This window comes from Ruditapes philippinarum, unplaced genomic scaffold (assembly GCF_026571515.1).
Source record: "Ruditapes philippinarum isolate M1 unplaced genomic scaffold, ASM2657151v2 ctg4473_1_1_1_1, whole genome shotgun sequence".
NCBI classification, from domain to species: domain Eukaryota; kingdom Metazoa; phylum Mollusca; class Bivalvia; order Venerida; family Veneridae; genus Ruditapes; species Ruditapes philippinarum.
Genome location: NW_026861559.1, coordinates 149,863 through 221,951, shown reverse-complemented (window position 1 = coordinate 221,951; position 72,089 = coordinate 149,863). Strand labels below are relative to the sequence as shown.

General features: G+C 32.2%; 1 protein-coding gene across 1 annotated transcript; it reads left to right on the top strand.

The window, feature by feature from the left end:
* The first annotated feature begins 39,682 nt into the window (after window positions 1-39,682).
* LOC132716109 (sushi, von Willebrand factor type A, EGF and pentraxin domain-containing protein 1-like) lies at window positions 39,683-71,643 on the top strand. Its single transcript, XM_060699288.1, has 4 exons — window positions 39,683-40,155; window positions 48,503-48,673; window positions 48,999-49,166; window positions 71,456-71,643. Exons 1-4 carry the CDS (start codon window positions 40,095-40,097, stop codon window positions 71,641-71,643), a joined length of 588 nt encoding a protein of 195 aa, XP_060555271.1. The 5' UTR covers window positions 39,683-40,094.
* The last annotated feature ends 446 nt before the right edge of the window (window positions 71,644-72,089 follow it).

Genomic DNA, 72,089 nt, shown 5'->3' with positions numbered 1-72,089 from the left:
CTGTGAGTTATTAATTTCACTGTACCAAAACTGGGTGTATTGATCAAAAATTCTTTGTTTAATAGCATTTAATATATATTCCTGATTTCCTTGATTTCGCCATATATCTGACATCCCTAAATTATCTAATAACTACAACGAGAAGCTGTCAAGAGTCAACCAAAAGTCCGGTATGTCTATAACGTTATGGAAAAACTTTGGATCAATTACTGAGAAAGCTACATTGCCACATATAAGTCATGATGAGCTACAGAGACAATGTATGTATGCAAAAGTTGCACGGATTTATCCCCAACTGACGTATAGAAACGAGAAAAGAGCGATTGATTCATCATCAGAAAGTTCTTATCTAGAGAAGGAAGCGACGAAGTTTGAAATCATAAAGTAATGATATTTGGAAATTTTTAATTTCAGAAGGACACGAAATAATAATGAATGAAATAATTGTGTTTTATCATTTAATTTGAAAGTCAATTTTTGGCCGCCAACATATAAACTATTCCTGAATGATAATTTTCTTTTTTGAAGATTGTTTTGCACGACATAATTGTTCTTTGTGATACGTGTAATTACGCATGTTAATATACAGGCGGTTCAAGTATACCTATAATTATGAGTATTGTTAGATCGCCTTAAAGGTATGTTACCTGCTTTGTTATTTGACATCTATATATGTGATACGTAGGTTTCATAATGTCTGGCTTCCTTCAAAATCTCACTAAATTTACTTTCTATCCATCCTTTTTCTCGCTTACGGCACACGTATTATTTTTTTACTTTGGACAATATGCCACTTTCCATGGAATAACATAAAGTGTCACAATCACCACTGCATGATTGTATCTGCGAATAATTTTAAATTCAAAAGTTATATATAAAAGGCTTTATATACAGTTTATATGCATGTATGATATCATTATGTATCAATATAATAAAACGATTTTAGAAGCTAACCATTTAGATGCTTTCATTTAAAACAGTAATAACTATTACAGTTACATTTACGTCTTGGTGCATATTGGTGCATTTGACATTGAGATATGCTCTACAAAAAAGTTGAATATAACAAAAATAAATACAATGCAAGAATTTGTATCTACAGCATTGCGGGTGCATGGCGTGGATCCCCGACCGACTGCACACACCTTAAACATTTGTTAAACAAACGCCGTCACTCGGTGGTCTGATAAAAGCACAGTAGAGTCGCCCTAAAGATGCCTTAGCGACCTATAAATTAACAGAAGTGATGCAAAAGTGTACAGAGGGTACAGTACGGAAGCTGACTTGTGTGGAGATTGTATGGCGGTCTCTGAGATATCACAACGTTACTGGTTTGATGGTCAAGGTGTTACTGTTGTAGAAAAAAAACAACAGATGAACTGTGCAAAAACGAAGGGATCGAAGTTGATTTTTTTTACATTTTTACGGTCTGTTACAAAGATGCACACGGATAGCTTTGCTCAAGAGCTATGAGCGTATCAACTATTCTACAGTTAGACGAACCGCCAAGGTTCAAACGTATTTACAACGCATTTGCCGTCGTTATTCCGCCTAATTATGATAAATCAACATAATAATTATATTAAGTAGGGTTATCACTAAAAACAAATTTATATTAAATCGATTGCTTAACATTTAATCACCGCGCGTGTCAACAGGAAAGCAATGATGGTAAAATCGGATGGGAACGATGTTGAAACGATTATGGTACAATGATGAATCTTGATGTCACGACGGTGACACAGCGATAAAACGATGGTTGACACCACGATAGCGTGCTTGTTAAACGCGAAGATACATTGATGCAAAAGTGTACTCGATACCTTGGTGATGAAACTGGTACAATTGTGAAGTCATGATGATTAAAAGGCAATTGTTCGATTGTAAAACCACAATGGTACAATTATAAACACTCAGTGCTGCGATGGAGATAGTGTGATAGTGAAACCACAATTGGGTAATGATAAAATTGCGACATTACATTACTGGCATTTCGCCGTTGCATCATCGTGATATCGTGTTTTCATAATCATGTCTCCATACCGTCGTAGCATCGTACATCGCAGATATGTATTAAACGATTGCAAGTATAAGATCCATAAAATTTTTAGTGCACTTCCCCTAGAAATTTTTTTATCATATGTGATTCATTTACATGAAGTTGTTTTCTTGCAACTTTCCATAATTACATTATTCTATGCATTACTGTATGTGTTAAGTAGGAGGGGCATATTTTAATTAGTGGCAACAACTCAACTTAACTATGATTTACACGTTAAGGTAAATGTATAAAATACCTATGGAAAGATTATTGATTTTTCTAACCAACGATCTATTTTGCACGATTTGCACGTGCAATAAAATTTTAGGTCATTTAAATACATGTGGTTTTGTATACTTGTTGTAAACATGGCTGAGTTGCATTGTGGTTTGAGAGTGGAGCAAAGAGCTTATTGCATAATTTTAGGGTTATTGGGTAAATGCGCGACAGAAATAAAAACGGATCTAGATTAAGTTTATGGAGAAAATACGCTTACATACAGTATCGTACAATTGCCAGGTGAGTGTCAATGTTTAAGGAATGTAGAAATAATGTTAAGATAATCCCCGTCCTGGGTAGACAATTACGCTTCCTCTGAAAAAGACATCAGCACTGTCAAAACCATAGTTGATGAAGGTGCAAGATATACCGTGGAGGAGATGAGTAACAGATCGGGCCTTTGAACGTCATATGTTGTTTCCATCATGAAAGAAAAGTTAGTTAAGGAAAGTGTGCGCCCTGTGGAACCCACATTTGCTAGCTTGTGACCAGAAAAAGGAGTGGGTTGAAAAAGCCCCGGTCTTACTGACTAGGTTTAAAGATCGAGACCCTAGACGCCTGAAAGAAATTGTCACAGGGGATGAAACGTGACTTTATTTTATTTTTGAGCCCGACAATAAACTCCGTAACAAAATGTGGATAGGTTTGTTTGTTTGATTTTACGCCTTTTCCCAACAGTATTTCAGTCATATAGGCGGGTAGTTTCCTAACCATCGTTCCTGTAGAGTTGCACCAGTACTAGACTACCTTCTTCGTGAGTGGGAAGGTGAAAACAGCGATCGCCTAGTTGTTCCTCAACGTAGCAGGAGCGTTAAAAGAGTTATGTACACTCTATTTTTTGACAGATGGAATAGTGGTCTGTGTCGCTGAGCCTGAGAGAGGTAATGTCAATGGAACATTTACCATGACCATGTTCTTACTGTTGTAGTAAATAACTACATTACAAAGATACCAAGGTCCGGGATGCACAGGATCAAATTACTCCATGATAATGCATCTGCGCACCGGTGGACCTTGGTTAATTTAGAGGAGCAAAGAATTAAGGTTTTGCTACATTCTGCTTATAGTCCAGACCTCTCTCCTTGTGACTTTTTGTTTAATTCCATGCACACTGTTGTACAGCGTCCACCGGATATTTATCGCCCATTTAACAAAAAGTTTTCAATTAGCAGAGAAAAGCAAATACTGTCCTAAACCCTGACATATTTAGCTTCACAAAATTGTTTAGTTTGGAAAAATCGATGGAATTATGATGAAGAAATATGTTGAAACATTACCTTTGGTGAACTCGACGTAAACCTTATACTTTCGTTTTCAGAGTTTTGAGGGGCTATATATCCGATGGACGCTGTACAACAGTGATGCAACAAATCTTGCCTTCGCGGTCGCCGATTCGAAACCCGTAGTGCTGTCGGAAGCGCTCGCTACCAGTGTATAAACAGTATACCCAAAGAATAGTTTAAAAATGCTTTTGCGGAATGGAAAAGTGTGAAGAGGTCCATAGTGAATATTTTGAAGGACTCTACTAATCATTTTTCACATGGCTGACTTATTTATAAAAAACTCGCTACCGTTGCAACTAATCAAAATATGCTCCTCATATTACTCATCATGTAGCTTAAATTTAAACTTTAAATGTCACACTTGCCGCAAAATGTCGCACTATTGCCGCTAAATGTCACAACCCCCGCTATTATTTAATGTCTCAAATTATTTTGACGTTAAATGTCGCAATGTTGACGTTAAATGCCACATTTTCTTTTACCGTTAAATGTTGTAACACTAACGTTAAATGTCGTAATATCTCAAAACATGTTAAACAACTGGAATGATGTCAATATAAACGTTAAGTACGTACTCTTGGAATTAGCTGGTGTACAAATTTTTATAGCAACCCAGATGCCGTGAATTAGAGCTACGACGTCAGCCTTATATAGATCTAACACATCGAGAAGTTTATTCGGGAAAGATTCAAATAATCAGAATTTTAATATGTTGTGTCGACCTTTCTCCTTCAAGCATGTTTGCCTGTGGTTGTATCGGTATTACATAATTATTATGTATTTTTATTTTTCCACAACTTATTATTTTTCCACAACACTATAATAACAACACTTGTTTAACATTTTTTTAGATATTACGACATATTATTATTTTGCCACAATATCATTACAGTTTCACAAATTTAATTGATGCAATCATCACTTTAAGTCACATTTGCAAAATAATTAAACCTGAGTGTGATTTTGAGTTTTATGATTTTTGTTCATGTTATAAAATTATATAGATGTAGAAAGAAAGTTGGATTTTTAAATTTTAATATACTGTAAACTGACTTTGAAGTTTTCTTTCATCGCCATTAAACATCATACATATACATGTTTATTTATTTAAGTCTCATTCATGTACATACACAAATAAAAATCATAAGCAAACATAAAGCACAGAAAAGTACATGACCATTCAATCATTGCATTATAAGAGACTAGTAAAACATTTATAATTACACGGTAAAATATCATACTAATCATAAAATTATATCCAATTGTAAATAATAACTAACTACACAGTACAAATACTATAAATTAATGGAAAGAAATATACATTTATATATTTATATGATTAAAAAAACAGTCGCTATTTTTTATTATTTCAAATAAAAAAAATTAAAAAAAACATACATTAAAACTCAAAAAATGAAAACCAAACAATACTATACAAATAAAGAACAATAAGAAAAACAACTTGATTTCCCTTAAATAAGCATCTAAGATTAAAAAAGAAATAGCAACTAAGATTAAAAATATAAAAAAAATACAGTAGCATGTTCTACATAAAAAATATTATTTACATAAGTAAGATTACGACGTTGAAGAATATTAAAACAAGTTTTGGCACATTGTCTGACTTATGGTTGACTAGAGAACAAAAATGCAAGTTGGTTGTCTTTGCTAAAATTCATGAAAGAAGGCGGCGCTACAAAGGTTCGTGCAACACAGCCTTAGAGTTTCTCCCAGTTACAACTAATATGTAATTAGGAAGTATTACTCATGAGTCTAATATTACAACTTTGTAACTCCTAGTAAGGATTTCGAAAAACTCAATTGGGAGAAATAAAGATATCATTAAGAGTTAAGAAATGAAATCTTAATTAGGACTGTCAGGAGCAAAATCCAAAGTAAAAAAATGAAAAAAAAAACTTGTAACTTCTTCTAATAAGGTTTTTTAAACAAAGAACAAATAGAATTTTATTTCTCCTAATAAGATTTTAAAACTTCTAATTTGGACTGGCAAAGTCCGAATTTGTTTTTAATTTGCAAAAGTACGCAAAGCAATACATTAAAAATCAGCTTTCATCTTAAGTCGGCCGATGGATCGGGATATTGCTCTATGTCCAAAAGTTACTAAATATATGTATTATTACAAGAGATGGCGGGGTTTTATTGCAACTTACTGTATCACCAAAACAAACATTGCGATTGTAAGCATATTGTTTGTAGTTTCTAAAAAATGATTTCTTAAGTTACCCAGCCGGGCAAAAGTAAAAAAATTCAAGATAGCCGCTTATATGGCCGCCATAAATTACAAAATACCATATAAGTTTTGTTTCTTGAATTTTTACTTTAAGATTTTAAACAAAATAGTTTTAATTGCACAAAATCAGATAAAATATGGTAAATTTATGATTAAATCAAGGAAAAATGACAATTATATGGCAAATTTTAAAATTATCACTGTCAATTTACCAAAAAAGTGGTAAAAATAACACTTTTTGACAATTTGATGACTTTCGTTTTTCTGTATTAACACAATATAAATGGAAATGCATTTAAATTGTGTGTACTTTATCAATTTAACATAGCTAGACAAGTTAAGCATAAAAAATCATTATCTGTGCATTTATGTTGTAAGAGTAGAGTTTCAAAAGTGGGTGGGGTAAAATTACCAATTATTTTTTAAAAATTTACAATGTTCCCAAAACAGGTCTTTACTCTATAATTTCAGTTTAATGTAAAGAAAATTGTATTTTAATTGTGTGTTCTTTATCATTTGAACCTTTCTTGATAACAAAAGCATGATTTTTTTTTACCTGAGCATTTATCACAGAATAGTAGAGTTCAAAAGGTGGGTGGGGTAAAATAATCCGCCAAAAAAACCGTTCAAAATTAAGAAGCTTCTTAAACTTGCCCTTATTTCATGATTTTAGTGCACTAACCATATATTATTTAAATTCTGTGTTGAAATTTATAAATATGTATTACATTTAAGAAGAAAAGAAACATCATGTCATAGCAACTTTTAGATTATCACAATTCACCAAAAATTAAGAAGGTAAAAAAAACCCAACAGTTTTGACATTTTGTAGCCTTTTGGTATATCTTTTTGACACAAATGCTACAGTTGTTTTAGCTGATTATAAACTGTATTAGTTTTGCATAGAAATCATTACAAGAGAATATATCCCAGAAAGAAAGTTTAAAAATGGTAGTTAAATGACCGACATAACACTTTCAAAATTAAAATGCTAATGGAATATGCTTTTACTTTTAATGTTTAATAGTCATGTTTTGCCATATTTTGACAATTTTTATCAATACATTGTGTTAACAATGTACCTAGCATAGTCGTCTTTTCGCGTAACCCTTTTATTGCAGATTTTGAATGACAGAATTTTTTTTTTTGGAAAGCTGCACTCCCTATTGCTGGTCAAGTTAATTTGGTCCTTATAAAAATGCCAGTTTTAATGACGCTTTGTACTTGTACTGTGTTTATCTATAGTGTATGAAGTAAAAACTTATTAAATCTTGTATGTGTGTACATAAAAGCTATATATTTTATATTTAAAATGAGGCTGTATACCAAACAGAATTATTTTCAAATTTCAGTATATTAATTCTTTAATCAATTAAGAAAAAAAAAACAACATCGTTTCATGGTATCATAATTAATAAACACGAAAATGTATAAAAAAACAACATACATTGGTTACTTTCGTTTCATCTTTGTAACAAGAAATAGATAATAAGTGTGATTTACTAGTAATTGAAATTGTCGCTAGGCATGTTTCTCAGAAGAATAGCACTAAAAGTGTGTGGGATAAAATTGAACTTAAACCTGAAGACATCACGATACTTAGTCAACATACTCTTACGGGAAGAAACAGTTTTATTGTGTTCTTTCTACAAAAAATGTAATTTTGATATTCTTGATACATGTTTATAACACCTGTAATTGATTCTGTTTTCCTTAAAGGCCAATTGTGCCTCAGAAAAGCTTTTATCTTCCTTTCTCAAATGATTTTAAATTTTGGTGTTTGTTTGTTTCATTTTACGCCTTTTCCCAACAGTATTTCAGTCATATAGGCGGGTAGTTTCCTAACCATCATTCCTGGAGAGTTACACCAGTACTAGACTACCTTTGCGCTAAACTACCAAAGCATCTCCCGGGGATCGAACCCACGCCAGAGAGGTAACTGGATTAGAAGTCATCGACTCTAACCCCTCGACCACGGAGGCGGTAAATTTTGGTGTAGTTTTATAGTATCCAAAACGTTAGTCATTGGCCAATCACCTGAACTATCAAAACTATCTGAACTAAACAAACAAAAGACACACTTATATACCAATCAAGAACCATAATGTATGTTATTGTTACATTGTAGATCCCTTGATTACCGTCTTAGGAACTCATCTATGGATGTTTAAAAATTAAAATTTCACTACTTTTTTGTTTAAAAATTGAATTTTGCTTAAGCCTGTGCTAGAGGAAGTTGATGGAAGCTTGCATATACCACTGCTGTCCATAAATAGGCACTATCGAACTGAGTGTAAATAATCAGTCATATTGTGTTTTCTTAAAGCTTTCCGTTTTTCATTCTATTTGCAAAATTTGCTATATTTTTCTAGACAATGCTAGTCTGGCATAAGTAACAGGTGTTAATAAGGAGAAATACAATCCCTTAAGAACCTCCAATATACGGTAAAAATGTGGCAGACTTGGTTTGATTGAGCCTGTTCATGGATGGTATTGGAAAGTGCAAACCACCGTCCACACCCCTAGCGCCGGCTCAAGGATAATTCAAAATTTAACATAAAATAGTAAAATTTGAATTTTGAAACATCCGCAGATGTGTAAATATGGCAGTCATCATGGGATTTTCAATGTGACACTTTTCAGCCAGTACATTGAAAGTGGCGTATGGTCCTACACGTAACAGACTATGTGTGTCCTAATGAGAAAACAATTGATGAAACAGAAATTGGGCGTTCTATAACAAATGAGTATCGAGAAAATGGCACTGACATCGAAGATCGAAGATCGAAATTCAGTTTCTAGTAAATTTCGAGCTAGCTTTGAACTTCGAGCTAGCTCGAAGATCGAAATTCAAAGTAAACAAAAGCTGACTTTCGAGCCAGCTCGAAGATCGAAATCCAAAATTTTCAAAAGTTGAATTTCGAGCTGGGGTTGAATTTCGAGCCGGCTCGAAGATCCAAATTCAAACTTTTCAAAAGTTGAATTTCGAGCTGGAGTTGAATTTCGAGCCAGCTCGAAGATCGAAATTCAAAATTTTCAAAAGTTGAATTTCGAGCTGGAGTTGAATTTCGAGCCAGCTCGAAGATCGAAATTCAAAATTTTCAAAAGTTGAATTTCGAGCTGGAGTTGAATTTCGAGCCAGCTCGAAGATCGAAATTCAAAATTTTCAAAAGTTGAATTTCGAGCTGGAGTTGAATTTCGAGCTGGCTCGAAGATCGAATTTCAAAACTTTTAAAAGTTGAATTTCGAGCTGGAGTTGAATTTCGAGCTGGCTCGAAGATCGAAATTCAAAACTTTTAAAAGTTGAATTTCGAGCTGGAGTTGAATTTCGAGCCAGCTCGAAGATCGAAATTCAAAATTTTCAAAACCCGAATTTCGAGCTGGAGTTCAATTTCGAGCTGGCTCGAAGATCGAAATTCAACAAGAATTTCAATTTTATTGAACATTTTTTAAGAATCAACTTATTGCACCTAATCTTTTAAAAACTGTCATGTTTTCCAACGTTGAATGGTCTTTGACACTGACGTGCATGTTGACGTTACGTTACGTTATATTACACAGCAAATGAATTTCCGTAAGTGGTCATCTTTTTAACTTTTGTCAGATTTGTTCATTTTTCACATTGTATGCCTCATTGTTGCCTTAAAAGAAAACATTCTCAAATTGTAGATAATGAATAAACAAAAAATCTTTAAAGATACACATTTGACACATGTTCTTCAAATATTGTCCTTTACATCAAGTTTAGTTGGTTTCTTTCAGTGCAGGACAGTTCCATTCGGAAAAAATTTGGAAATTTGAGTAGGTTCTTTTGTCTGTACTTGCTACGGACACTGTCGAGGCTCTTTTGATGTTTATATGTTCTGTTCACTGACCATATAATCAGTATGCAATTGACATGTTAATAAAACCGAAAATATTACATTTATTTAAAGCTTTACTTTTTTTATGTTTTCTGACAAATGTCAGATCACACTATTTCTTTCCTTTAAAAGAGAATGGTAATTCAGGATTACATCTTGGTTCTTTATTTTGTATACAGAATCCGTATTTGCAAGATTACGAAATTTTGTATGCTAGGAATTGCGGACTTTTAATAAAAAGATCCGTATTTAAGTAAAGTATAAAGTTGCCGTATATTTCGAATGTACGAATAACGATATTTGTCATGTACGTATTGCATGATATACGGCCCTGTACACCTCCGTATTTTAAATTTCAGACCTATTTATAAAAAAATTTATGTAGAATTCCGTACTCTTCGGTATATCTGCAGTGGTCATAATGTCATTTATGGCGGAATTTTAACACAAATTTCAGCATAAAGAAAAATAAAACAATTTCCGTTGAATACAGCAGCATTTAAGATAATGTATTTTGCCGTTGGCTAGGAAGTCCCCGTAACAGTTGTCAAGAATACGCAGCAAACGGTCTTTGTTGGTCAACTTTGACGTCCTGTACAAAAATTGGCTGAAATTATTAAAAAAGATCCAACGGAATCTAATCTGAAATATGTCAACATTTTACATGACGCTAGTGCGCGTTCTACCTTAATTGCATTTTATGTTAATTATTGGCTGAAGTATATATTATAATGTGAAAGAAATTGTTTGGTGGAAATTAATTTGAGTATTTGTGAAAAAGGTTTTTATTTAAGGAAATTACTGGAACACTTTTCTTACGCGGAGCAACATCTACTTTAAATACAGGCGGTGATGCGGCAAACCTAAATTACAAGTTGAAGCTGTTTTGTCGGGAAAGAATAATAATGGTACTATCAAAATAATGTAAAAAAACATGATAAAACTAGGCTAAAAAGGATTATTCGAATATATGGGTTGATTTTGGGGATCGGAGGTTTGTCCTGGTCGTTACGAATGTGAATCTTGACTCGATAAATCTCGACACCAATCATATATCCTGAAGTATCTGAATAGATCTTTTCTTATACGTGTATCTCGTATGTTTTCAAATTATTTTAATTACTCTCCTTATATTTGAAAATAAGTACTCGTACAATTGTAATATGACATTAGGAGCTACCTTTGACGCAGAAAGCCTTCATGATTTAATAACAAGCATAAAGTGTTCAATATATATACAGGATATGTCAATAATGAGTAGATTTTAAGATACGAATGAATAGGTGATGTCCAGCCTATCATTGAAGTATTCCGAGTATTTCCGAATATCTCATCCGCTTATTTTGTTAATCTCTAATCAAAATAGTTTTTAATTTATTCAAACGTGATGATTTATCAAAATGGATATTAAAAAGTAATTTCTTATGTTCATCATCGTTACTTCAGTTCGTCTAAATGATTATAATGTTTATTTACTGATTTTCTACATCATACTTCTACCGGAAGTCTTCTTCGGGACAGAAGACTGCCACTAGCAACTGTCTGAATTTTGTTGGCGCTTTAACACAACATTTTTTTTTCAAAAGCGTCTTTGAAATCTAAATAACAACTCAAATATAGTACCAGTACAAGAGTTTCAAATTGGCAGCGTCCAGTTAACTAAGGTTTTTTCTCTAACATGTTATAATAAGACATTATATTTTAAAACTGGATTAAATGTGATTTCAATTTAACTTATACATATCATAACATGTTATCTCAGACCGCGCGTATAATTTATTTAGATACTATTAATTTTTTTTCTTCGGTTTTCCCCTGATAGCGGATGAAAGCGACTTCATAGTAAGTGCGCTAAAATTTCACTCTGTCCCTGCTGGTATTAATAGGTTAGTGTAATTCAGGAAAATACAAGAAGTGTTTGAAAAAATAACTTGGTTTTCATCGTGCTTATACTCTGTATTTTGTAAAGGCATTCAAACAAGAAGAAGTGTTCATGTATATTTTTTGGGACATAAAAATAACCAACGAGTCATGTATTAACCCGCCGGAAGCTCCGGAAATATACCGGAAAATAATATTTAGTGTGGTGCTCTAACGCTGTCTCACTCCTTGCGGATGCTTCCGAACAAAAATAGTCCAAGTATATATAGTTATCATATTGCGATGAAACTTTCTTCTATATCAGTGAAGTTAACAATTTTTGACATAAAAGTAACAAAACGCAATTATCTAGTTTTGTTAACAGTCTATGATGTAGGAAGCCATGTTATTTGTGCGCGTTTCCGTTCTCCACTGTATACACGGCGCACAGCCCGAGAAATATTTTGTTTATATATTATTTATCAGCTTATAGTTATAATAATAACAAAAAATCAATTCAGTTGGAAAAATTGTGACCTTTCATTTTCAGTGAAATAGAAATTCAAAGTAAGCTTGAAGTTGTTGGACAAAAATATTACAGCTTGATCGAATTTCAAATCTTTCTTTTAGTAGATAAAGACAATTTTGTATCTTATCTTGCAAGCATATATACTTCAATGTATACCATGTATACAATAACAAGCAACTGCTACTTCCGTTCATCATTACCTTTTTGGAAAGCTTTCAGGAAGAAGACTTGATTATCACAAACACAATTTAGACGTTTTATCCCCCGGTTACTAGTACATTCCGATAAGAAATCTTACTTATGATGAGCGCTTGTTTCGTATCATTTACAGTGATCTGATCAGGATTCTACGGAATGCCGTTAGGGCCATTGCCTATTAATGTGTTGAACTGAAACGCGATAGTCGATAGTACGATGGTGAAAAACGCGAAAATCACGAAACTACGATGGTGAAAACGCGAAAGTACGATGATGAAAACGCGAAAGTACGATGATGAAAACGCGACAGTACGATACTACGATGATGAAAAACGCGATAAAACTATCGTGTTTTCACCATCGTACTGTCGCGTTTTCACCATCGTAGTTTCGTGATTTCGCGTTTTCATCATCGTACTGTCGTGTTTTCATCATCGTACTATCGCGTTTTTCACCATCGTACTATCGCGTTTTCATCATCGTACTGTCGTGTTTTCATCATCGTACTATCGCATTTTCACCATCGTAACTGTCGTGTTTTCATCATCGTACTATCGCGTTTTCATCATCGTACTTTCGCATTTTCATCATCGTACTATCGTGTTTTCACCATCGTAGTTTCGTGATTTCGTGTTTTCACCATCGTACTATCGACTATCGCGTTTCAGATTAACACATTCATAGGCGATGGCCCTAACGGCATTCCGGAATGCCGTTAGGGCCATTGCCTATGAATGGTTTGATCTGAAACGCGATACTCGACAGTACGATGATGAAAACGCGAAAATCACGAAACTACGATGGTGAAAACGCGACAGTACGATGGTGAAAACACGATAGTTTATCGCGTTTTCATCATCGTAGTATCGTACTGTCGCGTTTTCATCATCGTACTATCGCGTTTTCATCATCGTACTTTCGCGTTTTCACCATCGTAGTTTCGTGATTTCGCGTTTTCACCATCGTATTATCGACTATCGCGTTTCAGATCAACACATTCATAGGCGATGGCCCTAACGGCATTCCGTAGGATTCATGCTGTTCGCTTGCAAATATATATGTTGGTTTTGTCGTGACACGGCTCAAATATTAAAACAAATCCCACTATCAAAATTATAGCGATCTTTACGGTAACGCGAGTACCTGCTAGATAGTGATGGTCGAAGTACTGAAGTTACACATCGCAACTTTTCGAATTACAAGATAACGACAAGAGCCGAGATATTCTGATTGAAAACGGAAGCGTAGACTGGTGTTCTGCGCACTTATATGGGAACCATAATTGGACAGGGGACCAGTATAAACGGAAGCAGTGAATAAAATACCGAATGACAATTTTAAAACGGAAAATGTAAAATAAAAATGAATGTTATTTTTATACTTTTTCGCTTTAAAAGTAAATCGAGCTCGCTTTAAGGCTTTGTCCTTTTCATTTAAGTTATAACTGTAATTTTGATAGTGGGATATTTTTAAAAAAAAAAATATGGGTGGTTTCCCTCGGGACGGATATTCCGGTCAGAAGCTCGACATATGACAGATATTATTATTCTTGCATAGCAGACTGGCGTTTCATTGAGTTTTACCGATGCCGGAAATTTCATCTGGCATGGGAGTGCGAGATGAGTCGCCTGCCAAACAACAAGGTCATTTTAGCGCACATTATGAATGAACCGCGTTAAAATGACGTCGTTTTAGAAGGGAAATATGTGCTTAGGATGACGTCATTTCGCCGTTGTTTGTAAGAAAATAGTTATAGATGAAATGACTTAAATTTCTATGAACATATACATATTTAGGTAAACCATTTTAAATATGAAATAATATGGCAGAAAATGCAAGAAAAATATCTGACATATGTTTGCAGTTGGGACCGGAATATCCGTCAGGAGAGGACCCGCCCATTGTGCGTTAACGAGGCTTTACAGATATTATTAATCTATAAATGTGTAGAAAACGTAAAGATTATATCATTATGTCACTTTTCTATTCCGACGTAAAATGCTTTAAAAATGTGCATGGTAGTTTTTCAGCATTTTTTTCCAGTTTTATTTTTTTTTATTTTTTGAAACACACATATTTTGTTGATGAGTGAAAATATAGCACCGAAAGATACAAAATGTATAATTTATTAAAGAGGGAAGTAAAACCGTTTGCATCAATGATCGAAGCAGTCGTATATCTCGTGTCATTGGCAGTTGAACTTGTCGAATTCGTGCTTTAGTTTAAACAAGTTTTATTGCATTAAATACATGTTTACAAAAATATTATACAAATAATGAGTGTATATCAAAATGCAAATGGGTTGGAGACAAGTTATAACAACATAAGATTAAGCTTCCTTTCCTGCTTGATGCAGAGTGGTGCTGCGCTATACGAAATTTGCACGAATCTTATCGTATCATTAAGATATTTAATTCTTTAGAAATGACAAATATGTGTTTAATACTGTTTTAATAATAAATTTAGAGTATATGAAATGTTAAAAAAGTTATGAAATTTGCGCTGAATTTGCAGTAATGTTTCGTAAAGGTAGCTAAAATGTAAACAAAGCTTCCATACAAAATGCTCGTTTACTATGATTATACCCCTTTCAACACAGACAAAGAGCAAAAGAAAGTTAATGTTTGTGGCAAATGAGATTATCATATGTAAGTGTAACAATAACAAAAACAGAAAGTTTTTTTAGAAATAAAAACGATAGCATTTCTAAGGCCTAATAGGCCTTTAAGGGAGGGAGAGACGTAGGGCTGGCAAAAGACTGAGTTTATTTAATTTGAGTCATGTATAATAAATGAGCCGTGTCACTACAAAACCAACATAATGGGTTAGCGACCAGCCTGGATCCAGACCAGCCTGCACATCCGCGCAGTCTGATCAGGATCCATGCTGTTCGCTAACAAACTTTATAACAAGTAGAGAAACTGATAGCGAACAGCATGGATCCTGATCAGACTGCGCGAATTAGCAGGCTGTTCTGGATCCATGCTGGTCGCAAACCCATTATGTTGGTTTTGACATGACGCGGCTCAAATGTACTCCAGCCTAGAAAACACCAAATTCATGAATGGTATAGAAATGGTAAAAGGACTGACAATATCAGCTTATTAGCTCTGTGTTTCTTCCGATTTGTCTGTAATGTGGTCTTTATGTAAAGAGAACTGCTAAATAAAAGGGAAATGTTATATGATTCTACATTCTAGGGAGAGTATTCCCATAAACAGATATATGATTCTAAAAATGGTAGATCTTATCTTCTCAAGGTATTATTAAATTGTGTTGCTATGTCGTGTGTACTTATGTATTTTGTCTTTGTACATGTACATTGTAGTACATGTATAGTGTACAAAGCTAGAAATCTTAATAATACGACATTTTGTCGGGTTTGGTAATTGATGACTTTGATGATCATGTTCCTTCTAAGTTTTGGCTGTGACATACTTAAACTATTAATTTAGCTAGGCAAGACTTAACATAAGCTTCTAGTTCAAAATTAAACTGCTCAGTGCATGCGGTTCGTTTTAAAAAACAGCAACAAAAAGCTGCTTTACAAGCGAAATGAAATTTGATAGAAAATATCTATACGAATCAAAACGAGATGGCGCCGCCCGGGAATGGAACCCGGGTCGCCGGATTTAAAATCAAAAGCTGTATCTATCGAGCTGACTGGGCGACTAATAGTTCATAAGAAAAAAAGAAGTCTAATGAATTTTGTCAGTCTATGAAAAAAGTCATGTTTTTTTTTTAATTTATTTAATTTTTGGTAAAAATTAAGATTGTTGATATGTTAAATTGCAGGAAATAAACGTTTGATTATAAGTAATTCAAGCCTAGCGGATAATGTATGCAAGTATCCGTTATAGAACCATATTAACTGTCAAAATTGTCGAAACTTTAGAAATGGAAGACAAAATAAAAGATAATTTACGGGTCAAGGCTTGCTCAAAAGACACGAATTGCCAGATTAAAGCTGGTTCAAAATTCAACTCCAGCTCAAAATTCGGGTTTTGAAAATTTTGAATTTCGATCTTCGAGCTGGCTCGAAATTCAACTCCAGCTCGAAATTCAAATTTTGAAAATTTTGAAATTCGATCTTGGAGCCAGCTCGAAATTCAACTCCAGCTCGAAATTCGGGTTTTGAAAATTTTGAATTTCGATCTTCGAGCTGGCTCGAAATTCAACTCCAGCTCGAAATTCAACTTTTGAAAATTTTGAATTTCGATCTTCGAGCTGGGTCGAAATTCGAATCCTGCTCGAAATTCAACTTTGAAAATTTTGAATTTCGATCTTCGAGCTGGCTCGAAATTCAACTCGAGCTCGAAATTCTGGTTTTGAAAATTTTGAATTTTGATCTTCGAGCTGGCTCAAAATTCAAATCCCGCTCGAAATTCGGGTTTTGAAAATTTTGAATTTCGATCTTCGAGCTGGCTCGAAATTCAACTCCAGCTCGAAATTCAACTTTTGAAAATTTTGAATATCAATCTTCGAGCTGGCTCGAAATTTAACTCCAGCTCGAAATTCGGGTTTTGAAAATTTTGAATTTCGATCTTCGAGTCAGCTCGAAATTCAACTCCGGCTCGAAATTTGGGTTTTGAAAATTTTGAATTTCGATCTTGGAGCTGGCTCGAAATTCAACTCCAGCTCAAAATTCAACTTTTGAAAAATTTAAATTTCGATCTTCGAGCTGGCTGGAAATTCAACTCCAGCTCGAAATTCAACATTTTGAAAATTTTGAATTTCGATCTTCGAGCTGGCTCGAAATTCAACTCCAGCTCGAAATTCAACTTTTGAAAATTTTGAATTTCGATCTTCGATCTGGCTCGAAATTCAACTTTTGAAAATTTTAAATTTTGATCTTCGATCCAGCTCGAAATTCAACTCCAGCTCGAAATTCGGGTTTTGAAAGTTTCGAATTTCGAACTTCGAACTGGCTCGAAATTCAACTCCAGTTCGAAATTCAACTTTTGAAAATTTTGAATTTCGATCTTCGAGCTTTCTCGAAATTCAATTACAGCTCGAAATTCAGCTCTAGTTTACTTTGAATTTCGATCTTCGATTTGGCTCGAAGTTCAAAGCTAGCTCGATATTTAGTATAAACTGAATTTCGATCTTCGATCTTCGATGTCAGTGCTAACTGCTCGATACTTAACAAATGTTTGGGTCTTATTTTGGCTTTCGATCCACCTCAATGGATTTCCTTGATAATTAATTAGCAAATTTCGCAGCAAGTGACCCCTGCTTATCTTACATGATTTTTCAAAGAGAAATTTACTGCATCAAAGGATCAAGCAAGCGACACCTTGATTACTAGTCTGATGCTCACCCAACACAAACTTTCCTCTACTCGTGCGTAAAGTTATATAAAATGCATCTATGAATGTATGACACTAATCTAACCAAGCCAAACCGTCAAAGTACTATTTTGATATACAAGCGTTACTTTTCTTGCTGCCAAACTGGACTTCTTAATTTGCCACAAAATTATGCTTTGGTAGTGTTAATTCATCAATCATATTTTTCTTGGACTGACAGACATGGGGCGTCCGTGGCCGAGTGGTTAACGTCGTTGACTTCAAACCACTTGCCCCACACTGTTGTGGGTTCGAATCCTGACAGGGACTTTGGATTCTTTCATGTGAGGAAGTTATCCAGCTAGCTTATGGAACGTCGGTGGTTCTACTCAGGTGTCCGTTTGTGCCTGAAATAATGCACGGGAGGGCACCTGAGGTCTTCCTCCACCAGTAAAGCTGGAACGTCTCCAAATGACCTATACTGTGTCGATGTGACGTAAAACCCAATCAAACAAACAGACTGAACTAAAAAGGCATAATTTTGTGGCAACTTAAGAAGACAAGTTTTACCTCGACCTTTATGATCAAACTTTTTCACAATAATAAAATGTTTTAATGTTCTTCATAGTTAAGCGAAACTATTTTGTTTGTTTGTTTTTTGGGGTTTTACGTCACATCGACACAGTATAGGTCATATCGCGACATTCCAGCTTTACTGGTGGAGGAATGGATACTAATATGACAATAATTACCTTAACCTTCGAGCCCGAGACTTGATTATTTCTTGAGAATCTGTGGCCAAGTGGTTAAGGTTGTTGACTTCAAACCACTTGCCCCACATCGCTGTGGGTTCGAATCCCGACAGGGACTTTGGATTCTTTCATGAGAGGAAGCTATCCAGCTAGCTTACGAAAGGTCGGTGGTTCTACTCGCCTAAAATAATGCACGAAAGGGCAATTTAGGTCTTTCTCCATCAGTAAAGCTGGAACGTAGCCATATGACCTATACTGTGTTGGTGAGACGTAAAACCCAATCAAACAAACAAACAAACAAATTCTTGCGAAACATGTCGGCAACACATCTATTCAAATCAGAAGTGTCGACCAGACAAGAGTATCAATACATGAAAATGAAAAATTAGAGGTGACTTTGGGCAATACTTTAAGCGTGAGACACATAAGATCAATTAAAAAAAGTATGCATAGTTGTTAGAATTCATCCATGAATGACAATGTCGTGGGAAGGATAAATCATATTATGAATATGGCAGTACAAGTGGGACCTTGCGTTTTAAAGCTAGATATTTGATTTTGAATGTGACACATCGATATAATGTCCAAAAACATTTGAATTAAGTTATTTCAAAAATTTGTCTAGGAATGATAGAATTATTGACTTGACGTGACCATCAGTGCACAATTCATGCAAAATTTAATTTGTCCATAAATGACAAAGGTATGGACCCCACTCAAAGTATGGATTGTGGAAGAAGGGGCGGCACTGTACAAATTACTATTCCTCACAAATTTTTGTAGGGGAGCGGCATAAAATGCTGTCTTTATTTTAAGTATTAAAATTGACTGTTTTCTTTTGTGCAGCATGTATTAATACATCTATACTTTATATTTATATATGTATTTAAATCGTATTTTAAGTTTAATTGATATGTTCATTAAGGCTTAAACACCTCTTGCTTTCAACTATTGCAATTTTCTATGACTGTGATTTTATTCAGTATGATATTGGCCCAACAATTCATTAATGAATACTCCTTACATCAATGACAATAATCACTTCTCTTTTCTTTCATGTTAGATAGTATTGTAGTCAAATTTATACTGATGATGTGTCAACCAAAACTAATATTTATATCAAAATGAAGTGAGATCGAATATCCATTTTATAATATTTACTGGAAGAACATTATAAAAAAAATAGTTTCAAAAAAGTATTTCTCTATACAATACTTGTGTTTTGAAAACATATTACATGCTATCATCACATAATTGTTTAACAGATATTATAAAACAAAAAAAGCAGGTTGATGAACATTATAATTAATGTTTTGGGTGTTACTTTTCCCCACCAAGTTTTAAAAAGTCTTCTGAGATATATGATAACTTTTAATAACTTGTCAAACTATAATCCACTGATAAAAGACATACAACTGTGACATAATTTCATTCTACTTAGTGTCAAATAGATATATTGAAAGGCAACAAAATCTAAAAAATATATGTTTTGGTACCGTTTTTTTTGTTTGCAAATTGATTGTGATAATTTTATAGATTGCGAATACATGATGTTTCTTTCTTCATAAATGTTATACAAATTTTAAAATCACAAAATTACGTGATCAATGAACTAAAATAGTAAAGTAAAGTCAAGTTTTAGAAGCTTAATAATTTTGAACGTCTTTTTCTTCTCCTTTTTTTCTTCTTTCTTTCTCGGTTATTTTACCCCAACCACTTTTTTAAGATCTACTTTTCTGTGTTAAATGTGCAGGTAATATATTTATGTTTAACTTATAAACAAAAAATGTTCAAATGATAAAGAACGTACAAATAAAACACAATAATTTCCTTTTACATTAAACATAAATAACAAAGTAAAGACAAAGTTTTAAACATTGTAAATTTTTATATTATTTTCGGTAATTTTACCCCACCAACTTTTGTAACTCTACCTTTAAGGCATAAATGCACAGATAATGATTTTTTATGCTTAACTTGTTTAGCTGTGTTAAATTGATAAAGTACACACAATTTAAATGCATTTTTATTTATATTGTGTTAATACGAAAACACGAAAGTCATCAAATTGTCAAAAAATGTTATTTTTCACCACTATTTTGGTAAATTAATGGTGATAATTTTAAAGTTTGCCATATAATTGTCATTTTTCCTTGATTGAATCATAATTTTACCAGATTTTATCTGATATTGTGCAATTAAAACTATTTTGTTCAAAATCTTAAAGTAAAAATTTAAGAAACAAAAATTGTATGGTATTTTGTAATTTATGGCGGCCATATTGGCGGCCATCTTGAATTTTTGTACTTTTGCCCGGGCTGGGTAACTTAAGGAGTCGTTTTTTAGAAACAACAAACAATATGTTTAACAATGGCAATGTTTGTTTTGGTGATACAGTAAGTTGCAATAAAACCCCGCCATCTCTTGGACTATATCATTTGGATATTTATATAAATGTTTGCTTGAAAGTGCGTTCTAAGTGATTTATTATGAATATTAATATGATGAATGTTTATTTCAATAAATTTCTTCAATAAAAGTAGTTTACCCAAAGTTGAGCATAGTATATCTTTAAATGCAAATAATCTTTGTGGGCAAAAATGGTTCGCATAAACAAGCAGTCATTTGCAAATAAACCATTTACCTGTTGGATTTACCCCCCTTAGATCATAAACTCGGTAAATCATGTCGACGTTTAAACATTTTTTTTCTAATAAAATCAGAGACATAGATAACTATGTCACTGCTTAAACATATTTGTTTACATGTAACAATGCAAATTAAACGTAGGTGCACTGTAAGTATCGCTAGGGAAGAATACTTTGGTAATTAACTGTTTCAGTGTAAAAGAATTTAACATTTGTAAATGCTAGATCCACAGGCGCAAATGCACCTAAATTTGACAATCATTCACCATGACTTTCGACACTAAAATCGTAGAAAAACACTGAGAGGGCGGTTAAGGACTACTGACAGAAATTCCGACCAAGATCGATATATTTTCTACTTGGATGGCAGTATTTTGATAAGATGAAATGCCAACCTATTAAATCAAAAATGGCTTATCATTAGCACAGGAGACATAATTGTCGAACATACCTAAAAACAGTTTGAAGTTTCCCTACCCAACATCCTATGGAAATTTTGACCATTGTAGGAACAGACCAGCATTGTCCAGTTCTTGACAACATAAACAAAAACTTCAATTACATTTTAAATGTTTTATTTTCAGTTAAATCTAATCACTTTCTGGAAATTTAAAATCAACCTTGTGAACTGAGAAAATTGTAACAATTCACAAATTAATTCATTTCTCAATTCAATCATTAGACTACAAAAGACGCATCTTGTTATACATGTGTAAACAGTCTCTAAACGCATGTCATCGCACTAAATTTAAGGCAATACTGAAAAAGTTACTAGTGGTTCACTAGTTTGCATATCATTTATGAAATCAAACAGGGAACTCTGTGATTCAGACTTAAACTTGAAATGTATTTGACATACAACCCAACTTTGAAAATACGTCAACTACAGTTATCGCCCATGTTGTCGTCTGCATCGTTGAAAACAGGAATGCACGTGCTGAATACTAACATCGTCATATCAGTGCTACTCTAGGTTCATCATGATCATAAAGATGCGCGTGAACGGAAGGTTAATTTGAATTCTGTTCTGTGGTAAGAACACATTTTTTCAATTAAATGCACGTGATTTGCGTTCTCTTCTGCGACTGCAATGAAAAGTGTTTTCTTTAAAGATTGTAAAATTGTCTCCTTTAATTAGAATAAGGTAATAAAGACTGGTACAGATAATTTATTACTAATTGGTTCACACCTTTTAGTCATTGAATGTCATTAACAATGCACAGGACAAAAGGTCATACAAAGAACTGAAAATGCTATAAATTAATTAAAATTATTAATAGTAGATATAGAAGAAGCAATAATTAATTTAAAGTAAAGAAAATAATTATTGATTAATAATAAATTCAACATTAATTCTGTCTGCAAAATACAGATTTTTCTAAAATTCTCCTAACTTGTCTGCATAGTCCTTCTTATTTTAACTTGTCTGTAAAATTCAACATTAATTCTGTCTGCAAAATACAGATTTTTCTTATATTCCCCTTCCATTTTATATTATGTTCTATGTCTATCTTGTCTGCAAAATTCAACATATATTCTGTCTGCAAAATACAGATTTTTCTAATATTCCCTCATCATTTTATATTCTGTTCTATATCTAACTTGTCTGCAAAATCCTTCTTATTTTAACTTGTCTGTAAAATTCAACATTAATTCTGTCTGCAAAATACAGATTTTTCTTATATTCCCCTTCCATTTTATATTATGTTCTATATCTATCTTGTCTGCAAAATTCAACATATATTCTGTCTGCAAAATACAGATTTTTCTAATATTCCCCCATCATTTTATGTTCTGTTCTATATCTAACTTGTCTGCAAAATCCTTCTTCTTTTAACTTGTCTGCAAAATTCAACACTAATTCTGTCTGCAAAATACAGATTTTTCTAATATTCCCCTTTCATTTTATATTATGTTCTATATCTAACTTGTCTGCAAAATCCTTCTTCTTTTAACTTGTCTGCAAAATTCAACATTAATTCTGTCTGCAAAATACAGATTTTTCTAATATTGCCCCATCATTTTATATTCTGTTCTATATCTAACTTGTCTGCAAAATCCTTCTTATTTTAACTTGTCTGCAAAATTCAACATTATTTCAGTCTGCGAAATACTGATTTTCCTTATGTTCCCCCGTCATTTTTTATTCTGTTCTATATCTAACTTGTCTGCATAATCTATCTTATTTTAACGTGTCTGCAAAATTCAACATTAATTCTGTCTGCAAGATTTTTCTTATATTCCCCTTCCATTTTATATTTTGTTCTATATCTAACTTGTCTGCAAAATTCAACATTAATTCTGTCTGCAAAATACAGATTTTTCTAATATTCCCCCATCATTTTATATTCTGTTCTATATCTAACTTGTCTGCAAAATCCTTCTTATTTTAACTTGTCTGCAAAATTCAACATTAATTCTGTCTGCAAAATACAGATTTTTCTAATATTCCCCTTTCATTTTATATTCTGTTCTATATCTAACTTGTCTGCAAAATCCTTCTTATTTTAACTTGTCTGCAAAATTCAACATTAATTCTGTCTGCAAAATACAGATTTTTCTTATATTCCCCTTCCATTTTATATTCTGTTCTATATCTAACTTGTCTGCAAAATTCAACATTAATTCTGTCTGCAAATACAGATTTTCCTTATGTTCCCCTTTCATTTTATATTCTGTTCTATATCTAACTTGTCTGCAAAATCCTTCTTATTTTAACTTGTCTGCAAAATTCAACATTAATTCTGTCTGCAAAATACAGATTTTTCTAATATTGCCCCATCATTTTATATTCTGTTCTATATCTAACTTGTCTGCAAAATCCTTCTTATTTTAACTTGTCTGCAAAATTCAACATTATTTCTGTCTGCGAAATACTGATTTTCCTTATGTTCCCCCGTCATTTTTTATTCTGTTCTATATCTAACTTGTCGGCAAAATCCTTCTTATTTTAACTTGTCTGCAAAATTCAACATTAATTCTGTCTGCAAGATTTTTCTTATATTCCCCTATTATTTCTTATTCTGATCTATAAGTAATTTGTCTGCATATTCCTTCTTATTTTAACTTGTCTGCAAAATTCAACATTAATTCTGTCTGCAAAATACAGATTTTCCTTATGTTCCCCTTTCATTTTTATTATGTTCTATATCTAACTTGTCTGCAAAATTCAACATTAATTCTGTCTGCAAAATACAGATTTTTCTTATATTCCCCTTCCATTTTATATTTTGTTCTATATCTAACTTGTCTGCAAAATTCAACATTAATTCTGTCTGCAAAATACAGATTTTCCTTATGTTCCCCTTTCATTTTTATTATGTTCTATATCTAACTTGTCTGCAAAATCCTTCTTATTTTAACTTGTCTGCAAAATTCAACATTAATTCTGTCTGCAAAATACAGATTTTTCTAATATTCCCCTTTCATTTTATATTCTGTTCTATATCTAACTTGTCTGCAAAATCCTTCTTATTTTAACTTGTCTGCAAAATTCAACATTAATTCTGTCTGCAAAATACAGATTTTTCTTATATTCCCCTTCCATTTTATATTATGTTCTATATCTAACTTGTCTGCAAAATTCAACATTAATTCTGTCTGCAAAATACAGATTTTCCTTATGTTCCCCTTTCATTTTTATTATGTTCTATATCTAACTTGTCTGCAAAATCCTTCTTATTTTAACTTGTCTGCAAAATTCAACATTAATTCTGTCTGCAAAATACAGATTTTTCTTATATTCCCTCATCATTTTATATTCTGTTCTATATCTAACTTGTCTGCAAATCCTTCTTATTTTAACTTGTCTGCAAAATTCAACAATAATTCTGTCTGCAAAATACAGATTTTTCTTATATTCCCCTTCCATTTTATATTATGTTCTATATCTAACTTGTCTGCAAAATCCTTATTATTTTAACTTGTCTGCAAAATTCAACAAAAGAACAGTTCTAACCATTCTAAAATAAAATGTAAAGGATAGTTCTTACCATTCCAAAATAAATAAGGATAGCTCTAAGATAATATGTAACGGATATTGTTGCCAATATACAATGAAATGTAAAGGATAGTACTGACTTGAATTGTACAGGAATGAGGATAGTTCTTTAACTGTTTGGTTTATTTTTAAATGATTACAAAATCCAAAAAGTTAAACGTAAACAAGTTAAAGGGACATCTTAAATAGAAGTTTAGAGTAAAAGACTTATTTTGAAAAATCATCAATATCAAAATCCTATAATTTAATTTCAAAGTTAACAAAAAGGGTATTTTCTTTGCTACAAGAAATATACATTTTTCTAGTGTTTATTGATCTTGTGAAGTGACAAAAAGTGTACGTGACGTGCATTTCCATGTGTTACAAGGAACCGTACAAATGTGTGTTGTTCCATCACCAATTGTAACTTCTCAAGAGTTTGAAAAATTATTTATTTCTGTTTGGATTCTCAGTCAAGTCGGATAAAGGATAAAATTAGCTAAACTGAAAACTAAAAATGCATTATATCACGTGTTCCGACTTTTTTTTCAGAATGATAATTAACCTCGATTTTAAATGTTATAAAAAATTATATAAAAATGTTATAATTAGATTCTATTATATGTTATTAAATTATAAAAATAGTTAAAAATATTTTTTAAATGAACTATTTCAACAACAATTAAATTGACTTCTTTATTTGCTAATATATATATATTTCCACATATTTTTTTACAACAATAATCACAATGTCAGGTCCGTGATCGTAAGGGGGAATTCTTAATCAATCGTCTTTTCCATGCCTTTTTTGGGCAATCTAGGCCACAGAGCAATGAAGGCATCTTTAGTGTTTCTGTTAAAAGCTTTTTTATATGATTTTGTTATTTTTACCTTAAACTAACTCGGAATTGTCTATGAATTTCTATTACATTTCTATGTAGGACAAGGCTCTTTTTTTGCCCTACTCAAATTGCGCATGCGCGAAAAAATACTACTTCGGTCAATTTTTCATAATAAAGTAAAAAGGTCTTAATTCATTAATTTCGACATAGTTAGGCAAGCAATGCGGCAGTAACATGTTTTTATATTAAAAACTTAAAAAGAACATAACTTTGCATGTTAACCAGTTTGACTTCGGCCGAGTATCTTTTTGAAAGATACTTATAGTTTCTTCTTTTTTTCGAGACGTCCCAATTGACCTTACGCCGCCTGTCAATCAATCTGGTAGGGGTTTTACAGAATAGCTAGTCGGCGATCGTTATCAGTTTTACGATGTTTGCAAAATCCGCCATTTTCCTTAGACAAGCGATTTATATAAGACAATGGTGCAGCAGTATTTCTATTGAAATTATTTTGATTTTTTTGTCAATTTAAATCTATTAAATCGGTATATCAAAGTTACCAGCTATCCTGACATATTGCCAGATGGAGTCAATTAGTTCATGTTACAAACGAAATATCAGAACTTTGTATATATGAAGATAATAAGTTGTATAGCAGGTGCAAAAGTAGAGACAGAGATATTATCTATAGATGTTATCTACATCTCTGACGAAAGCTAAAATAGAGAGAATTAAAGAATCCCTAAAGAACATACAAAACAACAAACTTGAAACTGTTGCAGGCTCGGTTTGATTGAGCCTGTTCATGGACGGTAATGAAATGTGCAAGTAACAGTCCACGCCTCATAGCACCGGCTTAAGCAATATTCAACGTTTAACATGACTTGGTAAAATTTGGAATTTTGAAACATCCGCAGATGTGTTCATAATTATGGCGGTTATCATGGAACCTTCAATGTGACACATTTGTGCCATTCGATGAAAAGCGGCAAATGGTCCCCAAGTAAAAAATATGCGTTTGCCATAAACGAGAAAAACAATGGGCGGAACTAAATAAAATGGCATTTTGAATGGGGATCAGAGGTTATGAAGCCTGGCTATACCACAATGCATTAAACTAAACAAATACTATATTCCTGCCTTTATTACAATTATGTCTATTCATAATCACATAATATATTATAAGGTCTGATATGACATTTTTTTGTTCGTTCTACCCTACCTAAATATTTCTATGAAAGCTCAATGAATTAAGATTAAATATTTAGATTTAGATACATCTGCTTCAATAACATCATACCTGTTTAAAACCGAGGTCTCACCATCTGGTGTATGCAAAACTTATTTTGAAGTGAATAATATTGCGTTTTATCACGAAACATATCTAAAAATGTAAACATATACATATAATCATATATCATACTACAAAGTTACGCAACGACAATTCTCTCATTCAATTTTAACAATTTATGCACAAATGAATTATATATATTAAGTGATTTCGTACATCAAACCCTAAAAACATTTTTAAATGTTACTGTGTCATTGATATAATTTTAGTATTAATATGTTCCGCTACTTCAATTTTAATTATCTTTGAATTTGTAAACTAAAATGATATTTGTCTTGAAGAACGAAAAATATAACAAGATCTTTGCCAAACGTTTTATTCATTATCAATGCATGAATGCAGTTATTTGTTACTTTGTTAAATACCATAATACATTGAACTATCCAAGAAAAGCATGCAAATTTTATACATGTATAAACCATTTTTATAAGGTAAATTCATTAGTCACTTAAGTGGCATAATAGTTTCCTGTAAACGTCGGTAACGTGTTTTGTCCAAGGTTCTGAATGACCGGGTCACGTGAATCAGTGGGCGGAGCAATCTCTTCTCTGGCGTAATGTCAATTCTTTCGAAAACGGAAACATAACCTGAACTACGCATAAAATAGAAAATGTTTTGGCGGTTTTTTTAGAGAGATATTTGAGTTTGAACATTTTACATAACTAAAATGAGCCGCATCACGACAAAACTAACATAGTGCGTTTGCGACCAGCATGGATCCAGACCAGCCTGCACATCCGCACAGTCTGATCAGGATACATGGTAGAGAAAATGATAGCGAACAGTATGGATCCTGATCAGACTGCGCAGATGGGCTGGCTGGTCTGGATCCATGCTGGTCGCAAACGCACGATGTTGGTTTTGTCGTGACGCGGCTAAAATATGTTTCCACTCTTAGTTTAAATCAATCGTAACTATCTTGTTATTTTGTAAATATTCAAAGAATTATTTCACACCGACCGACATTCTAAAATATTTGTCTTTTTTGAATGAACTTCCGCCACCCCCGGCGCAAACTTGTTTTTTTTTAATTTGCTCAGGGATAACAATTTAAGTGCACGTGGCACCCACCGGTCATCATTTTTACATCATCTCATCAAGCAAAAAAAAACAAACAAAAAAACAACAAAAAACACAAAAAAAAAACACATAACTTATAATTGGATGAATTTTTAAAGAAAAAATATTGTCTAATATTGACACAATGCGCACTTCTAAAATTATTATTTTAGAAAGATCGCGTGATTGTAAAATTTAGATATAGTGTGGATACTAAAGCCTATTGTTAGATTAAAACATTTAATCTGATATGTTTGCTTTATCGTCAAACAGATCAGTTCAAAGTGATATTTTCCTTGATTATATCTTATATTTAGGTGTGTTGAATAAAAAAATTAAACATAACCGAAACTATATTGATAACAATATCGACATTTGGCTATATGGTAAATAATTTAAATTACATGAACCAATTCATATTAGACGTCATGCAAATTTATCTTACATACAATACTTGATATAATTTTCATAACTTTAGATAATAATAATATTATATTTAAATGACATTTCATCGCTCAGATTTCTCCTAAATCCCTGGAAATAGCGACCCTTTAGCCCAAGGACTGAATTTGACGTATAATCAAAAATAAGCAAAGGTACGCTCATGTGATCTATTTTACATAGTCCTGTCAGATACACAGTGGTTAACATGCTGTGTGTTTTGTCTACCCTATCTCAGTTTAGTAATTAGTCGCCGGTAAAAACCGGCGACTATATTTATATCAGTTTAATATTATACCTATGGTAGGAGAAGGCATTAATTTCTGTAAATAAAAGCATATCAATTACTGAACATTTAAAGACTACAATTGTTTTCAGTATTCTCAAAAATTCAAACATACAATAACGTTACCCAATAAAATGAAATATTCAAATATTGACATCTAAAAAAGCAACATTACAATTTTTACAAAATGAATTAATGATGTATCCCTATGGATAAGTCATTGGATTTAGGGATACTTTTACTTATTTTAAAGTGTCATGCGATGCTATTTTATGATAAATAAATCATGTATGATATCTGAAATGACACTTTAATTTTTTTGGTTGTTTATATCTTATGAGACCTATTCTATTTTATTATTTTATTTAGTTATAAAACTATTTCTCCCTGAATTTTTATGTTATTGTTATAAAATCTTTTAATAGTAACAAATGGCTGATAAGACAGACATACAGGTAACTTGTGAATGGTTGGCACAAGGTATAGAAGCTGATAAGGTGCAAATCAAAGTAATTTTGTATGAATAATTACAAAATCTCGGTATGACGGTAGGGGCCGTAATCGTATTGGATACAAAGAGAAAACTAATAAACTATCTTTGTGTTGATAGTTTATTGCATTGAAAGGCAATATCGTATGTAACGACGGAAATATTGATTTTAACTAAATTATATTTTTTCTTTTTCGATAGCGCATAAGAATATTTTTTTATGCAGACGCCAGTTTTACAGTAGAATTGCATTGTTTTATGCAATAATTAAGCATAAATATTTTCATAATCACGTTGCAAATAATCGATGATCGGTAATTATTTGTCGGTAATTATCGGATTCTGAAGTATAAGTTACGGATTTCAATGTATGGTTCCACGGTATATATGTATAAAGTAGAATTTCAAGCATATCATTTGCTTTACAAGCCTCGATGACAAGGTGTTAGATTTTCAGTAAGTTTCAAATTGAAGACTGTACGTTCGATAAAGTGATTTTTATGTTTTCTTATATGATATTTTTTTTTGTATTTTCAAAACTTGACCATTTATCAAAATTATGAAATAATTAAAAAAGTGCTAGAAATGAAACACACGACTTATGTTTCATATAGTTAAAAGATATAATAAAAATCAATTTATGAAAACTAACCAAGATTCGAACTTGCGCCTACTAGGTTACAACTTCATCATACTTACCATGAGGCCATCGAGCAGTATTACGTATTTGATACATACATGTAATTATACTTACAATAAAACCCATAAAATTAATCATAATAAATTATAAAAACTAAATTAATGAGTCTCGGGCAAATATTGCCAAACAATACTTGCTTATTTTATAATGATAACAGTTTCTTGACAAAATTGCTCAGCAAGTTTACTTCAAATATGATGTTTTATTATAACATAACATAATTGTTTGCATAAAACTATTTTAAAAAGTTTAAAGCAAGAATATAATTGTGGCAAGTACATGGAAACGTGATTATGAAAAAACATTACTCAACTTATTGTTCCTCTTTTCTTTATACTCGAACCATTAAACTGATATTTTCTTTTATTTATAATAATACAATCATATTTATATCCGGCGACTTGATGTTTTAGCATCAAAAACTCTACTTGTTTTCTTTGGAATAAAGTATGTTTCTTTTCTTACCTTTGGTTTTCCTCATTTAGAAATGACTGGATGTGTGACTGGTTATTGGCGAAGTAGCTCAATTCTACGAGCCTCTAAAATACACCTGTAACTACGATGTACTTTCAAAGTTCATTACAATAGACTTTCTTGTGGAACAGGGTCTTTCAAATAGATTTTCTATTTGAAACATCCCGTGTGGAATAAATATTTCATTTGAATTAATTGATACGATCCAAATCTCCCTTTGAAATTAATCAATAATGCAACGTTAACGTGAAACAGAATTTACATTTAACAGAATAAAACGACAGCTTAATAACAAATAATACACCCGGATACAAAAGTTCTTGTTCTCGAAGTTGCACCGTATCATAAAATTGTTAACACGAGAAACTGTGCTTGCAGAATATTGCTGTTTTATAACGAGGAATTGAAACTGAAGATACTTCTAGCTTTACTTGCATTTAAAGGCATGTGTTAAGACATCTCAATTTGTTTGTATCGTTTGGAAACTTTAGACATCACAACACTTCTTAGATGGTAAATGTAAATATCGTTGCTCACACTGGCAACATTTTCATGCATATCTCGTATTTATTAGACAAAATATGTGTTCGTCTTCTGTTCCGTTGAAACGTATAATTGATTGTTAGTTCTATCTTTACCACAAATTTAATTTCCTTTTATATCAGACCAATCCAAGTAATAATGATCCGGTGTTTTAAGAACCTTTCTGTTTCCTGTCAAAGTTACCTTTATTCTAAGTTCTTATGTTACAATACATTTCAGAATATTTAAGTGTGATAGTCTACTTAAATGTAAAACAAATACACGAAAATTGATTAAGAACAGATCTCTAAAGAGACTGTTTCATCTTTTCTATGAACCTGTTATCATAGAAACAGAATCATTAGATAACATAGTCTACTATAGCATCTATGAATAATAAGTAAAGCAAAGTCTATCATGTTTCTCTAAATGTAAACTGTGTTTCAAGTATATATCAACACAATGGATGAAACCAATGATATGTATGCTTTCCAAATTCTTGTTCATGTCTTGAATGAATACAAATCTGACAACAACTACGTATTGTTTTTACAGTCTTTACATAAATTTCTCTTCTTTAAGTATGGGTAAAATGATTAGTTCCAACGTATATATCCGCTAGACAAAGTTCAAATTTCTCCTGTAAGATGTAACACATTCATGTTTTAAAATGAATCATAATAATAATCGAACAATCATTTATAATTAAAATGGTAATTAAGCATGTACTAAAAGGAAAATGTGTTCTCAAACCTCGAAAATACTATTTGGGAAGTAGTTAATGAAATAAAAACGCAAATTACACACAAGCCAACAAATATACTTTAATTATTTACTGTTTCTTTGGAATGAAATATTTATAGATAAAAAAAAAGAAAAAAAGGAAAAATGAGATTTTTATAAACACTTTGTAAAAAAAAACAGCACACGACCCAACTGAATTAACCACATAAATTGCCGTTTAATTTTACAGTGATCAATGCTCATTAATAGTATAAAAAAACTTTATAAATGCACCTTGGTGACCACGTAATATTTTTTGAAAACCTGGACGAACTTAATTCTGTAACAATCTAGCTAAGTGACGATGTTCTTTCTCTGTGTTAAACTTGGGTCTCAACTTAACATTCACCTTTACAGCTTTAAAACTGAATTCCCATACTATGAATGTTCTGAAGTGGGGTGTAAAATTTGTATTTAGAATTGAGGTATACTAGATTAAGTAAAATAATGTATACTAGATTAAGTAAAATAAAACATTTATCCTGTTTGCCACATCTAAAGGTAAATGCGCTAAACATAGATAAGGATTAAAAAGCTCACAATTTGCCAGCAAAGGGAATACTAAACTATCATATATACAAAAATGCAATATGTTACCATTGGAAATATAATCCACATGATGACAAACTAGTTATTGGTTATTTTATACCGGGAAGTAACAAGAAAAGCATTGATGCAAAGCATCAAAGGGCGTCCAAGCAAGAAATGCAGCAAGTGACGATGAACTAGTAGATATCTTCTTACAAACTTTTCAATGGTTTATTGGATTTTAGCAAAATTGTATATCATACTTTTTCATAGATGAAGGACGGACAAAAGACATTGTTCATCATGAACTTTAGTAAGCGTGCTTGAGATTAGAATATTAAATGTATTTTCTTTGGAACATACAAAACAGTACGTAGCGCTCTAGTTAAATAAAAAAGTATGTTTTTTATTATAAATGTAACAAATATACAAACAGTATATAAAAAGTAACAAAGGGCTTATATAATACTATTACATGCATTTTTATATACATTTCAATACCTGGGACGTACTTATAAGTACATAAATTATTTTTAAAGTGCCAGATAAATACTGATAGTAGAACACACACTGGAATGAAAAATTTGGGATGAATTTCAAAATGATCATGTTCAGGATTTTTTTGTTGTTGTTATACGTGTTAACAAAATAATTGTACATTAAATAAAATCATGAATAGATTTGCATTGCATGTTGATATGGTGAAACATTATTAATCAGTACAACGGAAGACTGTTACCTGAATTTTAGAAAGGTATGAGCAAATTCACTTACATCATAGTCACGCGAGTCAAAAATGTAAAAGCTGGTTGGCATTGAAAAAAAGCTATTGTTAATTGATTTATTCGAAGATTAATCTACTATTTTGTTGAATTACTTCAAAAACCTCGTGTTACTTACCAATGTGTTTACATTCCTATCAATAAACCCAAAACACCCCATGTTGGAACTTCAGACGAATGTTTCTGTTGTTAAATGTCACAGAATTCGGTAAGTCAACATTCCACTCAATCCACCATAAAGTCGTGTGCCTTGAAACAAAATAGAATCAACTTCTTACAAAATAAGGGTCGATTTAAATATTCAGGGTAAAAAATGTCAGCCGTAGAAAAGAAAGAAGCAATTAATTTACCAGAAATAACGGACGGAAAAAACAGTTTCAGAATGATAACATTCGTAACAAAATGGCCTTAAATTTTTTTATATGACGAATGACGGTTTCGTTTAAACAACCAATTTTCCAATTGGAACGTCCGAAAATTTGCGATTGCCCTTTCATTCATTCCATAAAGGGCGTCGCGCTTCGGCACGGACGCATATAAAAATTCAAATACCATTTTTACGAACAATCATTACAGTATTGAAAGCAATCCATAAGTCCCCTACCAGTTAGAACCCCAGCAAGATTCTTAAGAGTCAATGGCCATTCAATTACTTGATTGGTTGATTTGTTAATTGATTGATTGATTGATTGAATGAATGAATAAATGAATTTCAATCTTTTGAGTTTTTAGTTTACCATGACTTATGAATCTAATTACATATGATGTAGATGTTGATAATGAATGTATATTTTAAATCTGAATAAATAATGAATAAGAATAATTCAAAGTTTAAGGAGGAGATAATTCTGGAAATATGGACGCTAGATTTATACCCCTTGTCATATCATTATGCTGTGAGAGTTTGAAGAAAATGCTATTAGAAATGAAGAAGTTTGATTAAAAATAATAATTTCTAGAAAAAATTAATTTCAAGGGGGACATAATTCTAAAAATAGACAAACTAGAGTATTGAACCCTCTTACAAATGATCTGAGTGATAATAATAAACACAAATATGAAGTTTGAATGATTGCAATCAGTCCTCTCTTAAAAACTCTGATAAAGAAGTTCCTGACAATTTCTTAGAGAAGCATGGGAACACTATAGTACTTCATTACTTCATTACAACACAAGATGTTGAAGATGCCATTAAAACTCTTAATACCACTTAAGTTTCTGGCCCTGATGAAATACGCAATTGGATCTTGTATGAAATGTCGTCTGTAATCAAATTCCCACTCTGTTCACTTTTTAATCATTCACTCCGCTCTTGTAAGATTCTTCAAACTTGGAAAGATGCCATCATTTGCCCATTGTTTAGGAAAGGCTATCCATCGTTACCCAACAACTATCGTCCTATATCTCTCTTATTCTGTATAGAAATAAAAATCTTTGAACGCATTATTTTCAAGTATATACTAGTATTTATAATGTCTCCATGACAATGACTTTATATCTCCCCTTTAATCTGGTTTAAAACTTGGCGACTTAACTGTGAACCAATTAACCTTTCTTTACAACTCCTTCTGTAAGGCCCTTGATGAAGGTCTTTTTCGACACCAGCAAGGCCTTCGATTAAGTGTGGCACAAGGGTCTCCTGATAAAGTTAAATGTAGCCGGTCTTCAATGACCCCTCCTCGACTGGTTTCTGGACAATCTGTTGTCCTTTCTGGCGCCAAATCTTATTGGTCTGTAATCAACGCAGGAGTATCTCAAGGCTCGATTCTGTGTCACCATCTTTTCTTAATTTATATCATTGACATTGTTAGGTCCTCTGTGAATCTATTTGCCGTCAATACCATCCTGTATTTGATCGTTGACCATCCTGTTTTTTTGTATTGTAACCTAATGAAAAGTTAAAAGTTTAACATATTAGAAAATAAGTAATAACTGCGTACCAAAATTAAGTGAGTGACAACTTACATTAAAAACGTATATGTATGAATTCATTTATAGTTGAGAGATGCATTAAATACGAGCATTTAATTAACCTACCATATGGTATTGTACTAAATAAATATACTTAAGTACTGCTAATAAAAGATTTCATAACCGTTTTAGTAATTTAGTTAAAAACATCTAATAAATACTCAGTGAGTGGACTACCATTTCAGTGTCGTTTTTAATGTTAGTTTGCACTCACTTAATTTTGGTATGCAGTTATAACTTATTTTCTAATATGTTTGACTTAGAACTTTTGATTATAAATAAATTTTGAAATCCTTGCTACAAGACATTCTGCGGCGGATAGTCTTCAATCTGACATAAACAAAATTTCCTCATGGGATGACAAATGGTAAGTTTAATCCTTCTAAATCTGAAACCATGCTAATCACACGTAAAACATTTTAAATACCGAAAAAATAAAGAATCCCTAAAGAACGCACAAAACGACAAAATTGAAAATGTTGCAGGCTCGGTTTGATTGAGTCTGTTCATGGACGGTATTGGAAAGTGCAAGTTACCGTCCACGTCCCCTAGCACCGGCTTCGGTTGTAAAAAATTGGAATTTAGAAACATCCGCAGATTTGTTCATATGGCGGTTATCATGGAACCTTCAATGTGACACATTTGTGCCATTCCATGAAAAGTGGCATATGGGCTTCGAGTAAAAAATGTGTTTGCCCTTAACGAGAAAACAATGGGCGGAGCTAAATAAAATAGAATTTTGAAAGGGGATCAGAGGTTATGAAAATCTTCTATCGGAATCATTAATCACTACAAAATTACAAGAGAATTGCAGACTCGGTTTGATTGAGTCTGTACATGTGGGATACTGAAAACGTGCAACATCCCTCACGCTCCCTAGGACCGGCTTTAGCGGTACTGCACAAAACTTAATAGTGCTGGCATCAATTATCCCGAAGGACCAGATAAATATAACAACACTGAAGTGAAGTACGGGGCAACGTATGAAGCCTACATATCACAGATAATACGTCAGAAGACAATTCTAAAAAATCAGACCACATATCCTAAGGGTGATTCAACAGTATTCAAGTTAGGTATACTGGAACCACCCAACAAGAATATAGCCAATGAAAAAACCAAATTACCACAAGCACAACAATATTGTCGTGCTGAACGATCTTTAAGGATCGAAAATATAACATCCTTGATTGAATGATAAACCATTCCATCCACCTCTGTCAATGCAAAACCAGACAATACCTGCAGTGACATCTCACAAACACATAGACTTACACTTTTCAGACGATGGTTCATGGCATATTCATATTAATCATGTAAAGGAGAGGGCTTGGAAACGTATACATATCATGCGCAAATTTAAATTTCAACTTGATCATAAATCTTTTGTACAATTTAGATGAGCTCGATAAAATACAACATGAAAATTTAAGAATTGTCTCTGGTGCTACTAAAAGTGTGTCCCTTCATGAGCTCCAACGAGAGGTCTCTTGGGAACCTCTTGACCGTAGGAGAAAGAAATATTAATTGATTCTTGTTTATAAAATGAAAAATCGACTCTCACCTGACTTCCTATCAAGTCTTGTCCGTCCTTCTGTAGGTGAGACCTTGCATTATAATTTTCGAAATTCGAACGATATACAAGGAATACATACACGATCTTCTTTATACAATAATGCTTTTCTTTTCTCAGCTCTCAGAGAATGGAATGAACTACCAGATGATATACAAAATGCCCCTTCGTTATCTTCTTTCAAGTGTCTTTTGAATTGGAACATTAAAATTTCTATACAGGTATCAGAAAATGCCAAAAATACCATGCAGTCTACGAACAGAGTGTAGTTCTGTTAACCTCCATCTTTTCAGATAAAATATTGTAAACACACCTCTATGCCAATGTGGACTTCCAGGAACTAACCATCTTTTTTTTCTTTGAATCAAACAATACACTACTATCATAGATAGCCTTTTCCAAACACTTTCAAATTACTGTAATTTAACTCTCCGCACACTAATTAACGGCGACACAAAGTTAAGTGACGACATCAACATCAGAATATTTCAGGCTGTTCAAATATATATCCGAGATAGCAAACGATTTCTTTCTTTTTTCCACTATTTAAAACGTTATAAGTTTTTTATCTCAAGCTATGAAAGTCTAAAACTGAAAACATGTATTAACACGACAAATATTGCGTTTTATCTAATAAGTCCATATTTCTACTCATTTTATATATAAACACCTACTATATGTTATTGTTTGTTTCGTAGGTCGTTAACTTGACATTTTTAATTTTCATCTTTCTTCAACGTACTAGTATTAATAATTGTTTTGTTTTCTTATTCAATATTTCAAACATTTTCAAAACCCATCTAATTGATAGTAATTTATCCTATGTTAGAAAAAGGCCTTTATAATCATTTTATGCTTTCGGATCTGATCCTTTTTCAGCATTGTATTGTGTTAAACATTATTGTATTATAATTTTATTTGTGCAAAATGTTCAAAATAAAATATGTTTAAACCAAGTAGATACATTAAGAAATAAAGAATTTTTAAAGAAACAAAACATTTTTTTATGAAAATTCTAAGTTCAAAGGGGGTAATTCTGCGAAGTTTTGTGCTACAGTTGTAAACCTTGTCACTTATGATGTGGTAGATGATCATAAACATATAATTGAAGTTCGAAGTAAATACCTTAAGAAAAAAACGTAAAAACCTTGAATCTTTAATCAGAGACCTTGACAAGGTTGCCGACGCATGGCAATATACTCCCTATAATGAGAGTCAAAATGATGTGTATAATCTCCATACTGCCTTCTATCAATATTTTAAATTTTATAAAAATGTTTTCAGCACTTTTTGAGTAATTACAAATATTGTTCAATTTGCCATATTTAAACATATTTGTTGCCATAGCAACCACATTTTTGAACATAGGAAGAAAGGAAGAAAAGAATAAAAAACCTGCATAATTTCCATATTCAAAGTTTCATAAAAATATTTTCAGTACGTTTTGCGTTCTCATTGGATCCAGTTTATGCGATGCATTTGCCATATTTTCAGTATATTTGTTGCCATAGCAACAAAAATGTTCAACATAGGAAGAAAAAAAGAAAGAAAAAGACGTGCATAATTTTCAGACTGCCATCTATCCATATATGAAGTTATAAAAATATTTTTAGTACTTTTTGCGTTATCACGGGATCCAGTTTTTTGGACGGACGGACTAATGTACTTACGAAATGGTACTTATGTGACTTTTCCTTTGTTCTATTTAGCCATTTTAGTCACACAAGGCTTAAAAAAGACACACAAGTAAGAACGGAATGAAAAGGATTAAAGAGAATTTACTGTTACCTAAATTGTTCTCCAATTCATGCAAAGTACCTCTGAGTTTGTACGGACTGACAGATGGACTGACCGAGAGACAGACGGACGGAGGGTTAACCTATAGTCTCTTCCGGTTATACCGTTAGGGGACTAATAAAACGCTTATATACATCATCAAAGGAATAGTCTGACATAATTAAGTTTTACCAGCTGTATCAATAAAAAGCGAACCTAACAGATATAAATGCGTATGAAATCATAACGCGAAATTTGTCATCCTAAGCATGTCATAGACAAGCACATGACTCATCTGGCACCTCCCCTCTCCATACGTATACCAGCTAAAATTTCCGGTATCGGTTAAACTAACGGAAACACCAGCTAGTCTGATATGCAAGAATGGATTGTATTATGTTTTCACCGGTGCTTGATTACTCATTCTTCGAAACACAACCATGTCAGTTTAAAATGACGACATTTACTTAGGATGACATCATTAAGCTGCTCACGACTGGCGCAGATTTTTTAAGATGATATGGATAAAACCTGCGGCTTAAGTGTTTATGAGATATCATATGAAAAGAAAACATAATAAGAATAGAAAATATATATTAAAATGCGTTATTGTTGTTGCATTGTGGCCTAATGTTATCTTGTTAGAACTTGTTGCCTTACCGATTTGCTTTTGTTTAATTTTTCTTGTGTGTGTGTGTGTGTGTGTGTGTGTGTGTGTGTGCGTGTGCGTGTGTGTGTGTGTGTGTGTGTGTGTATTTTCATTGGGAGAAGACAAAATAACAGCTGCGTATACACGTAGTCCCTAATCAGTATTTATTTGTAGTTAACACCGTTTAAAATTTTAGTAACTGTCAGTTGATAGTCAACAAATGATCGTAAAGGATCATATTTCGCATCATTTGTTACGTTATAAATGCTTAAAAAACAACCAAGGCAAACGTCTAACAATGTAAACAGAATTAATGGTATCAGTAAATAAGGAAACATAACACAGCATTCAAATAACAAAGCATCGTCCCAACCCTCGCACAAAGCAAATGAATGCAATTATTCATGCACGCAACAGGAGATCGCCGAGATAACGCTAGCGAAGTACACATTATACGGGGTAAAGTATTCGACTAAAACAGCAATAAAATGAGAATACACATTGTTCTATCTTCAGTAAAAGGATGAGATATAGCTTATATACAGATAAGCAGAACACGGATACATTGGTTGTAAATCTTAATTAGTTTTTTAATAATATATCATGCAAATAAAGTGATGATGTTTAAATGTCCTTTAATTGAATGTACAATATACAGAAAAAAGTTATCTGTTACACAATTTGAAGACTGTCGAGATTGATCTTTAAGAGATGAAATTAGAGCAGTTTTGTAATTCTGTCGTTATTATATTATTTGAATAATGCATTAAAAGCTACTGATCGTATGCGTGTGACATGTGTTAAATTGAACTATCAGTTTTAATACAGGGACATTGAGTTGAAACCCAATGGTATCTTTTTATCTTCCTCATTGTAAAATTAAGTAGAAAAACAAAATGAAAGTTGTCATCGGAATATGTTTTGTTTGTCTTGCCTATCACGGAGTAAATGCAATAGGTAAGTAATTGGTGTTTTGCTAAATTTGAAGAAATAATGGAATACAATTATCAAAAATGTATTCATGTTCAAGATAAAAATATGATTTTGCATAAATAGTTGAAACATAACTTAATAATGTTTTTTTTTATAAATTTGAAATAGATTTTTACGGAAGATACTATAAAATAATATGTATCATAATAAAAAGACTATAATATTTTAAGATAAAATAAAAACATTTAAGATTTTTTGATTTACACAATCGCCATAGTGTGCTCTATATTTTCGTTTTCGTATTTCGATTGGGGCATTTATGCGTTGGTGAATGTACCACTTTCAGCACTTTGTCTGTTTTGTGGATAGCGCCCTTTTTAAGAAAAAGCAAACTTTTAGCTGCTTTGTGTGGCTGATTGGATTTTGTGAAATTGATACTTTGGTTAAATGTTTTTGGTTTATAATGTTTCTTGAAGAAGTAATAACTTTGAAATACCTTTCCACGATTTTACAAAAAAAATTTAAACTATGTTCTCTAAGATAAATCTTTTTTTTTTAATCATAGAGCAGAAAAATTAAATAAAGTACATGATTTTAAAGATTTTAACCCTGTTTTCTCAGAAGTAGATGAAAATTTCACTTTACAGAAAGTACTTAAGGTAATGTTTATGCTTAAAATAAATAAAACGACTGGGAAAGATAACCTCTTAAAGGAATCAAAGCAAGGGATATTTTATCTGACCCTATAACACAGCTATTTGGCTATACTTTAGCATCTGTCATTTTTATAGAAATCATACAATTTAATTAAAAAGTAAATAAAGAAAATGTACGACATTACAGAGGATTAACTTTATTGAGTCATCTTAGTAGACTGTTTACTAGCATACTAATTAAGTGGTATAATGAAAATTAACATTATATCTGATGTGCAGTTTGGTTTTTATAAAGGTAGCTCTTCTACGCATGCTGTTCTTATATTACATTCCTTAACGGAAAAATATTTGAACAAGAATAAATGATTGTATTGTGCATTTATTGATTAAAATCGTTGTTTTGATTCTATATACAGGAATTCACTTTGTGATAGATTATCTTTAAAAAGTTGTATTATGTGGGTTGAATGGTAAATTATTAAGAAAGATAACAAGTATGTACATTTTTATTAAATAATTTGTAAGGTCCTGTGGTAATCATTGGCGTCCGCGACGCAGCGCGACGCCCCTTATGGAATGAAATCAGATTTTGTGGAAGGGCAATTGCTACTTCTCGGGCCTTTTCGTCATTCATAATAGCCGACCATTCCGATTGGTATGAGGCTGTTTGATTATCAAAAATGAAAGGTCTCGATATGTACAAAGAATAGTGAACTGGATAAATTCGCAATGCAAACATATTCAAATGAAATAATCTAATCCATTAATTAATCGCGCTCTTGCTTTTTTGTACTACACAGTGTTATTACTGTACATATAAATAGAATGATGACCTTAACATTGTGAAAGTCCGAAAATCTATTTATAGAAGTAGTTTGAGTTTAACGAAACGGTCATTCGTGTCGTGCTATGGTAATGATAACGAACTGGAGAATTTTGAAGGAAATGAAATGCAAACATATTCAAACAATTCATTGCACTCTTTATAAATCTACAGAAACAATATAAGTATGCCATTTTTACGAATTGTTATATCATTTTGAAATTGTTTTTTTCTTTTTTGAGCGGAATGTTTATTTGTCGAATATTGTGACATTTTAACAACAGAAACGTTCGTCTGCAATTTCAACATGAGTTATTATGGGTTTTATTAATAGGAATGTAAATACATAGGTGGGTCAGACGAGGTTTTTTAAGTAAACTAATTCATTAAAATAGTAGATTGACCCCCTCCAATAAACCGATAAACAGACTTACTTCATTTTGACCACTATGTTCCAACGAAAATACCACATGAACTTGAAATTCTATCAAATAACCAATGTTAATGATGATATCCAATAATACTCTCTATGTAGTATAAATAAACTTATACCATATAGGGGGTGTATTTTGGATATAATAAACCTGTATATTTTGAATATTATCGTTAATATTGATATAATTTCAAGTTCCTGTGGAAAAAAACAACATTTAATATTCTAATCTCTAGCATGCCTACCAAAATTCATGATGAACAATGTCTATCGTCAGATATACATTTCTGGTAAAACCCAATTAACCATTGAAAAGTTTATAAGAATATCTGGTCATCATATGTCTGCTAGTTCATCTTCAATGCTGCCTTTCTTGCTTGGGCGCACTTTGATACTTTGCATCATTACTTTTCTTGTTCTTTTCAATATTTCGATTGGATTACGTCAAGCGGAGATAATTTCCCTTCATTTGCCTCATTTTACGTTTGTTCGCTGGTGATATGGTATTTATTGCTGATATTTCTTCAGATCTCCAGTACACACAAACTTCGTGAATAATGGAATAAATTGTAATTAAAAGTTAATACTAATAAAACCAAAATAGTAGGTTTTCGTTAAGGGGGAGGGGTGCTGGTTATATAGTCAAGACTATATAGAGGTTGTAAATGATTTTAATTGTCAAGGAGTCACATTGAATTTTACTGGCAATTTCAACTTAAGTACTCAAACTTTATATCGTAAAGGTTTAAAACTCTTAAATATTTTAGTGGCAAATTTGACAAAATTTGAAACGCAACCAAAAATAGCCTTACAGTTACATGAATCTTTGGTTGGTTCTATTTTCCAATGTATGTAAGTGAAGTATGTGTTATTGTTAGTCAAATAAAAAAGTTAGAAAATTTTCCCATGACATTTTGTAGAAATATTATTGTTGTTAGAAAATCTACTAGTAACAAAGTTGTGTCCGGAGAACTTGGAATATATCCGCTGTATATAAACACATACTTTTCAATGTTGGTTTGAATAAAAAAAGTTCAAGTATTATTGTTAAAAAATCAATTGCTAATTCATGTATATCTGATATAAACAAAGGGTGTACAAACGCTTTTGTAAATGTACGAATTCTTTTAGACTTTTAGAAAAAACTGTGGGGTTTTTTTTGGAGCCTAAGCGTAAATCAAATTTATTTATTTATTTTTTTGCTGTTTTTTTTTTAAGCAGAGATTGACAGATGAATATGTATAAGAATAGAGAACTAGTATAAATTCTAATGATGTATTATCGTTATATCAATCGGAAAAGGACAGTTTTGGAATGACATCTTATTTAGAAAATATTGCATCAAGAAGTCTTATAAGTGTTGAAGATCGTTCAGCACGACATCATTGTTATGAGTGCCTGTTTTTTTTTTTTTTTTGGTACTTTTAGCTATTTCAAATTTTGTATTTTTCAAGTCGGGTGGATCCAGTATAATTCACTCGAATACTGTTTAATCACCCTTAGAATATGTTGCCTGCTTTTTATTTTTGTCTTTGAATAAAATCATATTAAGCGAAACGCTGGCGATTATAAATTGTTTTATTCAACGAGTTCAATAAATTTTTAATGAATATACACGAATACAATATTATATTCATCACATACCTAAAATAAGAAGGTTACATTGCCCTATACAAACGGTTGTTTGTAAATATAACCCGAACCGTCAGGCAAGGGTTATATTGCAAACAACCGTTTATATTCGACCATATAACCTGTCAACATATAATATCCCAAATGACGTCACGTCAAAGTGTTATTTTTACACTAGTGTAATATCATTTTTATTAACTGTGTTTATTACACTCATGTGTTTTGGTTGATGTGTTATATCATGTTAACTTTTAATTTCATTGTATTTTCATGCCGTAACATGCATGCTTGTCTATATTTTAATTAGGAGAAACTTGCAGTATAAATGATTAATAAACATTCGTCTTCCTTTATTATTCTTAGAGTTGTAAAATAATACGTTTTGTGTTCTTCATTTTGTGGCAATTTTATTCTTTTGTTTGATCATAAGTTGTTTAGAGTTTTTGATAGCAAGGTGTTTAGATTTTTTTCGTATAAATCTAAGACGTGTACGTGAAAAGATATTTTGAATAAACGGTTAGTTTAAACATATTTTTTACGGATGATACACACTACATATATCAAATTTAGATATATACACTGTGGAAAAGGATTAGAACGAAAGATATAAATGTTATCAAGTTCTTCTCTAAATTGGTTATAAATTAACAAAAGTCTGTATAATTTTTGGACTTATTAGGATTGAATTGCACTAGCCAATTGTTTTCCCAGTGATATTGTTTCAATACCTGACTGCATTTGAGTTGCTGTTTCGTTTGTAAAATTCACAACCATGTAGAAAAGCAAGCATTAACTGCTATTAAATTTATGATAGATTTCATGTCTGTAAAAATATCATTCATGAAGTTGAGAAATAAAAGAGGACCTAATATAGATCCCTGTGGAACTCCAGTCCCTATTTTTATAAGATTTGAGGAACATCAAGGTAATACAACACGTTGCTGTCTATCAGAGATAATTAGAAAATCAAGTAAAAGATGTCCTTTAATTCCTGCATAATTAAGTTTTGTAAGAGTCCCTTGTGCCACAATTTGTCAAAAGCTTTTCTTATAAAAACACAACTCGCTCTTCAAGACCTTCATCTTGAGCTTTAGAAAAAGTATCATACAATGAAACAATCTGATTTACAATGAAATCACATAAAACGAAACCGGATTGAAAAAGGGTGAGAAAAGTGTGTTCGTTTGAGAAATAAGAATAAGTAGGTGGCGCCATAGCTCAGTCGGTTAGACCACTGACTGTCACTCCTGAGGTTCCGGGTTCGATCCTGGGTAACACCCTTGGGATTTTTCAGAGACACTTTCAGTGTTTCCCACCTACCTAGAGGTTAACTGGTATGAAACCCAGGTAATCCTCGCATGTATCAGTGCTTTGCACCGGGCATGTAAAAGAACCAAGGGATCTATTCAATAAGAGCTAGGGACTGGTTCTCGGACTCCCTTGTATCTCATAGCAGTCTCTAGGGTCTGTTGAGGTAAGGACCCTACTGTAAATATATGCTTGCACTTTCGTAGGTTTTCCTTCACCGCCAGGTCTAAAGAAAATCAAGTCGTTCGAAGGAGAACCTTTTCTATTGTTGACAAAAGAGAAACAGGCCTGTAATATGACACAATTAACGGATCTCCTTTTTATACACTGCACATACCGCAAAGATGGAACATAACAATGTTGTAAACTAAAATTAAACAATACACAAAGAGGCATTTTTAGCTGTTCGAACGATTCCTTTAGAAGTCATATATCACACCATCATGTCCTGAAGCTTTTCCATATTTTAAACATTTAATTACATTTTCTACTTCACATTGATATACTGTAAATGACTCAAGCATTTGCTGACGTTTGCGATAAGAAAGGGATATCTTTGTTAGAATCATTAATTGATGATTGACTTGTAAAATATTTGTTCAGAATATCTGCTTTTTTGCTGTCTTCATAAATAAGTTCTTCATAAATAAGTTCATCAACAAAACATCATCGTTAAGAGAGTGAATTCCAACTGACTATTGTTCGGTTATGGTTTATGAATGGTGTGTGTTTGATTTGGGTGTAAATACTGTCCAGAGACGTTTGTTGCTTTGATGTATATTTTGATAAGAGATAGAAACAAAAAAGGATAAAAATGCCCCAAAAATATTGTAAGCTAGTTATTCAACTAACAAATAAAATAAAGTAATAAACAATGAAAATGGTATTATGAAAATCTCTGTAAGATAGACAAACTAAAATGAAGCGATACTGATGTTCGATGGTATTTATATTGTGTTTTGTACAAAGTCTACGATTCCTTTTAATAGCTCCATGTCTGTTTTATTTTATAAGTAAGTATGTGCGCAACATGTAAATCTTGCCAAACTAAATATATGATCTATATCTGTACATGACAGTCAGTTTTCAATAGACATTATGTTTCAAGTTAAGGCACAGTTCTCAGGTTGCAAATATCTATGATCGATCATCTTTTACAAAATATTTGCCATTTAAACAAGCACCGAACCGCTAAAGAGCAAACTAGTAGTATGAAAACCAACATGCACTTTTTTTAGTTTTCAATACTTCCCAAACTATTGATATATTTCGCAGTATTACAATAGGAATTTGTCTTAATTCCTTGTAAATTGAAACATTTTATGTTTGATGTCTTACTTCCAACGTATATTTAAAGGCGTTTGCTTTGTCCATACGTAATTAATATGTAGCAGAAAGAAAACATCTGAACTTTGCATGGTTTCAGAATATGATAATAGAAACAGTTAAAACGGAATAAAGAATTTCGGTGTCCACGATCTTTTTTATGTTATGTACGAGTCTGGAGAAACAAATACGATATTGGAAGTGGAGAACATCAAGTCAACAGTGACAAATTCAGCACTCAGATCAATAGCAATTATAGCAGTGACTCCCTGGTGTTTCATCCATTAAATAATATCATTAATAAGTCTAAAAAGTACAGACTCGCACATGTGGAAGGCGATTGCCGTCGCTCATTTAGTCGGTAGAGTGCATCTCTCTCTATTAATTTTGATAAAAAAAAAAGTTACTGACGGGCCGATAGTTCCAAGACAAGAAACTTTTAAAAGAGGTTTGACTATTGCCTGCCTCCATTTGGCAGGGAATACACATTGCGTCAGAGAAAGATTCACAATCTGGGTGCTAATAAGTAATAGGTCATTAAGAAAGAATTTTAAAAGTTTTGCCGGTAGTGTGGCGTTCATTGAACGCCGCCTTTCCTTGATGATCTTGTTTATCATATTACATGATTTTGTGTATAATTGATAAACGAGTTTTTTTTTATTTCGTCCATTGTTAGATTCACAAAGCAATTGAAAGATGGGACATCTCTAGGACAGGGTTTAAAATTATCATAGTCTTTCAATAATCTTGAATTTTTGCGATTTTATCAATAAAATGACTGGCAAATGTTTAGACTAGTGTAGGAGGCAAAGAATTTTCAAACCTTGTACCGTTGAGATCCTTCACAAGTGGATAAAGCTTTTTTTAATCAAAATTTTGATTAAAATCAGTTGTCAGAATTTGAGATTCTCTTTTATCCTTATACAACGACTCTGTAAAGTTATACGGCTATGCCCACAGGAGAGCTATTCAAAAAGTGTCTTCTTGCGTCTGTTGCAGAAAGAAAACATCTGAACTTTGCATGGTTTTAGAATTTTTTCCTAAAATCTTGTCACGCCTTTCTGTATTTTTATAGATAAAGTAGCTCGCAAGAAACATTTCGCGCCAGTCAACGCCATTCAACGTTGAATTTGTCTCATGCATATACTTTCTTATACTTTAATCCTCGTGCGAATGAAAATGTAAACTCCTCGCAATCCACCTTAATTTAATTTACGCATGTTTCTTTTGAGAACTGTAACTTACTTACAGTACCCGTGTCTAAAGTGAAAGTTCTTTGAAAGAGAATGTTAAATCTCGCTACTTATCTATTAACAAGAGCCAGTGCGCTAGACTATTCTCAATTCATGATAGTAAAACAAGAGCCTGATTATTGTAGAATTTTCTAAGTTCAAAGGGGCTATAGTTCTGTCAAAATTCACAATTACAAAAGCTTTCCCTATTTTTCGAATGGTCGAGGGTAAGCAAGAGTTTTAGTCACAGGCGATATTTTAACTGCCTCAAATAGGACACCATAGAAACTGACAAACTTAAGAATAAATTCAGTTCATCGAAAAATGAATCAAATAAATCGTATGTTCATTTCCAGGAACATAGTTACTGTTGATTTTAGCATTGACGAAACTAACAGAATGATGCTAAAACTCTTTCTTTACTTTGTATATCGTATGACATTCTATAAAATCTAAAAAGATCTATTCATAATTAAATGTGTTTTTAGATTTAACTGTTCTTTACACTCAAACGTCGTATAAGCCAGATACAATTATTCGTATTTACTTCAAAACTGTCTTCTTACAGACGTAAAGAAGACAGTTTGCTAGCACAAACAACAAATTATCCTCGGCTTCGCCTCGGACAATTTATCTTTTATCCTAGCAGACTTACTTGTACGTCTGTAAGAAGACACTTTTGAAGAAAAATTCGTACTGTATCTTGTACATAGAAAAAGCTCTCGCTTTCTCCTACAGCTCATTAATACAATTTTTTTAATCCTGTCCCGATTAAGTTCTGAGCGAAATCTCACCAGTTCACTCATGCTATACTGCATACTTTATTTACTGTTACTTACAGCCATTGTGTTATGTGCAAAAGAATTTACAAAATGTTTACAATTAAAACACAATCCTTTGAGGCTCAATTATATTTTATACATTTAGGTTATAAACAAACATCTGTTAACCTTTCTTTCAGATTGTAGCAATCCAACGACGGAAAATGGAATCACATCGTTTGAAAATACAACATACGGGTCACTTGCAAACATCTCTTGCGATCAAGGATATACACTTATAGACGAAAACAATTTCACAATTTACTGCCAGGATGACGGGCAATGGTCTTCTACTCCAGTTTGTGTACAAGGTGATAAATTAATGAAATTCTAATAATAAAATAAATTACATGCAACATTTCAGAAATAATTATTTTTATTGTTAAAAATGACCTGAAAATGAACGTTTTTTAACGTTTTCAAATCCAATTATCAATCGCTCTTAAATTTAAGTTTCAACGTACATTTTTGTATTTGTTAATCATATTTTTTATGTTTACCCGTTTAAAATGATTTTTAAGTTTTGTGGATTTAGGCATTTTGACATCAGTTTGGATCCTTTAAAGTTTTGATGTAGAGTGAATCAGCCAAATCAGTGCATACACGTTTTAATACGGCATTATATAATTCCAATAGGTTGTGACAATCCGCCAATAAGAAGTCAACTGAGCTATGATAGAAGGACCTACCTGTCAAATATATCGATAATATGTGTTGACGACGGGTATATTCTACATGGTACTCCGTTTATCATATGTCAAACAAATGGGTCTTGGACAGAAATGCCGCGGTGTTACCGAATAGGTATCTATTAAAATTTTTTTAAAGTAATATCTATTTTAAGAAAAATCAAGTGTTTATTGTTTTGTTTTTTTTTATTTGGGTTTCTATTCAAAAAAAAAAGCGGGGGATATAATTTTAAAATAAAAGGGTTTTTACCACAAGTCCGTAAAAGAAAACTAGAAAGGTTTTAAAATCTAAAAAATTATACCTTTGGGAATAATTTAGAGTTTATTGAGGGCGAAAGAAAAAAATATTGGGGAAATCATTGGATCATCAAATTCCGACACCCTTTGCACTGATTTTTCCCCTTTTCCCTTTGCAGGTACCGGAGGGGGGTGGCAATGCCCTTTTAGTCTTTTTTTGAGATTTTTGACGTAATTTTAAATCACCCCACTGGCTAGTTTTTTGGGTTTGTTTACAAAGTAAGAAGAGCTGTGGAAGACTTTTTACACAAAAAACGGTGACATATTGATATCACACCTGCCTTGCTATCCAGTTTCGATATCTTGGCAGTTATTTAATCGTTAAGACATCTATTCTTACTTATATTGGGAAATTCATAAATTAAAATTGGTTTGCATGATCTTTTGTAAGATGACATAGACCAGTGATAAACAATATGTTCCTTTTCATGTAGAGCATTATATTCTTTTGCAGACATAAAATAAATTACTCAATAATTGTTGAACACAATTCTTTTTTTTTTTAAAGTGAAATCTAAATGACATCAGAGGAAACCCCTTGTGTCTTTTTCGATTTTTGTACCATTATTTCATTATTTCTAATCAATTTGAAATATTTAGCTGTCTAGTTTACGTCAAAAATTGTTTTTATCAAATGTGTATCTATAGATATATTAATCTTTTAAGCGCGTTTGTCGAGAAGACATTCTTATGAAAAAAAAACGTACGTTTTTCTAAGTCCTTAAATTAATATAAAAAAGAGAGTAAGTTAAAACTACATTTAGTGCTCCTGCTAAAATTTTTGCACCAAACTGACTAGATAGAACTGACAGAAAATATAAGAACTACAAACACGGTAAGTCTCTGATTAGGGCAATTTAGGAATTTTATTTTTCAGATTGTGGTTCTCCTGCATCTCTTGAAAATTGGAATGATAGAGTATGCATACATCAACGTTCTATGAAGATTTTATTACGGTTACCTGTAACACTGGCTATAAAGGTTTCCTTGTGACAGGAATGTATTTCATTGTGCAGCCGACGGAAATTGGACATATTTAAATAAACAACGAATCAATAGGTAATTAAAAATCGTTTTCATTAAAGTGATGGAAGAGTAATGGATGGAAATTTTATAAAAGAATTTTTTGGGGAAATGTTTAGATTTTTTGAACGGAAAAACCATGTGATGCGAAAGCGTGGGGGTTATGATCCGGTTACTTTCCAAATATATTTGGGGCCGCGTAAACAAAAAAACCAAAACATTGTGTTTTTGCGCCCACCATGGATCTAGCCGGGTCTGCCCCTTTCCCGCATTTCTGATCAGGATCCATGCCTTTTTCGCTTCCCAAAACCCTTTTTAAAAAAGTAGAAAAAATTTAAATTACCCCTTTGATCAGACTGCGGGGATGCCCCAGGTTTTGGTCTGGACCCCCTGCGGGTCCCCCAAACGCTTTTTACGTTGGTTTTGTCGGGCGCGCTCTTTTTATTTATAATTTCCCTTTTACTTTTATTCATCATCCGCCATACATGTATTTGATATCAAAATGTTTTCAACTTGTTCGCAGCATTTGTTCTTTAAAGAAAACAAACTTAATACGAGTGCTTTAGAGATGTAGCAAGGCCTTACAATAGAATTTATTACAGTATTTACAGCAGTAAAATGCTGTTGTACCGATCATCATATGTACATCAGTGCATACAAACTACATTAATTTGTTAAAATGTTTATTGCAACATCTGACATATATATCTGACATATACAGTTTTCATTGATATACCCTTTTGTCATGATAATTCAATGAAATGTTTTGTATTAAGAAGTTTAGGTGTGTAATATATCAAATTTAATACGTATTTAGTAAATTTCAAAGAGAAAATATCAAATTTTGGACACGATAATCGGTAAAGGGATGTTATTACACATTGTACAGTAAGTATATTGTACTGGTTGTTAAACTAGCAAGGTTGAGTTATTTAAATACAGTATGCAATAGAATGAATATATTTCATTCAATGCGTTATCATTATTCAACCTGATACAAAAGATCCAAACGTAAAAAGGAAGGAGGAAAATTTTGCAAAAATTTATTCTTTATACTCTATTTCTTTTAATATAAAAATATATATTTTTAGGATAACTTTAACCTTATTTCGGTGTGATACTTAATCTAATAAGCTCTCTTCTTATTTTTATGGTACTTTCCAGAAAAACCCTTATTAACCTTTACTTTTCTAATTATATTTTATAGACTTATTTTAGGATCTAAGGATGACATTTCAAGAAAAGCGATTACACTATTTTGCATAAAAAATAGAGTTACGTACGGTTAATTAGACACTAGGATTTGCGGTCGCATTTTTATATCATTGTTGACTGACATATCCTGGTTCAAGTTAAAGTATAGTATTATAAAGCCTATATTTTGTTTGGACAATTACAATTTAATATGTCGTATGTCATATACCTAATATGCTGATACTCCCAGTCATTTTAACGCTTTTATGCGTTGTGTGATATTAACACTGTTTGAAAATGACTGATATCTAAAAAATCAAAATTGCCTTTACATCTAGGCTCTTGTCGAGTTTTCTAATTTAATGTTTCAAAGTTGTAAATATTTTTTTACAGTCTCTGTCTAAATACATCTAAAACTTTACTTTTTGAATTTTTGTTTGTTGCCAACTACTTGAAATACCTTCACATGATTAACATCTAACTAGCCAACAAATGTTTAATATTATATGCCCTTGAAATCTTATCATGATACATTTATTAGTATGGCAACATCATATTGTGTACATGTCATATATATTTTGTACATTCACATTCTAATATTTAAAACTAATATTAAACTATAAATATAAACTAACATATTGGTAGCTATCTAGAGAAAGTATCAATCATTATTGTCTTGCTGATATGTCTCTGTTAAATGTAGAAAATAACGAAAATAAACAATTTTGTCTTAAACATGGATTCAAAATTGTTAACAATAATTATTTTATGTACATGAAAGAAATATTTGTAAATTATATAAACTTGTCATCTCTTAAAAAGTCTTAAAATGTAAAGCTTGATAAAAACATAATAAAGTTGTAGATTTTGGAAAATAAAGGGAGACAACATAATAGAAAATCTACAACTTTATTATGTTTTTATCAAGCTTTACATTTTAAGACTTTTTAAGAGATGACAAGTTTATATAATTTAATTACTTTGAAACAATTCTTTTTAAAACAACTTGAAAATAGTTACATGTAATTAATATTTAAGTATACTTTACGACAAATTTCAATTTTCAAAAGTTTCATTGTTGTCTTCTTCGTATTTATGTGTTTGCATTGCGTTACATGTTCTAGTGAGATATGTTCAAGGACCCCATCGGGCTTTCATTTATTGCACACTTCTCTATACACACCATCGTCTTTCATATCTAGTCAAAAGCAAATTCAGTATATTTTTTATCTTGTTAAAGTTGAATTTTTTTTTAAATGAATTATATCTTTTGTATCTTTTATCTCGATCACACTTAAACTTTATTAAGTGTTATTTACTGACCTGCGTTGTGTTAACTTCATGGTCGCACTCTTATAACAGTAGAACATTCACACAAATATTTGATCAAGGTGCTTGAGAGTTATTGAAGGTTTATGTTCAAATGAAACATTGAACTTCTTCATGTGCATATAAAAGTTTACAAAGTATATCTTTCAGACGCGTAAATGGATATTTAAAAATCGAATTGTAAAATAAAAAAAGGACTACCGAGCTTTAAGACAAGTTTTGTTAAGTTTCTCTTATTGGCATTTTACACAACAGCCCGATGTTTGATTTTCTATAGTCTTAAAAAGCCCTTTCATATTGAATTCTATTTTCTTTTGATATTTATTTACCTTTAAAATGTTTATTGGAAGAAGTTTTCAATTGTATAGATAATGTAAAATTTACAAAATCTATAATCTATTGCATAATTGAAACGAACAATTTTCTGTTGTGTTCACGCATGATTTGAGGCAACGTACATTAATTGCATATACAATGTAATACATGATAGAAAAACAGTAATTTTCTCAACTGATACTAATCATTGTTAAGTAATAAATACGAGTACAGCGTCTTGCATATTCAATATATAGATGGTTTCAATACTGATTTATTAAATCTTGCGAAACTCGCATGATATAATTTTATTCAACTTATTCAAGAAATTTACTAATGAAGTTACACGAATATAATATTCTAATTACATGTATAACATTCCCATAAAGAACTGTTTACAGTATAAAAATCTTCAGTTCATTAACGCGCTTATAGTGTACTGCAGTAACGCTACATTACGCAATGTTTGTTTAATGTTATTGACGTTACGTCAAAATTAGATGCACGGTCGTGCAATACCGTTTTTACTCAGTCACAAAAGCGGCACGGGTTTGTGATTAACAGTGATTGCCAATACTTTGAAACTTTGAAATTCCTGTAAACTGACTGACTGAAACAAATACAATCTCATTAAAATCAGATCATAAATAACGCTACGCATGATGATCTGACATATACCCCTAGGCAGTCACCTTCTCGTGCTCTTTCAAAAAACCAATCATTGGTGAGCTTACATTATTTTGAAAGCGATGTGGCTTCTAATTTTAACCCCTGGAAAACCAATCCTGAGCAGGCAATTTCACAAGGTCCACTGACAAACAATCTTGCCCATTAAAAATTGACTCTTTATTTCGAGTTAATTTGTAAAGAATTACTTTAAACATTTTTTTCTAACCAAAATCAACAATTTGTTTAACTTCCACGTATACCAGTATTTGATACTTCTGTAAAAACCGGTTTGATTTCATGGCTAAAAAAGCTTTGTCGGGAAATTCGAATTATAAAGAAGCCGAAATATATACGGTGGTCATCAGGTCTACATGGAAGATATAAGTAGAACTACTTCAGTCAGATTGGAATTAAGTACTACGCTATAAATAATGTATTATATATTCGTTGTATTTTTTTTTTTTTTTGGGGGGGGGGGGGAAATGCCTCCGTTGCCGAGTGGTTAAGGTCGCTAACTTGAGATCACAGGTCCCTCACCTCTGTAGGTTCGATCCAGCTGGCTTACGGAAGGTCGGTGGTTCTACCCAGGTGCCCGCTCGTGCTGGAAATAATGCCCGGAGGGGCACCTTGGGTCTTTCTCCACCAATAAAGATGGAAAAAAATCGACGAAAAAATCTCGGCGGGACGCTCTAGGATGGCCCGACTTGAGTGTACGGTCGCCCATATGGGCTTTCCAGCGGCGACCTTAAATAAACGCATTAAAAAATTGTATTTTTGATAATCGGTTCTGATTGACTGAGTTTTAAGACCCGGACCATTTTCGCGAATTCATGAAAATGGATTGCACGACAGTGCATATACTTTGACATGACACCATTTACGTATAATACAGCAAGTTTGTACTGAATATGCGTGATGTTTATATTATCTATATACACGACTGCAGTCGATTTATGAACGAGTTTCCCCTTTTTCTCTTATAAAGAATGTTTGCAGAATTATAAATTCACTATGAAGATTCTGAGAAGGATCGGTTCGAGTTATATATACAAACAACCGTTTATATAGGACCATATAAACAGTCCAAAATCTTTGCTATATGCGCGTCAATAAAAAAAGATTAATTCACTGTAAACAGTCTTTTTTGGTATGTGATGAAAAGAATATTATATTCGTGTAGGTTTATTACTGACTTTATTGAAATCTTTTTAAATAAAATGATATTACATAAAAATTTCAACTTGTTCAATAAATTCAGTATTGAATCTACACTCATTCAGTATCCTCTATTTGGAACAATTTGTACCTTCTTTTCAGTATGAATGATATTAGTAACTCGTGCCTCTTGTATATTACCGTACTTTAATTTGATATACGGTCATGATCAGTGCAAACTACACGGGTAAACATAGTGCACAAGTTTAAACAGTGCAAGCGTATGCAGACCGAATAATTCAATAAAGCGGACAAGCTTACAATCTAAAATAAATTTAACATATCTTATATTAATTGACATGTGCTTTAACATAAGCAAGCAACCAATCGCTTACTTAATCTATAATATTCTTAATTCAGGTTTTAAAGGGACTTCAGTGAAGATTTTTTTCACATGTATTGACTGGACTGAAAATAATTTTTCGAGATTAATGTTTCATCTAATGTAGATCTTGACCGAAAGCTTGTGTTATTTAGTTTGATAATTTTGTTTGAATGGTGTTTTGTATAAGATATTTTGAATGAGCAGAAATTATTTTGTTGTATAAGGTATTTTCATTTTACTGATGTATATATGCAAATAAATATATCTATCTGTCTAACTTGTGTGCAGAATTTCTGATCATTCACCTATTCCATTTTTCCTGAATAATTATTGTAACTGTGAAAAAATGTCTTAAAATTGAAAAAAGAAAAAAAAAAGAACGAAAAATGCAATTTTCAAAATATGACTGGGTATATTTCTCGTTATCTTTTGCATATCTTTTTGTGACCTAGCTGATCTATGTAAGAAATTCAAAATTTATGCTTTTAGATTTTTGAACCTCATTGGATGTCCTTTAAGATGTTAGATAAGATTAAACAACATATATATTTTAAAATAGTTTTTATGCTGGAAAGGGGAAGAGTTACATTCATCGTTATGTTATAATAAAATGTTCATTTATATGTCAAAGTCAGCTAGACAACTTCCTCACATGTAAAAGGTTTATGTCTAGATTAAAATCGTAAACAATGAGCAGATATCGAGTTTGTATCATGATAGTAGTTATAATAAAATATGAAATAAACGTTAACCTTAAAAGTTTGAATGAAAGTATTTTATAAAGTTTCGTTTTACATGGGTGGCAGGTTTGGTAAAGTACTCTTATGAAGGCTCGGAATTATTACAAGCTTACGTGGTAACTTTCGGTTAAAAAATGTTATAAACGGGTATGCTTGATGACCTCAAAGATAACATCAGGTCATGATACACTAGTATAATCATTGCAAGTATAATTCACAAAGACATTTAAGCTTGTAAATCATTGGAACATACATTTCGGTAGCTTTTTCAGTGTTTTGAATGATGGCGGTAATGGTGAAATCTACGAATATATCTAACTTTCTGTTGAACGGCTATTTTATTTAAATTTAACTTCTTTAATTATAATATAGTAAAGAATGGATTCCAATACGACGTTATTGTGCTAAACTATTTAACCTAATTTTCATGAAAAAGATTGTAATAGCATTTCAAAATCACAAAAACATTGTCGGATTATTTGACTCTATTATCTTACAAGTTGAACAAATAAATTAAAGTTATCTTTTTACATGTATGTGGATGGTAAATAATAGATACTTACTTTGGCATCAGTTAAATCATACCTTCAATGGATATTGTTTACGCTAAGATGTGATTTTAGATGTTGACATTAGAGTTAAATGTCATTAACCATCGATTTATTGGTAAAAATCAATCAAACTTTATAGTCAGTGGTAATTAATTTTAACATGCTCTAAAGCCATCGTTAGTTGAAGTGTCTCAAGCATTCAAAATATAATGGCGGCTATATTTAAAGTTCGTTATGAACATATTACGTTAATGTTTGGAGCTTATAGTTCTGTCATCTGGATAATACTAACTGTAGTAACAACGTCTACATCACAACAATTTACACAACCGTTTATAGAGAATATGACAGACAACAACCTAACCGGTAATGATATAATATATCTTTGTTTAGTACACTATCTCTTAACTAACGTATAAAATTATTTTTACAAAAGAAAATAATTACAAATGTGCCTACTTATATAAACATTTTGTCATTTCAGTGGTATAGTATTTTTAGATGTATAGTTTTTGAATACCCGTCTTTTTCGGCTTTGAGTGCTCATTATTATCTTGCACAAACTCAAAAATTAGTATGTATTATTACGTGCATCGCGTGCATTCTCTGAATAAAATAATGCATGAAACTGCTACTGCTGTACTGCTGTGCTACTGCCAACTTCACGTTTTAAAATGTTGCTACGTCTACTGTGCTACTGCCAATTTCGCGTTTTATAATTTTGCTACTGCTACTGCTGTGCTACTGCGACTGCCAATTTCACGTTTCATAATTTTGTTACTGCTGCTGTTATGCTACTGCTAGTGCAAACTTCACGTTTTTATTTGTTTGGGTCGCCAGACCAACCAAATAATGGTAGCGATATTTCAGACCATGATATGCTTATTTGCAAAATTCGCAAGTAGTCCGTAGTCCGTAACGAACTCCTCGAAGCGGTTACTTCCCTTTATAAGCACACTAACGCCGAAAATTAGGGGGAGATCACTGCGTAAAGATGGTCAAATGACAGACGCATTAATTTTCAAACCTTCTCAGGGAAGAAAAAATAGTTCCCGATTGTTCGAAGATTTCTAATCTTGTGTAATTCCTTAACATTTCCACAAATTCCCGGTAGTATATTCAAAAATTTTGTTACGTGGAAGAATATCATTTTAATCAATGATTGGCTATTTCCGTAAAGCTTCGGATTATTGTGATCGCCTAAATGAACATTTATTATTTAGACTTTCAACATTTTGCTAAATTATTTCACAGATATGCATGCTTATATTAAGCTCCATGATTATTAACATCAGTGATAAACAACAGGTTTACAAAATATCTCGAAATTAATAAGGATTACAAACTCTTATTTAGAATTTCAGGCTGTTTTCTTATATCTTCCTGTGGTCTATGGGTTAGAAGCTCGTTTAGGAAGCAAGAGGTCTAGGGTTCAAATCCCAGTTAAATTGTTAAAGCCAAATAAACATTGAATTGAAGATCAGTGTTGCAGTTAGCCTCATAGCCAATTAACTACAGTGGAAATAGAAACAAATTGGTTTATAATCTCATAACCTTCACCTTTATGACATTCTGAAACCCAAACAAATTCAACGCCTTCTGTGCTTTGATATTATTTTTGCTTCTGACCACCTTTCTAAATTCCATTTTTTAGTTCCACACATTTTTTCTCGTTTAAGGGCACACGCTTTTTATAACTTGGGGACCATACGCCGCTTATCATGGAATGGAACTACTGTGTCACAATAATAATATCTGTCATATTTTGCGGTTTTGGGTGACCGAGGGACGGATATTCCGATCCGAACCGCAAACATATGTCACGCGACTCATCTGGAACCCCCCATGCCAGATGAAATTTCCGGCATGGGTAAAACTCACGGAAACGCCAGTCTGATATGCAAGAATAAAGGTTCTATGATGACCGCCGTATGAACACATCTGCGGATGATTCTAAATTCATGTTTAAATGTTGAATTCTGCTTGACAGTACCGTCCATAAACAGGCTTAATCAAACCGAGCCTGCAACATTTAAATTCTGTCGTATTGTGTTTCTTAAGGGATTCTTTTTCTCTAATTATTTTTCATACTGTGCATAAATCGTGTAATATTGCAACTGTTTTACAAAGGAAGTGTGAACCGTTTTAGAATTCCTCGTTTAGGAGAAGCACATACTTATATTAGAGATAAGTAGACTATGGAACTCGGGAAGTGGGGGGGGGGGGGGGGGGGGGGGTTACAAATAAACTTCTACAGTGACAACTTGGTTAACACTTAGTAGTGCACCGTACAATTATAATGGTAAAACTTTGTTAAGATGTCGAATTTCGGGCAACATCTTTTGCTTTTTGCGACGGACGCGCCCTCAGGCGCGTTCAGAGCTAAGTCATCTACACATGGGATTTCGTTGGCTACACTCGCGCAATGTGTCCTAAACCAATTAACAGCCCAAGAAATAGTACATGAATTTGATCCTTCAAAACTCCCATACTTTGTCTGGATATCTTAATGTCTTCCATATTTAGCCTTTTCAATTTCAAATTAAGTTATCCAAGTTAAAATATGAACGTATATTATTGATAAAAACGTTGTAGTCCCGTAGTATTATTGCGCAATATGCAAATTACTGCTGAAACGATTTACCGCTGTCGAAAAAGTAGGACAGCAAATTATACTACAATAAAGTGTAACCTCTGAGTTCCAAGACATTATTAGTAGGAAATAAATATTTCTACATTATACAAAACATTATTATTAACAAATCAAAAGTTTTTCGTGACTCTAGGATAACTCGCGCATTAATAAAAGAAGAACTATTTTCGTGACTCATACCGCGGGTTTTAGCTGAATATTCAGCAGTTATTAATATATTAGATACAGTTCAATGGCTAGTATAAATATCTATTTTTGAAAATGCATGTAAGACACTTTAACCGCCATGTAGTCTTGAAATCATGGTAAGGAAGTTATAATATCAGTTCTACTTCCGATTCTTGTGTTTTGTTTACATATTTTACTAGGTCATGATATGAGTTAACCTTCGATATTCTAAAAATAGATTCTGCTTTACCTGTTCTGATTTTTGGACAGGCGATTAGGAAGTACAACCAGCGGATTGTAATGCAATAGTTTTAGAAATGCTATACAATTGTAAGAAGCAAACAAGTTGAAAATGGAATTTAGTGTGAAGTTGAAAAGGACAACTAAACACTGTAGTGCTTAAGTGACATTTAAATTAAAATAAAAACGATGTGCTCTGGCCTCTACATCTTTACCTTGTAAATAAAAAAATCTAAGAAATACACTATTAATTGCTGATGATTTTAACCAATTTTTTTTTATGAGACATATCCAAGAGAAATAAAAATACAAATGACTTATATTTTATTGTCTGTATGCCCACTATGATATAACACGAAGCAATTCTAAATAGCATTCTCAAATGTACAATGTATTATGTTTGAAGTTTATTTGCCTGGATTTATTCTAGAAATATTTCGTTGATAGTTTTTTTTTTTTTTTATTTACATATCATTTCTTAGAATAAATCGATAAGGACACTGATTTACAAGTTTTGACCAGAGTTTTTAGGCATAAATTTCATTCTGTATTTAAGTGCTTGAAAGTAGAAAATCTGAATTATATCAATTTGGGACACAAAATATATTGCTCTACAAATCTCGAACTTGTATGGAACAAATTTTCTCTGTTATATATTTTGTGTTTTGTTTTTATTTTGTTTTGTTTTTCTAAAAGAAGCCTTGGTGTCTCTCCGGTTGCATGTCCGTCGCATTCAGTGCTGCAGCACTTTGATTATTTAATGAAACAGGAGCATTAAAATGAGGCTGGTCCAGTTATCATTGTCTCTTGGACGCTTCTGAAGATGGATGGAAATTTGTAGTTACCATGATCATCCATGAAGCGGTTCTGTTAAATTTTTTCCATTTTGTAATGCAGAGAGACCTTTCTTCACATTGGCCTTATTTACTGATAAAAAAAATTCAATATAAAAGTAACATCAAAGTTAGTTCTTGTAAATGATTTTAATCAAACTGCACTAATTCATACGGTGAAAAGAAATGAATGAATAAAGATAGGATCAGCTATACATCCTCTTTGTATAAGAACTTAACATCTATATGTTTCATGCTTAGATGAACTTGTTGATTAAATAGTGTTTGTTTGTTATGCTTTGTAAAAATGTATAAAGTAAATAAACGATAAATACTCACGCACCGTTAAGCTTATGATACTTCACAACATGAAATGTTTTATGTTTACTTTATTATTTGCTTTTAGTAATATATTTTATTATTTTATTCAGAGAATGCACGCGGTGCACGTACTTAAAAATATACTATGCTCAAATTTGATGTTTGAAAATATTGATAATTGCTACACAGTCTCTTTGTAAATATAAAATGAACATGTTTGACTTGATTTAAAGTAGATATGCCATGTTTTAAACTCTACACACTATATGTGGACATAATATGAATATATAATGTCATTAAAAAAACTGCAAGTTTAAAAAAAAAAAGACCAACTTTACTTGACCAGTGATAAGGAATGCAGCTTCCCATACATAGTTTATATATTCTTTTATTGAAATTAAACATACTCAGTAAAAATGTCAATACATTTCTGCAATAAAAATATTTTATCCAAAGATGAGCATAGTATATCTTTAGTAAGTATTATGCTGAATATTACTGTTTTGATTTCCAATAAACGAAATTAATGAAACATTAATTATAAACAGCCTGGGTTTGCTACTTTATACTTTAAAAATAAATTTGTATACATTTTTTATGAAATTAAGGCGCTTTTTATAGATTGTATTTAGTAAACTTAAAAAAAGCATTAAACAAAAACTTTAAATTTTTTTTGTTCAATTACTTTTAGATTCAATACATAAACCACGACAAAGACGTGTAATAAAGCGATATAATAAAACGATATTTATTGTATGTAACAATCCTAAAATAATTTTGCGTTCTTTTGAATAGGTTCCAAAGAAAACCCCTCTTTATCAAACATATTTTATCCATTCCTCTCGTCAATACATAACCCTGAAAGTGGCGGACATAACGGATAGTAAAAATAAATACATCCGTCCGCCCGGTTGTTAATTGTTTAACGGTATGGGGTAACTTTTTCAATCTCTATTGTTTGTTTTATCTATTAAAATAGTATGATTTTTATTTTAAATAAATAATGCCATCGCAATCTAACGTTAATTTTTTTGAAGCTCTAGTCTTCATGTATTTATAAGAAATTTGTCTAATTGAGGCTACCAGCGGGAAAACATATTTTTATAATAATAATAATAATAATAATAATAATAATAATAATAATAATAATAATAATAATAATAAAAGTAATAATAATAGTAATAATAATAATAATAATAATAATAATAATTATGATAATAATAGTAATTATAATAATAATAATAATAATAATAATAATTATAATCATAATAATAATCATAATAATAACAGCGGGAAAATCGATTTTTTTATTCAAGTTAATAATGAAGAAGTAAGATTTTAACTCGTATTTAAGCATAAAATAAAAAATAAACTCTGTGTGTGTGTGTGTGTGTGTGTGTGTGTGTGTGTGTGTGTACGTGTTCGTATGCGTGTGATCGTGTTCGTGTGTGTGTGCGAGAGAGAGAGAGAGCGTTCGCGTGCGCATACACGTGCGTGTGATGTAATTTCATTTCATCTCGTGAACTTCACTACAGTTTTCTCACACATGCCAGCCACTCGTAATAATACTATTTTTGAAGCTCGCTGATGAAATAAGATTTATCTTGACATACTCTATTTAATACCATCGCAACGGTTCGTCATTAGCGTTATATACGCATAGCGTAGAAATCACGCTTTAACCGTTTCACTACCGGCGTGTCGGGTGATGCTACGGTGTTCCGTTAGGGTCAGCGCGTTTTCTCTGATAACGAAAAGCGCAAAACATGATTGTACGATAGTGACAGTGCGATAGTACGATGGTGACAATACGACAGTACGATGGCGAAGCACGACAACACGATGGTGACAGTTCGTCGTACTGTCACCATCGTACTGTCGCACTGTCACCATCGTACTTTCGTATTGTCATCATAGGACTGTCGCACTGTCACCATCGTACTTTCGTATTGTCATCATAGGACTGTCGCACTGTCACCATCGTAAATTCGTATTGTCATCATAGGACTGTCGCACTGTCACCATCGTAAATTCGTATTGTCATCATAGGACTGTCACACTGTCACCACCGTACTGTCGTTTTGTCGTCTGTCGCGTTAGGCATGTGCATAATTAAATAAAAACATGGAAGATAACGTTGACGGTGCCATAAAGTCTCCTTTTTTACAATGGCCTAACATACATGAAAATACTTGTATTGATTAGAGTAGTTTTAAATTGAAGTTGATAAAAATTGTCCAGGTCTTTTAAGAAAATACTATGTTTTACAAATAAGTAAAATACAAAATTTCTAGATTATGCCTATCTGTTGAAATACAAATTATGAAGACACAGGTGTACATTTTTATCATTAAGCTCTATTTATGTAGCTAGATCTTGACTCTGTTAACTTTTGATTTCCTTGAAAGTTGATCTTTGATAAACTTAAGATTACTTTAGTAAAGATTTGTTTATAAAACGCCGGTTTACGTTTCGCAAGCTATGTTGAGTGAAATGTTTGAATGTTTGAAATGTTGGACTGTCACCATCGTACTGTCGTGTTTCTCCATCGCGCTGTTTTCGACCGCGACTTTTTTAAAGTTACATTTACCGCATAAAACGTCGAGGCTTTATGCTCAAACTCGACTATTGCAATGTATGCATCAAAACAAAATATCGCGGATTATAATGGCCGCAATAGGATATGTAAGTCATGTCATGTGACTTGCGAGATTTTACGAAATTTTGCACTTCCGGGTTCAAATAAATATCAACAACATTGATATCTATATCGGGTAATACTTGTATGCCGGTTGGAAAGTAAAAATTAAACGGAAACGCGAATGATCTGTGGAAATTGGCAAAAAAAATTGTTTTGTAACGAAATGCAAATGTGAAAGTATTAAAATACAACAATTACGATTACCTGACATGTTGGTATAAACATATTTATTTAAGCTCGATTGCGAAACATGACATGAACTATTATTAAAGAACCATAAAGGGACTTAACTGATGTTACTTGACATAAAAGTACTTGAAGTAAATTTTCATTACTTATGTACCATTTTAGAGATCATTCGCCAGAAAAGTTATTTTTAATGCAGAAGATGACCCTAAAATGATAAACGAATAGGGCTATGATAAACACGAAATATGATATTTTATATCCATAAAAGTATAATTCATTATTGTCTTCTGCGCATCAATCGGTTTTAAATGTCCCAGTTATTTTATATAAAAATACAAAATTGATGTTTTTAGGCTTTTAAACCTCAGTGAACGGGAAACTTTTATATAGTATAACAAAGTAACTTGCGCGTTCTTTTCTAATGCGTGAGTAAGCATATTAATTGTGTTCTTGTTCTTTTTTCCTTATTTTGGTTTATTTGGGGAATATTTTTTTCTTTCGTTCTCATTTCACATAGTGAATATTAATGTTACCTTTGTGTAGATAAAATCATACGAGGATTAAGGCATTTCAACGTATAACTTTTCATGCCTACTGTCATGTAAACAATGATATATGAAATAAGAGACGCGCTTTTATTGAAAATATATTGTATAGGGTTGCACATACCATAACCAGCACTATACTGACCTGCTTATTTTCAAATCGAAATTCAAAATGTTTTAAACAGGAATCAAAATACTAGCTGGTGAATTTAAAAAAAAAGAGAATGGGGTTTTTAATTGGAATATACATTGTTTACATAAGCCTTCGTGGAATTAATGCAATAGGTAAAATATATTTATTTTCAAAATGTTTCAGTTTTTATAGTTTATAAAAACATAACTTTGATGAGAAGAAAACCTTTTACTTGCAAATCTTGTGCCAGATGAGTTTTACTTTTTTAATGAATTTCACTATATTGTTCATGTCGCTACAATTTTTAGGTTGCTATTTTTCCCCCTGTTTTTATATTTTGATTCTGTATCTTATTATTGTATCACTTTGATAAGACTATATCTAAATGAGCCGTGTCACGACAAAAACAACATAGTGGGTTTGCGACCAGCATAGATCCAGACCAGCCTGCGCATCCGCGCAGTCTGCTCAGGATCCATGATGTTCGCTTACCAACTCTATTACAAGTAGAGAAACTGATAGCCAACAGCATGGATCCTGATCAGACTGCGCGGATGCGCAGGCTGGTCTGGATCCATTCTGGTCGCAAACCCATTATGTTGGTTTTGTCATGACACGGCTCAAATAATAAAATATCCAAGAAAGAAAAAGTACAGCTTTGTTCTCTCCACACATCAACCGTCAACTGTTTTATAACAAACAAATAAGGAAACATACCTGTACACTTCATATGTTGTTGTTTTTAGCCTTAGATATATCTTTTAAAATGCTGTGAACGAAAACGATAGTTTATATAAAGTTTATATTCAATGAAAAGACCCCCCCCCCCACAAAAAAACAAAAACAAAAAAAAAACTAATTTTTTTTTATTATTATATTTTCTTGAGGTATCGCTTTAAAAGCTCGAAAAGATTATTAGCAAATTTCACGAGTATATAAAAAAGTTAGATAAATAACAACGTAACATTGTATCTGGGTAATAGTTCGTCCCTATACATTGAATGTTTTAAGACTTGAAATTATTTAATCGTTTTACATGTACGTTTGCCTTCAAAATAAATACATAGTTATTAAGTATAATTTACATAGGGTATTGAATATATTGAATGTGTAAAATTGTTAAGATCTTATTTTAAAAAAAAACTCTTTTGTGAAAAAAAAACTGACTCTTTTGTAAAACTATTTACAATTATACAATCGTGATAAGCGCGTGACTTTGTGCATTGACAACTTTACCGGATATACAGCAGATAATTGTTTGTAGAGGTGTTTCTTCTACTTGAGAATATTTTAATATTTTTAAGGACGTGAAGCGCTAGTAAAATCAAAACAATTAATATTTTGAAGTAAATCATAGTCCAACATTTATATATAAATAAAAATAAACAACAAAGAAGTTTTTAGGGGGTTTCGAATTTTTTTGGGTTTAGAAAAGACCTGCCTAAATTGGCACAGAACGAATATTATAATATTATTCAAATATATTTAAATGATATTTTCTTTGACCCTACGAAAATCTCTAATGGTAATTCGTCCTTGGGAACCAAATGTACCGAAACCAATAGAACGGGAACCAAATGTACGGAAACCAAATGTACAGGAACCAAATGCTCAGGAACTCTGATTTTAACAGTATGACATGACTTACACGGTACTGATATATCTCACCCAAAACACCAGATACAAATCGTTTCACGAGTATTGAAACATATACTTTGAGTTATTTAATTACCTCTTTACAAGCGATATAATGCTGCCCTAGTTGTTTTGTATTTTGATTGTTTTTTTTTATATATAATTTGCTATTTACCGCTGTTTTGTTTAATAATTATTGTATATTTACTTCCTGTTTGTATTATTTATGATACACTGACTGAATAAATTTGAGATGAGATAAAATGGGACTGCATTAGGTCTGATTTCATTTTCATTCAACCATTTGGCAATAACGTCCGGATATTTAACACTTAAAGTAATTATATACAGATAGATAGATAAAAATTGTGGTATCTATTGTGTGATTTTTTATACTAAACGGATATCCTGAATAGTTAAGTAATTACCCAAACTTAGCATAGTTACGTTATTGCTATCTATCAAAGCACTAATTAATTAACCAACGTCAATTTCATTTAATTTCTGTTAATTCTAAATTATTTCAATTTATTTACGCATGCGATTCGCTTGTCGAAAAAAACACTATGAAGGTTCATCGAATATTGCCTCGTTTTGAAATGTAAACCGGTTTTGCATTGCGTTTGCTTCAGAGGCTTGGCTGGTTGATAAAGATAAAGTATTTTTGGTAATATAATTTGTAGTACACATGTATAACTCGAGGATATATACCGGTAATATAATTCACTTAATATTCATGAACTAAAGTACCACCTATATCAACTTATATTTTTTAATTTCAATGGATTATGAATATAACTCTTATTACTTAGTCAGAAGTATAACGAATTTGTATTGTGTAGGATTAGGGCTAATATATGATAATGTTTTATTTTTGGGGTTCGTAATAGTGCGTATAGTAATCAAATATGTTAACGTATGAACTGCAATGTGATTCTATTGACATTTGACGAACTACGCAAGGTGGTCTTTGTCAATGAGAATTAACATAATTATCTATTAAGGATGTCTTTTTTCTCTTGGGCACAGAGGTGACAATACACACAATATTTTTCTTTCAATACTCGTTCCCGCGAAAATCCCGTGGGAACAAGTAACTAAGTCATGGGAACGAGATAAAAAAGATGCAGTTAAAAAAAGTATTGCATTTGAAATAAAATAGCCAAATAAAAAAAAGAACCGTGCTATAAAAAAGAACAGCGTACGTAACCTATGTCGAGAGAACGACTTACTTACTCGTGAAAACGAGTAAGCTATATGTCGAGGGAACGAGTTAGCTATATGTCGAGGGAACGAGTTAGCTATATGTCGAGGGAACGAGTTAGCTATATGTCGAGGGAACGAGTTAGCTATATGTCGATGGAACGATTTAGCTATATATTATGAGGGAACAAGTTACCTATATGTCGAGGGAACGGCTTACTTACTTGTGGGAACGAGTTAGCTATATGCCGAGGGAACGAGTTAGCTTTATGTCGAGGGAACGATTTAGCTATATGTTGAGGGAACGACTTACCTATTTGTCGAGGGAACGACTTACTTACTTGTAGGAACGAGTTTAGTATGTGCAGAGAACGAGTTAGCAAGATGTCTAGGGAACGAGTGAGCTTGTCGTGGGAACGAGTAAGCAATATGTCGTGGGAACGCATTAGCTATATGTTGTGAGAACGAGTTAGCAATATGTCGTTGGAATCGAGTGAGCCTAATCGCGTGGGAACGAATTAGCTTTATGTCGAGGGAACGAGTTAGCTATATGTCGAGGGAAGGACTTAATAAATCGTGGGAAGGAGGTAGCTATATGTCTTGGGAACGAATAAGCTATATATCGTGAAAACGAGTTAGCAATATGCCGAGGGAACGAGTTAGCTTTATGTCGAGGGAACGATTTAGCTATATGTTGAGGGAACGACTTACCTATTTGTCGAGGGAACAGGACTTACTAGGCTTGTGGGAACGAGTTTGTATTGTGCATGAGAAGAGTTAGCAAAAGGATGTCTAGGGAACGAGTTGAGCTTGGTCGTGGGGAAGATGTAAGCAATTCTGTCGTGGGAAAAGCATTAGGGCTATATGTTGTGAGAACGAGTTAGGCAATATGGGTTGGAATCGAGTGAGCCTTATTCCGGCGTGGAACTCGAATTAAAGCTTTATGTCGAGGGAACGAGTTAGGCTATATGTTCGAGGGAAGGACTTAATAAATCGTGGGAAGGAGGTAGTATATTGTCTTGGGAACGAATAAAGCTATATAATCGTGAAAACGAGTTAGCATATTTTCGTGGGAACCAGTTAGCAATATGTGGTGGGAAATGAGTTAAGCCAATTTGTCGGGGGAAAAGTAAGCAATATGTTTGTGAAAAATGTTAGCTATATGTTCCTGGGTACTTAGTTGGCTATATGTCGTGGGGACCGAAATTTTAGCTATATGTTCTGGGAACAAATAAGCCTATAATGTCGTTGGAAACGAGTTTAGTCTATATGTTCGATGAAACGAATAAGCAATATGTCTTTAGAACGAGTTAGAAATATGTTCGTTGAACGAGTTTAGCAATAATGTTTTGTGGAAACGAGGTTAGCGATATGTCTCGGAACTAGTTAGCTATTTGTTGTGGGAACAAGTTAGCTATATGTAGTGGGAACGAGTTAGCTATATGTATTGGGAACGAATTTAGATATATGTCGAGGGAATGGAGTTAGCCTATAATGTGTCGAAGGGGTTGGAACTTACTTTTTCGTGGGAAGGAGGTAGCTCTATTGTGGAGGGAACGAAATAGCTATATGATGTAAGGGAACGAGTAATTCTAAAGTTGGAGAAAATGAGTAAGCTATTGTAGTGGAAACGAATTAGATATATGGTTGGGAAAAGAGTTTAGTTTTATTCGTGGGAACGGAGATAAAAGTATACTTTCGTGGAAAAATTTTTGGCTTTTTGTCGTGGGAAGAATTAGCATAATGTCGTGGGGAACAGTTAGCCTTATATGTCGTGGAAACGAATTTAGCAGTATGTCTCGGAAACGGCTAGTTTATTGTCGTTGCGAAACGATTTAGCAATTTGGTGTTGGGGAAAACGAGTTATAATATGTCGTTAGGAAAGATTTTAGCATATGTCGTGGGAACGATAAACATATTGGGTCGTGAGAAGCGTTTTTGGCTAGTAATGTGTGGGAAAGAGTTTGGCTATATGTCGTGGGAAGAGTTTTGCTATATGTCCGTGGGAACGAGTTTGGCTATTGTTCTGAGGGAATCGAGTTAGCTATATGTGTGGAACGCGTTTAAGAATTATGTCATGGAACGAGTAAGCTATATTTCGTTTTGTAACGAGTTAGCTGTTATGTCGTTGGGAACGAGTTAGCTTAATGTGTGGAAACGAGTCAGCTATAATGTCATGGAAACGAGAAATTTTAAGTCTTCCACGATTTTCCACGACTAGCCTTAAAACGCTTTGAAATAACTTCCCTGCTGGTCGAAACAATAGTGTCCATTTGGGTATGTCTACTCTTTCTCTTGGTTTTTAAAAACACAGGTCATTTTAAAAAATTGTAATTTGGCAAAGTGTGGTCATGTAATTTGAAATTGGGGCTTATTAAAATGTTAAAGGGGCGAATAATTGCCAGCCAAGGGCGGCTTTCTTGTTTTTATTTAAACCCATATTCTTTAGAATTGCCCGGCATTTAGTGGTTTCAGCCATCGATATTACCCGAGTGAGTTTGATCTCAAAGTGTTGAGTCTCCGCATTTTCATGTGTTTCTCTATTAATACAAATGGTTTATCACTGTTAGTATTTTTTGCTCATTTTTCGTGAAGTATATTGTTGTATTTCAGCTTTGCGCAGTAAATGCAATGTTCCGGGGAAAAATTTTTAAACTTGAACAGGGGCGAGTGAATGCAAAGTGCCCTTTTAGTTTTTGTACATGTAATATTGTATAAAAGGGGGTGGTATCAGCTTTTCATTTTTCCCAGGTCAATTTTTTAAATTGGGTTTAGAGTGCATTTAACGTTTTTGGGGTTTAAAAAAAAATTTTTGGGCCCTTTTGGGTTTCCAAACTTGATTAAATTTAATGTTTTTAAAAATGGATTTAAAATGTTAGATTTTCAAAAGCTTTTTATAGGGTTTTGTACAATGTTTTAACGACATTCTTATTTTATTTACATGGTTTTGAAACTGTGTACTTTCACATAATTAAAAGCTTTAAATTAGTTGTATTTTGTAAAAAAACATTCATCAAATTACATTTACTTTGGTTTTTCCGTGTACATCATTATATATTGCATTTTTTGTTTAAAATGCTTACCTCCAAAGATTAAGCGTTGTTTAGGGTTTGGGTACTGTGCAAATCAAAAACAATTATGGCTTTTGTGTTTGTACTTTTGTAAAAAAAAAAAAAAAAAAAAAAACAAAAAATTATGGGCTTTTTAAAGGGTTGTATGTGTACATAAAAAAATTATAGCTTTTTGCATGGTTGAAAATGTTTAAAAACAAAACGGGGAATTTAGCATTTCATGGTTGTCCCTTTTTTCTTTAAAACAAAAAAAAAGCATTTATTGGTTGTAAAAAGTTTTACTAAAATTAAAATTCCCACACAGAGATTAAGCTTTTAAATTTTGGGTTTTTAAACTGTGACATAAAGTAAAAAAAACATTTTTTTTTGGTTGTTCATTTTTTTATTTCACAAAAAATATAGAAGTATAGGGTTTTCCCTTCTCACCCTTTTTCGTTTGGGTTGGAGATCCGCCAGGTTTTGAAGAAAAGGGAAATAAACTTAACCTATATTTAAACAATATGAAAACGGTTTGGGAAAGGAGAAAATTGTATTTTTTATTTGCCCGGAGGGTTTTATGCTATTTTTCAGGGGCCCCCCCCGGGATATAGGGGTGTGTGAAAAAGGAAAGGTGACAGATGTCTTCCTTTTTGCCTACGGGGGTAAAATGTTATGTAGCATTTTTTTGAGTAAAATTTTAAAAATGATAGGGCTATGAGACTGTTTGGATTGTAAAATCTTTTTTAAAATAAAAAATTTTTAATAAATTAACGTGTTGTCTTGTTAGTAGTTTTGGGGCATAAAACCTACCGCAATTTAATTTAAACTAAAAATTTTTAACCCTTCCGGGAATTTTTTTAAGGGCCGCATTTTTTCCTTTAAAAATTTGAAAATGGAACTTTGATTAGCCAAATGAAATAATTTCAAAATATCAAAAATTGAACTTCGCTTTGTTAACATTTGAAAAGAGAATGACCAAATGAATAAGTACATTTTCAAAGATTTTTATTGTTACAAATAATTTAATTACACTTTTAGCTTTTCATAACTCTAAATTCTAAAACAACTTTTATAGACTGTGGGAATTTACCAGCTATAACTAATGGCAACTTGACCCTTGATGATGCTGCAAACACTACTGTCGGTAACACAGCAACAGTGTCTTGTACTGATGGATACACGGAAAATACCGCCAGTATTACATGCTTAGATACAGGACAATGGGAAGTTGCTAACTGTACTTTGATAGGTAAGAATCAATAATCTTTGAAACCTGGTATAGTAAAAAAAACAAAAAACAAATAAAAATAAAAAATAAAATAAAAACCACTTTACATCAATAGTTTAATATATGTTGCCTTTTACCTAGGTTACTAAATTTCAACCCGGATGTTATGTGTGTTATCAATTTAAACGAAAATTTAAAACGTTTCGTGCGACTATTTTTTTTATGTGTAACGGCAGCCATTGTTTTGATTCTATTCCCTACATATTACATATGAATCATATATCAAAAATGAATGATTATTTTGCTCTTTGTTTAACTTACATTAGTATAATAACATAAAATTTCGTTCAGAAACTCGATGTTGTTCACAAGCACATAAAATATGAAATGACGTCACATTAACCCATCCCATGCTCTTAAACGAACTTGTCCGACAATTTTGGGGAAATGTCAAACTTTCTACTGAAAACTAACTGAATAC

Excerpts from the sequence above, each read along its gene's own strand:
- LOC132716109 (XM_060699288.1), top strand. The coding sequence starts at position 40,095 with ATGAAAGTTGTCATCGGAATATGTTTTGTTTGTCTTGCCTATCACGGA. Across the intron at positions 40,156-48,502 it reads TCACGGAGTAAATGCAATAG|ATTGTAGCAATCCAACGACG; the intron begins GTAAGTAATTGG and ends CCTTTCTTTCAG. Across the intron at positions 49,167-71,455 it reads GCCGCGGTGTTACCGAATAG|ACTGTGGGAATTTACCAGCT; the intron begins GTATCTATTAAA and ends CAACTTTTATAG.